The sequence below is a fragment of the Amblyraja radiata genome, chromosome 35, assembly GCF_010909765.2.
Source record: "Amblyraja radiata isolate CabotCenter1 chromosome 35, sAmbRad1.1.pri, whole genome shotgun sequence".
Classification (NCBI taxonomy): Eukaryota; Metazoa; Chordata; class Chondrichthyes; order Rajiformes; family Rajidae; genus Amblyraja; species Amblyraja radiata.
Genome location: NC_045990.1, coordinates 8,126,357 through 8,180,448, shown reverse-complemented (window position 1 = coordinate 8,180,448; position 54,092 = coordinate 8,126,357). Strand labels below are relative to the sequence as shown.

At 49.8% G+C, this 54,092-nt stretch overlaps 2 protein-coding genes across 2 annotated transcripts; both read left to right on the top strand.

The window, feature by feature from the left end:
- Positions 1–8,023: 8,023 nt before the first annotated feature.
- LOC116991858 (adhesion G protein-coupled receptor E2-like) lies at positions 8,024–24,519 on the top strand. Its single transcript, XM_033050833.1, has 12 exons — positions 8,024–8,161; positions 8,507–8,618; positions 9,214–9,312; positions 10,420–10,554; positions 12,485–12,625; positions 12,967–13,107; positions 13,441–13,581; positions 15,265–15,402; positions 16,130–16,270; positions 16,603–16,743; positions 23,807–23,944; positions 24,467–24,519. The coding sequence occupies exons 1-12, from the start codon at positions 8,024–8,026 to the stop codon at positions 24,517–24,519; spliced, it is 1,518 nt and encodes a 505-aa protein (XP_032906724.1).
- Positions 24,520–33,562: 9,043 nt separating this feature from the next.
- LOC116991857 (adhesion G protein-coupled receptor E2-like) lies at positions 33,563–53,276 on the top strand. Its single transcript, XM_033050832.1, has 12 exons — positions 33,563–33,578; positions 33,748–33,888; positions 34,442–34,582; positions 35,981–36,121; positions 40,971–41,111; positions 41,453–41,593; positions 41,927–42,067; positions 49,035–49,175; positions 50,664–50,795; positions 51,262–51,329; positions 52,354–52,440; positions 53,046–53,276. Exons 1-12 carry the CDS (start codon positions 33,563–33,565, stop codon positions 53,274–53,276), a joined length of 1,521 nt encoding a protein of 506 aa, XP_032906723.1.
- The last annotated feature ends 816 nt before the right edge of the window (positions 53,277–54,092 follow it).

Genomic DNA, 54,092 nt, shown 5'->3' with positions numbered 1-54,092 from the left:
CCTTAAACATGACCTCTGGTCCTACGCTGGGTAAAATATGCTGTAATCTCCTCTTCTTTTGGCTGCAGTCATAGCGAGTTATTGGGACACACAGCATGGAAACAGGACTAACGTGTAGGAAGGAACTGCAGATGCTGGTTTAAACTGAAGATAGACACAAAATGCTGGAGTAACAGGCAGCATCTCTGGAGAGAAGGAATGGGTGACGACCCAAAACGCCACCCATTCTCGAGAGATGCTGCCTGTCCCGCTTGGTGAGACGACACCTGGAGTATTGCGTACAGTTTTGGTCTCCAAATCTGAGGAAAGACATTCTTGCCTTAGAGGGAGTACAGAGAAGGTTCACCAGACTGATTCCTGGGATGTCAGGACTTTCATATGAAGAAAGACAGGATAGACTCGCTTGTATTCGCTAGAATTTAGAAGATTGAGGGGGGATCTTATAGAAACTTACAAAATTCTTAGGGGGTTGGACAGGCTAGATGCAGGAAGATTGTTCCCGATGTTGGGGAAGTCCAGGACAAGGGGTCACAGTTTAAGGATAAAGGGGAAATCCTTTAGGACCGAGATGAGAAAAACATTTTTCACACAGAGAGTGGTGAATCTCTGGAACTCTCTACCACAGAAGGTAGTTGAGGCCAGTTAATTGGCTATATTTAAGAGGGAGTTAGATGTGGTCCTTGTGGCTAAAGGGATCAGGGGGTATGGAGAGAAGGCAGGTACAGGATACTGAGTTGGATGATCAGTCATGATCATATTGAATGGCGGTGCAGGTCTCGAAGGGCCGAATGGCCTACTGCTGCACCTATTTTCTATGTTTCTATAATTCTATGAGCTACTCCAGCATTTGTGTCTATCTTTGATGGAAACAGGCCATTCAGCCCATCATGACCATACAAAGCCGTGCTCCAGCATCAGCACTAATGTGCTCTAGTTTTCTCACTGCCTCAGGAGATGACACCTGATCTCCTGATATGCTGTTGCTGACACGCCCTACAGTTTCTTGAGCAGGAACTAAAGGGCGTGCAGACACTAGTGTGAGAGTGGGGCCCCACTGCTCTGGATCCCCCGCTCTGCTGCTGACCATCCCAGCAGAAGCTGTGCGGAGGCCAGCAGTGATCAGCGGGAGATGCTGGCGGGGGGGGGGAGAGTGGTCAGCATTACCATGGTGCAGCCAGCCACTCATCCCCACCCCCCAGTATCCCTGGCCCTGACTCCCCGGGGACTGATTCACGGCTCAGCTCAGCCCTTGTGCACCACCTCTTGCATGTTGCTGGCTTATCTCCATTGACATCCTTCTGATCAGAGTTGTGGTGACATTCATTGTCTCTGTTGGTCACACTGGGTGGGGACTGCAAACTTTGTTTATTGAAAGAAGTTATTTTTGTTTTCACAATGCGCTCCCAATTTTCCGGTCACTATTACTGAAGACACCATTTAATGTTCACTGTTGGCTTCGAACTCTTAGAGTCGTTAAATCATAGAGCACGGAAACAGGCCCTTCGGCCCAACTTGCCCATGTCAACCAAGGTGCCCCAACTACGTTAGTTCAATCTTTCCCCTTCTCACCTAAACCGATATCCTCTGGTTTTCGATTTTTCTGTCCTGGGTAAAAGACTCTCTGCATTCCTCCCTCTTTCCTCTCCCCTTCCCAGCTCTCCCACAACCCACTGTCTCCGCCTCTTCCTTTCTTCTTCCCGCCCCTCCTCTACCCTGGGGAAAAGACTATGAGTATCTCCCCTACCGATGTTTCTCATAATTCCATGAACCTCCATAAAAGTCACCTCTCCCCTTCCCTTCCCGCAGGAACTGGAGGACAGAGATGTGTGGTGTGTCCGTCACCGTTCCCATTGGAAACCAGCACCACTGCATCGCTAATGTTTTCAATGATGATGAATGAATGAATTAATGTACTCAATGCCATGGGCAATGAAGGCAAGAAAGTAATTTGTCTCTTCATCTCCCTTCACTAGTGTTGTCACTAGGTCTCTCTGTTTAACACCATTCCCCAAGGCTCTGCCATTCAATGTGTATGTCCTGTCTTGGTTCAACTCGTTGCCTTCTGACACCTTGCAGTTGGCCTTACACAAGGAGCCTTGGATCTAGTCACAGCATCTCTTCCATGTCTATAGAGTCATGAGCAAATAGAGTCATACTGAACGGAAACAGGCCCTTTGGCCCAACTTGTCCGTGATGCCCCATCTACACTAGTCACACCCGCCTGCATTAGATGTTCACCAGTGACCCTGGAGGGCAGAGGGCCCCTCTCATGTCTGGCAGAGACTGTACATGATCTCCAGTATAGAGCTCACATTCACCCATTCACTGGGGCAGAAACCATTGTATTTACCCTGCTCCCATGTCCCCGGCTGATCCAACAAACACAGCGTTTGATGTTGCCATTCCCTCCCCAGATGCTGCCTGACCCGCCGAGTTCCTCCAGCACTTTGTTCTTTGCCCAAGATTCCAACATCTGCAGTCTTTTGATATTGGTCTACCAGATGGCTTTATAGGACTTTGGTCAGACTGCATTTGGAGTATTGCGTGCAGTTCTGGTCATCCCATTGCATGAAGTGTGTGGAGGCTTTGGAAAGGGCCCAGAGGAGGTTTGCCAGAATGATGCTTGGATTAGGAGGTATTTCTGCGGCTGGCACGGACACTTTACTAACTGGCACTGGCCACTCAAATCAGCTGCCCCGGACATTTTTATGATTGGTTTATTGTATTTTAACGTTGTGTTTAACCTGCTTTTAACTATTTATACTGTTCTATCAGGGACTGGATTGTTTTTAGTGTTATTATGTGTGAAATGTTTTAAATTTCATGTGCGATGCTCCGCTATTCCCTGGGAAACATCTTTTCATTTTGCACTGTACAACTGTTGCTTGCAAGATGACAATAAAGGTTGATTGATTGATTGACTAGAGGGAGGATGGACAGGCGCGGATTGTTTTCTATGGAACACAATAGGATCAGGGACATAGAAACATAGACAATAGGTGCAGGAGGAGGCCATTCGGCCCTTTGAGCCAGCTTGTGATCATGGCTGATCGTCCCCTATCAATAACCCGTGCCTGCCTTCTCCCTATATCCCTTGACTCCACTAGCCTCTAGAGCTCTATCTAACTCTCCCTTAAATCCGATAGAATTTGATCTGATGGAAAGATATAACATTTTGAGATACGTTGATAGGGTGGACAGAAAATCTTCCCGGGATAGAAATATCAAATACGAGAGTTTAAGAAAGAACTGCAGATGCTGGAAATATCGAAGGTAGACAAAAATGATGGAGAAACTCAATGGGTGAGGCAGCATCTATGGAGTGAAATGTCACCTATTCCTTCGCTCCATAGATGCTGCCTCACCCGCTGAGTTTCTCCAGCATTTTTGTCTACTTTCAAATAGGAATATTTGTGAGAGGGACAAAGTTTAATGGGGATGTGCGGGTCACACGATTCCAGTGTCTGAAGTTATATGTGGGTGAGGGGTGGCTGGTTTGTGTGATGGACTGGGCTGTGTCCACAATTCTCTGCAACGTCTTGCTGCCTTGGGTGGCACAGTTGCCAAAAACCAATGGACAATAGAGAATAGGTGCAGGAATAGGCCATTCGGCCCTTCGAGCCACCACCGCCATTCAATGTGATCATGGCTGATCATCCCCAATCAGTACCCCGTTCCTGCCTTCTCCCCATATCTCCTTTAAGAGCCCTATCTAGTACTCTCTTGAAAGTGTCCAGAGAAGCGGACTCCACTGAGGCAGAGAATTCCACAGATTCACAACTCTCTGGGTGAAAAAGTTTTTCCTCGTCTCCGTTCTAAACGGCTTACCCCTTATTCTTAAACTGTGGCCCCTGGTTCTGGACTCCCCCGACATCGGGAACATGTTTCCTGCCTCTAGTGTGTCCAAACCCTTAATGATCTTAGTGTTTAAGAAGGAACTGCAGATGCTGGAAAATCGAAGGTACACAAAAATGCTGGAGAAACTCAGCGGGTGCAGCAGCATCTATGGAGCGAAGGAAATAGGCAACGTTTTGTCCCGAAACGTTGCCTATTTCATTCGCTCCATAGATGCTGCTGCACCCGCTGAGTTTCTCCAGCATTTTTGTCTACCTTAATGATCTTATATGTTTCAATAAGATATCCTCTCATCCTTCTAAACTCCATAGTGACAAGTGACAATGTGGTCTGATATGATGCTTTCTCCAATGCAAGGGTCATTGGAGACATGCTGAATGTCCTTCACCTCCTGAGCAACTGGAGGTGTTGGTGTGTTGTGGAGTCATTGTGTCTCTATGGATGGAAGCCTTGTTACCGCACTGTTCCAGATCTGCCGTTCGGGCTCCTGCCCAAATGACACTGGGACACAATCGAGATGCCTAACAAATACGAGTGTGGTTGTCCTTGCCTTGAGAACAAGAGTTTCACTTCCCTTCCCCCGCTGATTAGCTCGATGTGATGAAGAGATGAGATGGTGTATAAATTCTGGCGCTTTCAGAATCAGCTGACACAGGAGCGGGTGAAGCTGCAGAGAATGGGTCTCAGCAACATGGGATGCTGTTTGCCTCTAATGGGTAAATATTCATTCCAATACTTCCCTTCCGCTCCCCACTCTTTCCCTCATCTCCCTTCCTTCACTTATCCAACCCTTCCCATCTCCCAGTCCCCTCCCTCTCTTGTCCAATCTATCCTCTCCTCCCACCCTCCCTCAGCCCTTTCCTTTCACCCCCCTCTCCTGACTCGGGGGCTGGGAGGGGAGGTGGGTGCACACAGCTGGGGGGAGTGGGCAACGGTTTCATAGCTCAGCCCTGGTCTAAACGAGTTACCGTGGGGCTTTTCGACGAGTGGATGAATGAGGATATGTGTCGGGCGTTATCAGAGCGAGCATTGTCGTTGGCAAACTGATGTTGAATGAAGACACAAGGAACTGCAGATGCTGGGATCATGAGCAAAACACAAAGTGCTGGAGGAACTCACAGAGTGGTAAAGATGGCATATGGTATACTTGTCTTCATCGGTCAGGGGATCGAGTATCAGAGTCAGCCAGTCAGGCAGCATCTGTGGAAGACATGGATAGGTAATATTTATGGTTGGAGCAGCGTTCCAGACCTTTCCAGAGTCTGAAAAAGGCTCTCAAACCGAAAGATTTCCAGTGATGCTGCCTGATCCGCTGAGTTAGATAGAGCTCTAGGGGCTAGTGGAGTCAAGGGATATGGGGAGAAGGCAGGCACGGGTTATTGATAGGGGACGATCAGCCATGATCACAATGAATGGCGGTGCTGGCTCGAAGGGCCGAATGGCCTCCTCCTGCGCCTATTTTCTATGTTTCTATGTGTACGTTTCTATGAGTTACTCCAGCACTTTGTGTCCTTTTGCAATATTAATCAGCATCTGCAGTTCTTTGTTGCTAGATAAGAGATAGTCTTGGCATAATGTTCTGCACACATATTGTGGGCTGAAGGGCCTGTTCACATGCTGTACTGTGTTTTTGGTCAATGAAGCTGAACCTCCAGAAGGATCATGAAAAAACACTCACTCCTTAACTCACATGTTGCCCCTGTCCCAAGCAATGCGTGATGGATAGAGTCGTTTTAACTGTATTTAACCCATATTAGTCCAACCCCAGGCCATGTTTAATGGGACAGTGTAGAGGCAGGTTCACTCTGTATTTAGCCTATGTTGTCCCTGTCCTTGGAGATGTTTAATGGGATATTGTAGAGGCAGGTTCACTCTTAACTTAAGCCGTGTTGTTCTAGGACAGTGCCTCTTAAACTGGTGAATGGTTCACCCAAGGGGGAATGAAATTATTTTGGGGCGAATGAGTTAATTTATGTATCTGCTCATGTGACAAAATAAATGTTGTATAAAATTCTACACAAAGGAGAATAAGACGAAAATTACCAAAAACATAATCAAATTTAGTCGAGGGTGAATGAAATTTTGTGATGAAGACTCAAGTGTGAATGACACTGAGATAGTTTAATCACTGTTCTAGGAGATGTTTAATGGGACATGGTGGAGGCAGGTTCACTCTGTATTTAAGCTGTGTTGTCCCTTTCTTGGGCTTGTGTGATGGTACATCTTCACTCTGTATTTAGCTGGTGATATTCTCTCCTGCTCTGTTTCCCTCCACTTGCCTTATAACATAGAAACATAGAAAATAGGTGCAGGAGTAGGCCATTCGGCCCTTTGAGCCTGCACCGCCATTCAATATGATCATGGCTGATCATCCAACTCAGTATCCTGTACCTGCCTTCTCTCCATACCCCCTGATCCCTTTAGCCACAAGGGCCACATCTAACTCCCTCTTAAATATAACCAATGAACTGGCCTCAACTACCTTCTGTGGCAGAGAATTCCAGAGATTCACCACTCTCTGTGTGAAAAATGTTTTTCTCATCTCGGTCCTAAAAGATTTCCCCCTTATCCTTAAAATGTGACCCCTTGTTCTGGACTTCCCCAACATCGGGAACTATCTTCCTGCATCTAGCCTGTCCAACCCCTTAAGAATTTTGTAAGTTTCTATAAGATCCCCCCTCAATCTTCTAAATTCTAGCGAGTACAAGCCGATTCTATCCAGTCTTTCTTCATATGAAAGTCCTGAAATCCCAGGATCCTCAGATTAGGAGACCAAAACTGTACACAATACTCCAGGTGTGGTCTCACCAAGACCCTGTACAACTGCAGTAGAACCTCCCTGCTCCTATACTCAAACCCTTTTTCGATGAATGCTAACATACCATTCACTTTCTTCACTGCCTGCTGCACCTGCATGCCTACTTTCAATGACTGGTGTACCATGACACCCAGGTCTCGTTGCATCTCCCCTTTTCCTAATCAGCGATTCAGTAAGTTTGAGTAAGTTTGATGAAACCTCTGCCCTGCTTTGCTCATAGTTTCGGGCCAAGCTCCAGAGAGCCTAGATCGGAGTAAAGGCTCAGGAAAGATTCTTCTCACACGGGCAATTCCTCGGGTGACTTAGCTTCGCATAAAACAATTAGTGTTGAGGCAAGTGTGTAGGAATTGAAGTTTGTACGTTCTCCCTGTGCCCCTTTGGATTTCCTCTGGTTTTCACCCACATCCCAGAGACGTGAGGATCAGTAGGTTACTTGTCCGCTGTAGATGGTCCTGAGTGTGGGCTTTGAGAGGATTTGTTACAGGGACATAGTCGGAATGGGTGGAATTGCTCCGAGAGCCAGCATCGACTCGATGGGCTGAATGGCCTCCTTCAATGTTTCGAGAAAATATGAGCCAACTGCTAAACCTAGATATCTGCCCAAAACACATAAAATCATTTTATATTGAATGTTCGTCATCGATGTCTAGATAACAAACCACTTTTTCCAGTGAGGTTGTTCTGTGAAATCGAGCTGCTTATTTCTACATTTACACAAACAATAACATCTTATCTCGAAGACAGCAAACAGCCAAATATATATTGTACCCACACTGGACACCATCTCTGCCATTTATTGTAAGCCTGTGGTGATCTGAAGCAGACAACATGGGTTGATTTAAAAGCTCCCTGAAAGTGGCAACACATGTGGACAGAGTGGTAAAGAAAGCATAAGTTATACATGCCTTCATCGGTCAATAGGTAGGTTCAAAGGTTCTATTATTGTCACATACACCAATTGGTGTAGTGAAATTCAAGTTGCCATTGCAGCACATTAATAAGAATACAACATAACATTATAAAGGAATTTAACATTAAACATAAAAAACATCCCCCCACAATGGTTCCCACTGTGAGGGAAGGCACAAAGTCCAGTCCCCATCCCCTTGTCCACCCATAGTCGGGCCTATTTAGGCCTCCGCAGTCGGGGGCCTGATATTTCTGGTCCTTCTCGCCTGGTGATGGTGCTCCGGCGTCGGGGGAACCCTCTCAGCGGCTTGGGATACCTGGAACTGCCGCTTCCTTACCGGAGACCGCGGCGATCTCGGCGAAAGATTGTCGTGTCGTTTATGATGTTAAAGACAGCGCTGCCGCCCGCGGCTGGCCGCTCCACAGACCCGCAGCTCCGTGATGTTCCAATCGGCGGACACGGCATGTGATGTTCCAGCGCGGCGACCCGGGCAAGGCATCACCCGCTCCGGCGCTGTGCCGCCCCCGAAGCCGTGGTTCTGGCCGGTCCCCTCAGGAAAAGCCGCTCCAGGCCTTATGGTAGGCCGCAAGGACGGGTCGAAGATGCTGCTCGGAGGAAAGCCGCCTCTCCGACCAGGCAGGGACTAGGAAAAGCAGTCCCCCCCCCCCCCCCCCACCACATAAAAGACTAGACCTCCAAAACAAAACACTATTTTAACATACTAAAAATTTTTTTAAGTGAAAACACGGACAGCCACACCCAACTGGACGGCAGCCAACTGAGAAAGAGTGGTATAGATGGTGTATGGTTACCTTGTCTTCATCGGTCAGGGCATCGAGTATCAGAGTCATGATGCAGATTGATCGGACTTTGGTGTGGCCTCATTTGGAGTGTTGCGTGCAATTGCTGTCACCCCATTACAGGAAGGATGTGAAGCCTTTGAGGAGGTGCAGAAGAAATCTGCCAGTATGCTGCCTGGAGTAGCCATAAGGGGAGGTTGGGCAGACGTGGACTGTTTTCGCTGGTACATCGGAGGTAGAGCGGAGTCCTGATAGAAGTGTTTTAAAATAAGGAGTGACACAGACAATAGACAAGAGACAATAGACAATAGGTGCAGGAGTAGGCCATTCGGCCCTTCGAGCCAGCACCGCCAATCAATGTGATCATGGCTGATCATCCCCAATCAGTTCTTCGTGCCGGCCTTCTCCCCATATCTCCTGACTCCGCGATCTTTAAGAGCCCTATCTAGTTTTCTCTTGAAAGCATCCAGAGAACCAGCCTCCACCGCCCTCTGAGGCAGAGAATTCCACAGACTCACAGCTGTCTGTTGATCCTTCGATCCCACGACTCGTTTTCCACATCTCAGGATGGGAGTCCATTGCCTTCAGCCCATCTACCGCCCATTGTCAATGTCAACGCTCTTCTTGGTTTCTTGGTCCTCCAAAATATTCCAAATGGAATTTAAACTGGAGGTGGTGAAGGGAGGGCTTAAGCCAGAAAGGGTTATTGGGAAGAAAGTGCTACTTTAAATTTAGTTGCTGGGCTCATGCCTGTATTGGGTTGTTGTTGTTTGATTTCAGGTGCAAAATTGGGGAACAAAAGTCTAACTGCTTTGTTTTGTTTCTTCTAGTTCTCATGAGCTGTGGTGTCTGCATGGTCGTTCGATCCCAGAAGACCCAGTGTGAACCAGGCTATCAAGTTGATCCAAATAGCAACAATCAGTGTACAGGTGAGGGCTAAACTGCCTCAGGTAATTGCTGTGTGCTGGGGAAAGCAGCCAGGTGTATGATTTTCATGAATGTATACAGTGGCGGACTGGGTCTAAAAATATTGGTTGCCAGGAGACAAAGGGGGCCCACTTCATCAGGGGCCCACTTGATATAGGGGGCCCACTTCATGAGGGGCCCACTTGCCATCGGGCAAGCTGACACCCTGGCCAGTCCGCCACTGAATGTATATGTTCATACGTGTGGGTAAATGAGCCTGTGTGTGTACACGTGCATTTCTAATGCTTCCATTTAAGTGTATATATATATATAAATATATAAATATATATATATATATATATAAATATATAATATATAAATATATAGATATATAAATATATAAATATATATATATATATATATATATATAAATGTGTGTAAGGAGGGTCTCGACCCGAAACGTCACCCATTCCTTCTTCCCAGAGATGCTGCTTGTCCCACTGAGTTACTCCAGCTTTTTGTGTCTATCTTCTGTATAAATGTGTGCATAGTTTGTTCATAAGATTGATACAAGAACATATAGCAGCGAGAGCAGACCCTTCGGCCCCCCATTACTGCTTGCCCGTTCAATGCGATATCGGCCGGTCTTTTACCACAGAGCCACTTTCCCCGCAGATCCCTAGATCACCTCATTGTCCAATAGCCTATGGATCACTGGTACACAAAAATGCTGGAGAAACTCAGCGGGTGCAGCAGCATCTATGGAGCGAAGGAAATAGGCAACGTTTCGGGCCGAAACCCTTCTTCCTTCCTTCTCCCCGCCAGCCCCTATCAGTCTGAAGAAGGGTTTTGGCCCGAAACGTTGCCTATTTCCTTCGCTCCATAGATGCTGCTGCACCCGCTGAGTTTCTCCAGCATTTTTGTGTACCTTTGATTTTACAACATCTGCAGTTCCATCTTAAACACATAAAGTCTCATTGTGCTCAGTCACAGCCCTTAGGGGCGAGAATTGCAACCATTACCACTTCCCTGGGTGAAGGGGATTCCTCTCTGTCCAGGATAGCCACCCCTCACATGTAGCGCAGAGCAAACAATGATAAGATGGTGAAGACTTTTCCCTCTTTACACAGATGTCAACGAATGTGCAAGCAATCAATGTGGAGCCGGCTTCCAGTGTACCAACACTCCAGGATCCTACACCTGTCAATGCAAGACTGAGTTTACAACTATCATTTCATGTTCATGTCCAAGAAGCAAAGTTGAAGGTAAGGACATGCAATAAGAATAAAATGAAGAGTGAATCTCAAGGTTTGGTTTAATTTAGTTTCGAGATACAGCGCGGAAACAGGCCCTTCGGCCCATCGAGTCCGCACCGACCAGCGATCCCCGCACACAAACACCATCCTACACACACACTAGGGACAATTTACACTTAGACCAAGTCAATTTACTGACATACCTTTGTGTCTTTGGACTGTGGGAAGAAACCAAAGATCTCGGAGTAAACCCACACAGGTCACAGGGAGAACGTACAAACTCCGTGCAGACAGCATCTGTAGGTGGCATCGAACCCGAGTCTCCGACGCTGCATGCGCTGTAAGGCAGCAACTCTACCGCTGCACCAGATGCAAATAATGAATGCATCGATTGGACATGGAGTGATGCACGGAGTGTGGCCATGGATCGTAATGTGTGTGGATTGGGAGATGGAGATGTGGACCAGGCGGTGCCCTTGGAAGCAACGGTCATGTGGTAACGTCCAGATAGGCAGAGTTAGAGCTGGGATTTTAGTTTAGTTTAGATTAGAGATACAGCATGGAAGCAAGCCATTCTGTCCACCGAGTCTATGCTGACCATCGATCACCTGCTCATACGAGTGAACACTATGTTATCCCACTTTCTCATTCACTCCCTACACACTAGGGGCAACGTTACAGATGGCATTTACATTACAAACCCGCATGTCTTTGGGATGTGGAAGGAAACCAGAGCACCCGGAGACAACACAGAGGGAGAACGGGCAAACTCCACATAGACAGCACCCGAGGTCAGGATTAAACCCGCACCGCTGCAGTACTACCAGGCACATGACTCGACCCCACCCTTGTGCCAAGTGCAGCTGAATCTATGCTTTGTGGCCTCGACTAAGTTGAACAGCCACAAGATAGGAGAGTCTAAAACAAGGCATATGTTGAGAAGGAACAACTTTTCCGCACAGTGAGAGTGGAACGAGCTGCCAGAGGGAGTGGTTGAGGTGGGACAAATACTACATCAGACACTTTGACAGGTACATGGACATGGAAGGATTAGAAGGGGTATGGTTCAGGCATAGCTAAGTAGGCCTAAACAACTAGCTCAGCATGGATGCCTCCGAGGATCCGAGGATCCTCCAGTGCTTCTACTCAGCGGCTGTGGAAAGCATCTTGTCCGGAAATATTACCATCTGGTTTGGGAATTGCTTTGCCCAGGACAAGAAGGCTCTGTTGAGAGTAGTGCATTCGGCCGAACGCACTATGGGAACTCCACTCGCCCCCCTGCAGGAACTATACATCAGGAAGTGCAACTCCAGAGCCAATAAAATCATGGGAGACCCCTTCCACCCCTGCAACGGACTGTTCCAGCTGCTACGGTCAGGCAAACGCCTCCGTTGCCTTGCTGTGAGAACGGAGAGGTTGAGAAGGAGTTTCTTCCCAGAGGCCATTCGGACTGTAAACTCCTATCTCACCAGGGACTAACTTTGCTGAACCTTTTTCCTTCCGCCCACAATATTTAATATGTAAAAGAATATGTGATTCGGTTTGTAGTTTGTTTGGTTGTTTGTCTTTTTGCACAAAGTCCGCCAGCATTGCCACTTTTCATTTCACTGCACATCTCGTATGTGTATGTGACGAATAAACTTGACTTGACTTGATGACTTGGTCTGTTTGGGTGCTATATTGCTCGGTGACACGATGACTCCGTGGAGGTGGTTAATAATGTGGGGTAAGTCCATGCCGGGCAGAGAGTGGATGAAGAGCAACAGGGATGTGAGAGTGAGCTTCTGTCACACTCCGTGCATCACTCTCTCATCAGGCATCATTATAGAATCACCACATTGGTACTTCTGTTCACAGAGACCAGTCCTGGCGATCACACCAGGTTAACAACAAGTAAACAATGTGATTCTGTTGTTAATGATTGTCACTGTTTACCCAGATATCGATGAGTGTAAATCCTCGCCCTGTCACCATAACGCAACTTGTACCAACACGCTGGGTTCCTACCAGTGCGACTGCAACGCAGGGTTTAGCGCATCAGCTTCATCCACCAGACTCCGTGCAAATAAGACCTGTGAAGGTGAGGACAGGAAGAGTCAACCACATTGGTGCATTGGTCACGTGGGCTTGACCTGGTGAGGACACCAGATCTCCTTCCCTGGAGATGTGAGAGAAAACGATGGTATATTTGTGACAACTAGTTTGGGTGGTGGTGTTCCCAGTGCCTGAAGCCCTCTTCCTACTTGGTGATAATGGTCACAGGTTTGGAAGGGGCTGTTGGAGCAACCAAGGCAAGTAAATAAATGGCTGTCTTCCAAGGATATTTCCTGCGGCATTCTAGAGTCACCACATCGGTGTTTCTGGTCATAGAGACCAATCCTAGTGATCTCACCAGGTTAATGATTGTCACTGTTTACACAGATATCGATGAGTGTGAATCCCCGCCCTGTCACCATAACACAACTTGTAACAACATGCTGGGTTCCTACCAGTGCGACTGCAACGCAGGGTTTCAGACATCAGCTTCGTCCATCGGACTCCGTGCAAATAAGACCTGTGAAGGTGAGGACTCTAAGAGTCAACCACATTGGCGCGTTGGTCACGTGCCCTCGACCTTGTGATGACACCAGATTTTCCTCCCTGGAGACATGAGAAAAATCCAACAGGTTTTCACGGCAACTTGTTCATCTTTGTGAGCACCACCTACCAATGATTAGATGTTTTCCAAATGTCCGCCACTGTGGTGGGATTTAAATTCCAGTTTTGGAGATGATTATTGTGCTGATTTTACCCTTGTGCCACCAACATACTATGGCCAGACACCAGAGTCCTTGTGTAACGGAGAACAACGTTTACAATTGTGAAGGGTTTTCACTGTTGTCACTATTTACACAGATATCGATGAGTGTGGATCCTCGCCCTGTCACCATAACGCAACTTGTACCAACACACTGGGTTCCTACCAGTGCAACTGCAGCACAGGGTTTCAGGCATCAGCTTCGTCCATCGGACTCCGTGCAAATAAGATCTGTGAAGGTGAGGACTTTGGGAGAGATTGGTACTCTGATCATGTCGGCTAGAGATGGTTACATTAACGGATTTCCTTCTAGGGAGGGGATTAGAGAAACCAATGGGTTTTCATGACATTTTGTTCATTTTACGAGCGCTATCACTGATGATTATTTTTCTAAATTCCCGTTGGAGTAGAGGGATTGAATTCCAGTTTTGTAGATGACTTTTGTGATTTTAACCCTGCATCACTGTGTGAAAGATACATCTTCTAGATGCGCTGGGATGCATCCTCAGTGATGTCACCTGGGGTCATCGGGTGTTTCGGGTCTCACAACATCAGACACCCTCGCCCAGGCGACCCAGCCGAGGTTGATCAAACCCCGACTTGCGTCCCAGCAGCAACCGCCGACGGATCAGCCCTCTTAATCCAAACTTTCTCCGCGGCTTCGCTTGCGGATTGAATGGCCCTCTTCTTTGCCAGCCCCGTAACGCCCAACTAGTTGAGGACTTTGCAGAGTGAGTGTCCTGCAAAGCCTCTACAGCCCACCTCTATGGGCTCATACCAGGTTCCTTGGATGGAGACAGTGTCATGCTGAGGAACATGTCCCATCGGGTCAGCAGTGCCAGCTGCCGTGGTCACTCCTGTCCCAAGCTCCAGCCTAGGCTCAGCTCACTACTAAACACTGGGAAACAATGCCACCTCTGGGAACTGGTCCAAGCAGCTGTAGCTGGTGGGCTCACTATAGTCCCAGTTCCCTGGTCCCACATGGTGCAAGGCCGTACCTGCACTTCTCGTTCCGTGCAGGGGGGGGAGCAATTTGCGGAGGTCCAGATGTGGCCAGACCCGGTCTGGGCTCGGAGCCACGTTATAGATTAATGGAGTAGTGGACACCCTGTGTCTGCAACCACCCCATGTCACCCACACCAGCCACACCGTGACATGGTTCTTTACACAACTGCCCTGATAGACAAGGCTGGGTTACTGCTCAACCTTTCCACTCTCACCGACAGACAGCTTCCAGTCCAATGGAATCGAGGGCAATCATCGCAGCTTCTGGCTTGTCCAAGGCCATTTGGTTCCTCAATTCCCTTTGATCCAGGAAGATCTGTTCCTTAACTCCATCCACCTGTCTTTCTCCCTCAACCTTTCACTTAATCCTTTGTCCCAACGAGGGTCTGCTCTGTGTTTAAGGCACACGCCGGTATGTTGCTGTATCCAGACAATAGACAATAGGTGCAGGAGTAGGCCATTCGGCCCCTCGACCTAGCACCGCCATTCACTGGCTGATCATCCACAATCAGTACCCTGTTCCTGCCTTCTCACCATATCCTCTGACTCAGCTTTCTTAAAGAGCTCTATCTAACTCTCTCTTGAAAGCATCCAGAGAATTGGCCTGAGGGAGAGAATTCCACAGATTCACAACCCTCTGTGTGAAAATGTTTTTCTTCATCTCTGTTCTAAATGGCTTACCTCTTATTCTTAAACTGTGGCCCCTGGTTCTGGACGCCCCCAGCATCAGGAACATGTTTCCTGCCTCTAGCGTGTCCAAACTCTGAATAATCTTATATGTTTCAATAAGATGCCCTATCATCCTTCCAAATTCCAGAGTGTACAAGCCCAGCCGCTCCATACTATCAACATAGTTACAGAGTGCAACAGGGAACAAACTATGTTACTATTATGAAGGGTTTTCACTGTTCCCACAGATGTTGACGAATGCAAATCCGCACCCTGTGGCAAAAACACGTTTTGTGTCAACACGCCAGGTTCCTACCAATGCAACTGCGTCGCAGGGTTTCATGCATCAGCTGCGACCACTGGCATCGGTGCAGAGGACTGTGAAGGTTGGGATGTTTTGTTTTGTTTCGAGATACAGCGCGGAAACAGGCCTTTCGGACCACCCAGTCACCACTATTCAGTCACGGCTGATCTATCTTTCCCTCTCAACCCCATTCTCTTGCCTTCTACCCAAAAACCTGACACTTGTGCTAATGAAGAACCTATCAATCTCCCCTTTAAAAAACTCAAAGACTTGGCCACTAGTGGAAACAGCCTCTCCATATTCTTTCCATCCAGGCCTTTCATTCTTCAGTAAGTTTCATTGAGATGCCCCCATCATCCACCTAAACTCAAACAAGTACAGACTTACAAACGGTGGGTTCTGCCAGAGCAGCGAGTGTGTTGGTGGTGAGGAACTGGTTGTTTCTCTGCTCAAGGAACTGAATATTAGTTGCTCACAAGGTGAGGTCCATGATTTAGACCCAGTAATGATGTAGGACCGGCAAAGTATTTCCAAATAGGGTTGTGCATGACTTGGAGTGGAACCTGTGGTTGGTGGTGTTCCCAGTGCCTGAAACCCTTGTCCTGTTTGCTGATCAAGGTAAAAATGCCTGGAAGCAGCTGTTAGAGCAACCAAGGCTAGTAATCGACTGACTTCCAAGGACATTTCCTGCAGTATTTAAGCGTCACCACATTGGTTCTGGTTACATAGATCAGTCCTGGCGATCACACCAGGTTAACAACAAGTAAACAATGTGATTCTGTTGTTAATGATTGTCACTGTTTACACAGATATCGATGAGTGTAAATCCCCGCCCTGTCACCATAACGCAACTTGTAACAACATGCTGGGTTCCTACCAGTGCGACTGCAACGCAGGGTTTCAGACATCAGCTTCGTCCATCGGACTCCGTGCAAATAAGACCTGTGAAGGTGAGGACTCTAAGAGTCAACCACATTGGTGCGTTGGTCACGTGTCCTCGACCTTGTGATGACACCAGATTTTCCTCCCTGGAGACATGAGAAATTCCATCAGGTTTTCATGACAACTTGTTTCGTCTTTGTGAGCATCACTACCGATGATTAGATGTTTTCCAAACGTCCGCCACTGTGGTGGGATTTAAATTCCAGTTTTGGAGATGATTATTGTGCTGATTTTACCCTTGTGCCACCAACATACTATGGCCAGACACCAGAGTCCTTGTGTAACGGAGAACAACGTTTACAATTGCGAAGGGTTTTCACTGTTGTCACTGTTTACACAGATATCGATGAGTGTGGATCCTCGCCCTGTCACCATAACGCAACTTGTACCAACACACTGGGTTCCTACCAGTGCAACTGCAGCACAGGGTTTCAGGCATCAGCTTCGTCCATCGGACTCCGTGCAAATAAGATCTGTGAAGGTGAGGACTTTGGGAGAGATTGGTACTCTGATCATGTCGGCTAGAGATGGTTACATTAACGAATTTCCTTCTAGGGAGGGGATTAGAGAAACCAATGGGTTTTCATGACATTTTGTTCATTTTACGAGCGCTATCACTGATGATTATTTTTCTAAATTCCCGTTGGAGAAGAGGGATAGAATTCCAGTTTTGTAGATGACTATTGTGATTTTAACCCTGCATCACTGTGTGAAAGATACATCTTCTAGATGCGCTGGGATGCATCCTCAGTGATGTCACCTGGGGTCATCGGCTGTTTCGGGTCTCACATCAGACACCCTTCGCCCAGGCGACCCAGCCGAGGTTGATCAAACCCCGACTTGCGTCTCAGCAGCAACCGCCGACGGATCAGCCCTCTTAATCCAAACTTTCTCCGCGGCTTCGCTTGCGGATTGAATGGCCCTCTTCTTTGCCAGCCCCGTAACGCCCAACTAGTTGAGGACTTTGCAGAGTGAGTGTCCTGTAAAGCCTCTATAGCCCACCTCTATGGGCTCATACCAACACACTCACAGACAACAGAGTCCTCGTGCAACAGAGAACATCGCAGTGGCAGAATGGTGCAGCGATGGACTCTGGGTGCTGTCTGTATGGAGTTTGCACGTTCTCCCCGTGACCGCGCGGGTTTTCTCCGGGTACACCAGTTCTCTCCCACGCTTCAAAGATACGCAGGTTTGAAGATCTGTAAGGGTAAGGTCTTCACATCACCATGAAGTGGAGAATAAATCTCAAATTGGGAATGGGATTGTGAATGCTCCAGGATTGTTTTGCCGATCCCTGGAATGAAGGAATAATTTCCTGGCGGCTGCACTGTGCAAATCCCAAAAGAAATAACATAGGGTAGGGGTGGGTTGTGTCAGCTGGGTTCAATCTATCCAAAATAGGCCTTTTTCTTACTTTTCATTCTAAATATATTAGAGATTGGGAGATGAGTTTATGGACCAGCCAGGTTCCTTGGATGGAGACCGTGTCATGCTGAGGAACATGTCCCATCGGGTCAGCAGTGCTAGCTGCCGTGGTCACTCCTGTCCCAAGCTCCAGCCTAGGCTCAGCTCACTACTAAACACTGGGAAACAGATCGATGGAGCGGGGAGAGTCCTTGGAAGCAGGGGACGGTACAATGCCACCTCTGGGAACTGGTCCAAGCAGCTGTAGCTGGTGGGCTCACTATAGTCCCAGTTCCCTGGTCCCACATGGTGCAAGGCCGTACCTGCACTTCTCGTTCCGTGCAGGGGGGGGAGCAATTTGCGGAGGTCCAGATGTGGCCAGACCCGGACTGGGCTCAGAGCCACGTTATAGATTAATGGAGTAGTGGACACCCTGTGTCTGCAACCACCCCATGTCACCCACACCAGCCACACCGTGACATGGTTCTTTACACAACTGCCCTGATAGAGAAGGCTGGGTTACTGCTCAACCTTTCCACTCTCACCGACAGACAGCTTCCAGTCCAATGGAATCGAGGGCAATCATCGCAGCTTCTGGCTTGTCCAAGGCCATTTGGTTCCTCAATTCCCTTTGATCCAGGAAGATCTGTTCCTTAACTCCATCCACCTGTCTTTCTCCCTCAACCTTTCACTTAATCCTTTGTCCCAACGAGGGTCTGCTCTGTGTTTAAGGCACACGCCGGTGTGTTGCTGTATCCAGACAATAGACAATAGGTGCAGGAGTAGGCCATTCGGCCCCGCGACCCAGCACCGCCATTCACTGTAATCATGGCTGATCATCCAAAATCAGTACCAAGTTCCTGCCTTCTCACCATATCCTCTGACTCAGCTTTCTTTAAGAGCTCCATCTAACTCTCTCTTGAAAGCATCCAGAGAATTGGCCTGAGGGAGAGAATTCCACAGATTCACAACCCTCTGTGTGAAAATGTTTTTCCTCATCTCTGTTCTAAATGGCTTACCTCTTATTCTTAAACTGTGGCCCCTGGTTCTGGACGCCCCCAGCATCAGGAACATGTTTCCTGCCTCTAGCGTGTCCAAACTCTGAATAATCTTATATGTTTCAATAAGATACCCTATCATCCTTCTAAAACTCCAGAGTGTACAAGCCCAGCCGCTCCATTCTATCAAAATAGTTACAGAGTGTAACAGGGAACAAACTGTCAGATTCAATTTTAATTGTCATTGTCAGTGTACAGTACAGAGACAACAAAATGCATTTAGCATCTCCCTGGAAGAGCGACATAGCAAATGATTTGAATAAATAATAATAAGTGTCCGGAGGGGGGCGGGTGATAGGCAGTCACCGAGGTACGTTGTTGATTAGAGTGACAGCCGCCGGGAAGAAGCTGTTCCTGGACCTGCTGGTTCGGCAACGGAGAGACCTGTAGCGCCTCCCGGATGGTAGGAGGGTAAACAGTCCATGGTTGGGGTTAGAGCAGTCCTTGGCGATGCTGAGCACCCTCCGCAGACAACGCTTGCTTTGGACAGACTCAATGGAGGGGAGCGAGGAGCCGGTGATGCGTTGGGCAATTTTCACCACCCTCTGCAATGCCTTCTGGTTGGAGACAGAGCAGTTGCCATACCATACTGTGATGCAGTTGGTAAGGATGCTCTCGATGGTGCAGCGGTAGAGGTTCACCAGGATCTGAGGAGACAGATGGACCTTCTTCAGTCTCCTCAGGAAGAGACGCTGGTGAGCCTTCTTGATCAGAGTTGAGGTATTGTGGGTCCAAGAGAGGTCATCGGAGATGTTGACTGCCAGGAACCTGAAGCTAGAAACACATTCCACCTCCGTCCCATTAATGTGGATGGGGGTGTGCGTGCCGCCCCTGGACTTCCTGAAGTCTACAATGAGCTCCTTGGTCTTCTTGGAGTTAAGGGCCAGGTTGTTGTCAGCGCACCATGCTGCTAAGTGCTGGACCTCCTCCCTGTAGGCCGACTCATCGTTGTTGCTGATGAGGCCAATCACCGTTGTATCATCTGCATACTTGATGATGGTGTTAGTACCATGTACAGGTGTGCAGTCATAGGTGAAGAGGGAGTAGAAGAGGGGGCTCAGCACACAACCCTGTGGAACGCCGGTGTTCAGGGTGAGGGTTGAAGAGGTGTGCTTGTCTAACCTAACAGACTGGGGTCTGTTGGTTAGAAAGTCCAGTATCCAGTTGCAGAGGGAGGGGTCGATGCCCAGGTTACCGAGTTTGGTGATCAGTTTTGATGGTATAATGGTGTTGAATGCTGAGCTGTAATCGATGAACAGCATTCTTACGTAAGTGTCTCTGTTGTCGAGGTGGGAGAGGGCGGAGTGAAGTGCCGTTGAGATGGCATCCTCCGTACTCCTGTTCTTGCGGTAGGCAAACTGATAGGGATCCAGTGTGGGGGGTAGGCAGCTTTTGAGGTGTGCCAGGACCAGCCTCTCGAAGCACTTGGTGATGATGGGGGTAAGTGCAACTGGGCGGAAGTCGTTGAGGCTTGCCGCAGTGGAGTGTTTTGGCACTGGCACGATGGAGGTGGTTTTAAGGCACGTGGGGACAACTGCTTGGGCAAGTGACAGGTTGAAGATGTCAGTCCAGACGTCTGTCAGCTGCGCAGCACAGGCCCTGAGCACGCGCCCGGGGATGCCGTCAGGGCCAGCAGCTTTACGTGCATTAGTCCTACTCAGTGCCACGTATACGTCGTAGGGGGTGAGTGTGAGGGGTTGGTGATCGGCAGGTAGCACAGCCTTGATGGCTGTCTCTAGATTGTCCCTGTCGAAGCGGCCATAGAAGTGATTAAGCTCCTCAAGGAAGGAGGCGTCGCTGGATGTGGGGGTGGTGTTGGAGGGTCTGTAGTCCGTGATGGCCTGGATGCCTTGCCACATGCGTCGGGGGTCGGAGTTGTTGTTGAAGTGCTCCTCAATCCTGAGCTTATGGCAGTGCTTGGCCTTCTTGATGCCCCTCTTCAGGTTAGCCCTGGCTGAACAGTAGGCTCGAGCATCGCCTGACCTGAAAGCGGTGTCCTGTGCTTTCAGCAGTAGCCTGACCTCGCTGTTCATCCATGGCTTCTGATTCGGGAATATGGTCACCTGTTTGAGGGAGGTGACACTATTGATGGTGGAGTTTATAAAGTCCAGAACAGAGGATGTGTAGGAATCAATGTCCGTGTGGGAGTCAAGGGTGGCCTGGGCTGCAAACGCCTTCCAGTCAGTGTTTCCAAAGCATTGCTGAAGTGTGAAGTCCGCTTCCTCTGACCAGACTTTAACTGTCCTCACAGTTGGTTTAACCCGTCTGATGAGTGGGGAGTACTTAGGGAGCAGGAACAATGAGACGTGATCAGACTGACCAAGGTGGGGGAGGGGGTTGGCTTTGTAAGCTTCAGCCATGTTGGTGTAGACTTTGTCCAGTGTCTTGTCTACTCTAGTGGGGAAGGAGACATGTTGGTGGAATTTGGGGAGTACAGTCTTCAGGTTAGAGTGATTGAAGTCACCCGCAACAGTGAAGGCTGCCTCGGGGTTGTGCGTCTGTTGATTGCTAATGGCAGTATGCAGCTCTTTCATTGCAAGCTTGGCATTAGCATCAGGAGGGATATAGGCTGCAGTCACAACAGTGGAGGTGAACTCTCTGAGCAGATAGAACGGTCTGCATCTAACCAAGAGGAACTCAAGGTTAGCTGAGCAGTGACTCTCGATGATGGTGGAGTCCGTGCACCATGCTTTATTTACATAAAGGCACAGACCCCCACCTCTGGTCTTACCGGAGTCTGATGTCCTGTCCGATCGGAGTAAATGACGCCCCGATAGCTGGATGGCGCTGTCAGGAACGTCAGTGTTGAGCCAAGTTTCCGTGAAGATCAGGATGTTGCAGTCCTTGATCCAGTTGTGGGAGGTGATCCTTAGCCGGAGTTCGTCCATTTTGTTTGCCAGTGAGCGCACGTTGGCGAGGAAAAGGCTAGGAATCGCTACCCTGTGTGGGGCTAGTTCTAACCTGGCCTTTAACCCACCTCTGCGTCCCCGGCGGTGTTTTCGTACGAGTCGCCGTCTGTTGGTGCTTCTGGTCGGCCGAGCTGGCTTGGTGCGCGCTGGTGTTCTGCCGCTCCGTTGCTCCGCGTCTCCGTGGCTCCGCAGGCGGTCTTCAGTCCCGCGGCTCTGCTGATGGTCTCCAGCCCCGTGGTTTACCTGGCGTTCTCCAGCCCAGCGGGTCGGGTGGTGTTCTCCAGCTGCGTGGGTCAGGTGAGGGCCGCGGGTCGGTTGGGCGCCGAGGTCGGGTGGGGGCCGCGGGTCGGGTGAGGGACGCGGGTCGGGTGAGGGCCGCGGGTCGGGTGAGGGCCGCGGGTCGGGTGAGGGCCGCGGGTCGGGTGGGGGCCGCGGGTCGGGTGAGGGCCGCGGGTCGGTTGGGCGCCGAGGTCGGGTGAGGGCCACGGGTCGGGTGAGGGCCACGGGTCGGGTGGGGCCGCGGTCGGGTGGGGGCCACGGGTCGGGTGGGGCCGCGGGTCGGGGTGGGGGCCGAGGTGTCGGGTGGGTGCCGCGGGTCGTGTGGGGCCGCGGGTCGTGTGGGGGCCGCGGGTCGGGTGGGGGCCGCGGGTCGGTTGGGGGCCGAGGGTCGGGTGGGGGCCGAGGGGTCGGGTGAGGGGCCGGAGGGTCGGTGGGGGCCGCGGGTCGGTGGGGCCGCGGGTCGGGTGTGGGCCGAGTCTGGTGAGGGCCGCGGTCGGTTGGGCGCCGAGGTCGGGTGAGGGCCCACGGGTCGGGTGAGGGCCACGGGTCGGGTGGGGGCCGCGGGTCGGGTGAGGGCCGCGGGTCGGTTGGGCGCCGAGGTCGGGTGAGGGCCACGGGTCGGGTGAGGGCCACGGGTCGGGTGGGGGCCGCGGGTCGGGTGGGGGCCGAGGGTCGGGTGGGGGCCGCGGGTCGGGTGGGGGCCGCGGGTCGGGTGGGGGCCGAGGGTCGGGTGGGGGCCGAGGGTCGGGTGAGGGCCGAGGGTCGGGTGGGGGCCGAGGGTCGGGTGGGGGCCGAGGGTCGGGTGAGGGCCGAGGGTCGGGTGAGGGCCGCGGGTCGGGTGGGGGCCGAGGGTCGGGTGGGGGCCGAGGGTCGGGTGAGGGCCGAGGGTCGGGTGGGGGCCGCGGGTCGGGTGGGGGCCGCGGGTCGGGTGGGGGCCGAGGGTCGGGTGGGGGCCGCGGGTCGGGTGGGGGCCGCGGGTCGGGTGGGGGCCGCGGGTCGGGTGGGGGCCGAGGGTCGGGTGGGGGCCACGGGTCGGGTGGGGGTCGAGGGTCGGGTGGGGGTCGAGGGTCGGGTGGGGGCCGAGGGTCGGGTGGGGGCCGCGGGTCGGGTGGGGGCCGCGGGTCGGGTGGGGGCCGAGGGTCGGGTGGGGGCCGCGGGTCGGGTGGGGGCCGCGGGTCGGGTGGGGGCCGAGGGTCGGGTGGGGGCCGAGGGTCGGGTGGGGGCCGCGGGTCGGGTGGGGGCCGCGGGTCGGGTGGGGGCCGCGGGTCGGGTGGGGGCCGAGGGTCGGGTGGGGGCCGCGGGTCGGGTGGGGGCCGCGGGTCGGGTGGGGGCCGAGGGTCGGGTGGGGGCCGAGGGTCGGGTGGGGGCCGAGGGTCGGGTGGGGGCCGCGGGTCGGGTGGGGGCCGCGGGTCGGGTGGGGGCCGAGGGTCGGGTGGGGGCCGCGGGTCGGGTGGGGGCCGAGGGTCGGGTGGGGGCCGCGGGTCGGGTGGGGGCCGAGGGTCGGGTGGGGGCCGCGGGTCGGGTGGGGGCCGAGGGTCGGGTGGGGGCCGCGGGTCGGGTGGGGGCCGCGGGTCGGGTGGGGGCCGCGGGTCGGGTGGGGGCCGAGGGTCGGGTGAGGGCCGCGGGTCGGTTGGCGGTCTCCAACCCCGCGACTCACCTGGCGGTCTCCAGTCGGGTGCTCTGTTGCTCTGATGAGCTCAGACGGAAGACAGAGATCGCCCAGAAAGTTGTTGCAGCCGCAGGAACCGAAGTCCAGAAGTTCCTATTTGTTCGCTAAGTCCAGAAGTTCGCTATTTTTCCCATTCTAGGGCGACACTGGGCGTCGCGGTGTGCCTGCGCCGCCGCCATTTTACAACTGTGTTACTATTATGAAGGGTTTTCACTGTTCCCACAGATGTTGACGAATGCAAATCCGCACCCTGTGGCAAAAACACGGTTTGTGACAACACGCCAGGTTCCTACCAATGCAACTGCGTCGCAGGGTTTCATGCATCAGCTGCGACCACTGGCATCGGTGCAGAGGACTGTGAAGGTTGGGACGTTTTGTTTTGTTTCGAGATACAGCGCGGAAACAGGCCTTTCGGACCACCCAGTCACCACTATTCAGTCACGGCTGATCTATCTTTCCCTCTCAACCCCATTCTCTTGCCTTCTACCAAAAAACCTGACACGTGTGCTAATGAAGAAGCTATCAATCTCCCCTTTAAAAAACTCAAAGACTTGGCCACTAGTGGAAACAGCCTCTCCATATTCTTTCATTCTTCAGTGAGTTTCATTGAGATGCCCCCATCATCCACCTAAACTCAAACAAGTACAGACCTACAAACGGTGGGTTCTGCCAGAGCAGCGAGTGTGTTGGTGGTGAGGAACTGGTTGTTTCTCTGCTCAAGGAACTGAATATTAGTTGCTCACAAGGTGAGGTCCATGATTTAGACCCAGTAATGATGTAGGACCGGCAAAGTATTTCCAAATAGGGTTGTGCATGACTTGGAGGGGAACCTGTGGGTGGTGGTGTTCCCAGTGCCTGAAGCCCTTGTCCTATTTGCTGATCAAGGTAAAAATGCCTGGAAGCAGCTGTTAGAGCAACCAAGGCAAGTAATCGACTGACTTCCAAGGACATTTCCAGCAGTATTTAAGCGTCACCACATTGGTTCTGGTTACATAGATCAGTCCTGGCGATCACACCAGGTTAACAACAAGTAAACAATGTGATTCTGTTGTTAATGATTGTCACTGTTTACACAGATATCGATGAGTGTAAATCCCCGCCCTGTCACCATAACGCAACTTGTACCAACACGCTGGGTTCCTACCAGTGCAACTGCAACGCAGGGTTTAACGCATCAGCTTCATCCACCGGACTCCGTGCAAATAAGACCTGTGAAGGTGAGGACAGGAACAGTCAACCACATTGGTGCGTTGGTCACGTGGGCTTGACCCGGTGAGGATACCAGATCTCCTTCCCTGGAGACGTGAGAGAAACTGATGGTATATTTGTGACAACTTGTTCATTTTTGTGAGCACCATTACTCATGATTAGTTGTTTCCCATATTCCTGCTGCTGTAATGGGATGTGAATACGAGTTTGTAGATGGAGACTGTGGTGACTTTATCCTGCACCACCAACATACTCTGACCAGACACAATGTCCTCAGGTAACAGGGAACAATGAGGTTTACCATTGTGAAGGGTCTCAAGTTGGCATTGGGGTTGCCTCCCCTTCATATTATCCCGCAGATTCCTGGAATTAACAAAGGATCTCATGGACGTTGTCCTCAGCCAAGGCCACAGGAAGGTCGTAGTGTTTTCAAAAAAAGCTGGGGTCACTTGGGATTTGTTGTCCACTGAGATTCAAAATTCAAACCTGGTTAGAGCCCAACCTGAGCCTGAGCCCAACCTGGAGTTGGGTCCTGCTGGAGGGGGGGTCACGTCAAATGGTTTAACTTGACTTTGGACATGGATGTGAATGTGTGGGGATTGGGAGATGGAGATGTGGACCAGGCTGTGCCCTTGGAAGCAACGGTCATGTGGTAACGTCCAGATAGGCAGAGTTAGAGCTGGGATTTTAGTTTAGGTTACATTAGAGATATCGCATGGAAGCAAGCCATTCTGTCCACCGAGTCTATGCTGACCATCGATCACCTGCTCACACGAGTGAACACTATGTTATCCCACTTTCTCATTCACTCCCTACACACTAGGGGCAACGTTACAGATGGCATTTACACTACAAACCCGCATGTCTTTGGGATGTGGAAGGAAACCAGAGCACCCGGAGACAACACAGAGGGAGAACGGGCAAACTCCACATAGACAGCACCCGAGGTCAGGATTAAACCCGCACCGCTGCAGTACTACCAGGCACATGACTCGACCCCACCCTTGTGCCAAGTGCAGCTGAATCTATGCTTTGTGGCCTCGACTAAGTTGAACAGCCGCAGGATAGGAGAGTCTAAAACAAGGCATACGTTGAGAAGGAACAACTTTTCCGCACAGAGTGAGAGTGGAACGAGCTGCCAGAGGGAGTGGTTGAGGTGGGACAAATACTACATCAGACACTTTGACAGGTACATGGACATGGAAGGATTAGAAGGGGTATGGTTCAGGCATAGCTAAGTAGGCCTAAACAACTAGCTCAGCATGGATGCCTCCGAGGATCCTCCAGTGCTTCTACTCAGATTCAGATTCAGATTCAATTTTAATTGTCATTGTCAGTGTATAGTACAGAGACAACAAAATGTTTTTAGCATCTCCCTGGAAGAGCGACATAGCAAATGATTTGAATAAATAATAATAAGTGTCCGGGGGGGGGTGATTGGCAGTCACCGAGGTACGTTGTTGAGTAGAGTGACAGCCGCCGGGAAGAAGCTGTACCTGGACTTGCTGGTTCGGCAACGGAGAGACCTGTAGCGCCTCCTGGATGGTAGGAGGGTAAACAGTCCATGGTTAGGGTGAGAGCAGTCCTTGGCGATGCTCAGCGCCCTCCGCAGACAATGCTTGCTTTGGACAGACTCAATGGAGGGGAGCGAGGAACCGGTGATGCGTTGGGCAATTTTCACCACCCTCTGCAATGCCTTCCGGTCGGAGACAGAGCAGTTGCCGTACCATACTGTGATGCAGTTGGTAAGGATGCTCTCGATGGTGCAGCGGTAGAAGTTCACCAGGATCTGAAGAGACAGATGGACTTTCTTCAGTCTCCTCAGGAAGAAGAGATGCTGGTGAGCCTTCTTGATCAGAGTTGAGGTATTGTGGGTCCAAGAAAGGTCATCGGAGATGTTGACTCCCAGGAACCTAAAGCTAGAAACACGTTCCACCTCCGTCCCGTTAATGTGGATGGGGGTGTGCGTGCCGCCCCTGGGCTTCCTGAAGTCTACAATGAGCTCCTTGGTCTTCTTGGAGTTAAGGGCCAGGTTGTTGTCAGCGCACCATGCTGCTAAGTGCTGGACCTCCCTGTACGCCGACTCATCGTTGTTGCTGATTAGGCCAATCACCGTTGTATCATCTGCATACTTGATGATGGTGTTAGTACCATGTACAGGTGTGCAGTCATAGGTGAAGAGGGAGTAGAGGAGGGGGCTCAGCACACAGCCCTGTGGAACGCCGGTGTTCAGGGTGAGGGTTGAAGAGGTGTGCTTGTCTAACCTAACAGACTGGGGTCTGTTTGTTAGAAAGTCCAGTATCCAGTTGCAGAGGGAGGGGTCGATGCCCAGGTTACCGAGTTTGGTGATCAGTTTTGATGGTATAATGGTGTTGAATGCTGAGCTGTAATCGATGAACAGCATTCTTACGTAAGTGTCTCTGTTGTCGAGGTGGTAGAGGGCGGAGTGAAGTGCCGTTGAGATGGCATCCTCCGTACTCCTGTTCTTGCGGTAGGCAAACTGATAGGGATCCAGTGTGGGGGGTAGGCAGCTTTTGAGGTGTGCCAGGACCAGCCTCTCGAAGCACTTGGTGATGATAGGGGTAAGTGCAACTGGGCGGAAGTCGTTGAGGCTTGCCGCAGTGGAGTGTTTTGGCACTGACACGATGGAGGTGGTTTTAAGGCACGTGGGGACAACTGCTTGGGCAAGTGACAGGTTGAAGATGTCAGTCCAGACGTCTGTCAGCTGCGCAGCACAGGCCCTGAGCACGCGCCCGGGGATGCCGTCAGGGCCAGCAGCTTTACGTGCATTAGTCCTACTCAGTGCCACGTATACGTCGTAGGGGGTGAGTGTGAGGGGTTGGTGATCGGCAGGTAGCACAGTCTTGATGGCTGTCTCTAGATTGTCCCTGTCGAAGCGGCCATAGAAGTGATTAAGCTCCTCAAGGAAGGAGGCGTCGCTGGATGTGGGGGTGGTGTTGGAGGGTCTGTAGTCCGTGATGGCCTGGATGCCTTGCCACATGCGTCGGGGGTCGGAGTTGTTGTTGAAGTGCTCCTCAATCCTGAGCTTATGGCAGTGCTTGGCCTTCTTGATGCCCCTCTTCAGGTTAGCCCTGGCTGAACTGTAGGCTCGAGCATCGCCTGACCTGAAAGCGGTGTCCCGTGCTTTCAGCAGTAGCCTGACCTCGCTGTTCATCCATGGCTTCTGATTCGGGAATATGGTCACCTGTTTGAGGGAGGTGACACTATTGATGGTGGAGTTTATAAAGTCCAGAACAGAGGATGTGTAGGAATCAATGTCCGTGTGGGAGTCAAGGGTGGCCTGGGCTGCAAACGCCTTCCAGTCAGTGTTTCCAAAACACTGCTGAAGTGTGAAGTCCGCTTCCTCTGACCAGACTTTAACTGTCCTCACAGTTGGTTTAACCCGTCTGATGAGTGGGGAGTACTTAGGGAGCAGGAACAATGAGACGTGATCAGACTGACCAAGGTGGGGGAGGGGGATGGCTTTGTAAGCTTCAGCCATGTTGGTGTAGACTTTGTCCAGTGTCTTGTCTACTCTAGTGGGGAAGGAGACATGTTGGTGGAATTTGGGGAGTACAGTCTTCAGGTTAGAGTGATTGAAGTCACCCGCAACAGTGAAGGCTGCCTCGGGGTTGTGCGTCTGTTGATTGCTAATGGCAGTATGCAGCTCTTTCATTGCAAGCTTGGCATTAGCATCAGGAGGGATATAGGCTGCAGTCACAACAGTGGAGGTGAACTCTCTGGGCAGATAGAACGGTCTGCATCTAACCAAGAGGAACTCAAGGTTAGCTGAGCAGTGACTCTCGATGATGGTGGAGTCCGTGCACCATGCTTTATTTACATAAATGCACAGACCCCCACCTCTGGTCTTACCGGAGTCTGATGTCCTGTCCGCTCGGAGTAAATTACGCCCCAATAGCTGGATGGCGCTGTCAGGAACGTCAGTGTTGAGCCAAGTTTCCGTGAAGATCAGGATGTTGCAGTCCTTGATCCAGTTGTGGGAGGTGATCCTTAGCCGGAGTTCGTCCATTTTGTTTGCCAGTGAGCGCACGTTGGCGAGGAAAAGGCTAGGAATCGCTACCCTGTGTGGGGCTAGCTCTAACCTGGCCTTTAACCCACCTCTGCGGCTGTGGAAAGCATCTTGCCCGGAAATATTACCATCTGGTTTTGGAATTGCTTTGCCCAGGACAAGAAGGCTCTGTTGAGAGTAGTGCGTTCAGCCGAACACACTATGGGAACTCCACCTGCAGGAACTATACATCAGAGCCAATAAATTCATGGGAGACCCCTTCCACCCCTTGCCATGCTGTGAGAATGGAGAGGTTGAGAAGGAGTTTCTTCCCAGAGGCCATTCGGACTGTAAACTCCTATCTCACCAGGGACTAACTTTACTGAACCTTTTTCCTTCCGCCCACAATATTTAATATGTAAAAGAATATGTGATTTTGTTTGTAGTTTGTTTGGTTGTTTGTCTTTTTGCACAAAGTCCGTGAGCATTGCCACTTTTTATTTCACTGCACATCTCGTATGTGTATGTGACGAATAAACTTGACTTGACTTGATGATTTGGTCTGTTTGGGTGCTATATTGCTCGGTGACACGATGACTCCATGGAGGTGGTTAATAATGTGGGGTAAGTCCATGCCGGGCAGAGAGTGGATGAAGAGCAACAGGGATGTGAGAGTGAGCTTCTGTCACACTCCGTGCATCACTCTCTCGTCAGGCATCGTTATAGAATCACCACATTGGTACTTCTGTTCACAGAGACCAGTCCTGGCGATCACACCAGGTTAACAACAAGTAAACAATGTGATTCTGTTGTTAATGATTGTCACTGTTTACACAGATATCGATGAGTGTAAATCCTCGCCCTGTCACCATAACGCAACTTGTACCAACACGCTGGGTTCCTACCAGTGCGACTGCAACGCAGGGTTTAACGCATCAGCTTCGTCCACCAGACTCCATGCAAATAAGACCTGTGAAGGTGAGGACAGGAAGTCAACCACATTGGTGCGTTGGTCACGTGGGCTTGACCTGGTGAGGACACCAGATCTCCTTCCCTGGAGATGTGAGAGAAAACAATGGTATATTTGTGACAACTAGTTTGGGTGGTGGTGTTCCCAGTGCCTGAAGCCCTCTTCCTACTTGGTGATAATGGTCACAGGTTTGGAAGGGGCTGTTGGAGCAACCAAGGCAAGTAAATAAATGGCTGTCTTCCAAGGATATTTCCTGCGGCATTATAGAGTCACCACATCGGTGTTTCTGGTCACAGAGACCAGTCCTAGTGATCTCACCAGGTTAATGATTGTCACTGTTTACACAGATATCGATGAGTGTGAATCCCCGCCCTGTCACCATAACACAACTTGTAACAACATGCTGGGTTCCTACCAGTGCGACTGCAACGCAGGGTTTCAGACATCAGCTTCGTCCATCGGACTCCGTGCAAATAAGACCTGTGAAGGTGAGGACTCTAAGAGTCAACCACATTGGCGCGTTGGTCACGTGTCCTTGACCTTGAGATGACACCAGATTTTTCTCCCTGGAGACATGAGAAAAATCCAACAGGTTTTCACGGCAACTTGTTCATCTTTGTGAGCACCACCTACTAATGATTAGATGTTTTCCAAATGTCCGCCGCTGTGGTGGGATTTAAATTCCAGTTTTGGAGATGATTATTGTGCTGATTTTACCCTTGTGCCACCAACATACTATGGCCAGACACCAGAGTCCTTGTGTAACGGAGAACAACGTTTACAATTGTGAAGGGTTTTCACTGTTGTCACTGTTTACACAGATATTGATGAGTGTGGATCCTCGCCCTGTCACCATAACGCAACTTGTACCAACACACTGGGTTCCTACCAGTGCAACTGCAGCACAGGGTTTCAGGCATCAGCTTCGTCCATCGGACTCCGTGCAAATAAGATCTGTGAAGGTGAGGATTTTGGGAGAGATTGATACTCTGATCATGTCGGCTGGAAATGATTTCCTTCCAGGGAGGGGAGTAGAGTAACCAATGGGTTTTCATGACATTTTGTTCATTTTACGAGCGCTATCACTGATGATTATTTTTCTAAATTCCCGTTGGAGAATAGGGATTGAATTCCAGTTTTGTAGATGACTATTGTGATTTTAACCCTGCATCACTGTGTGAAAGATACATCTTCATGATGCGCTGGGATGCATCCTCAGTGATGTCACCTGGGGTCATCGGGTGTTTCGGGTCTCACAACATCAGACACCCTCGCCCAGGCGACCCAGCCGAGGTTGATCAAACCCCGACTTGCGTCTCAGCAGCAACCGCCCACGGATCAGCCCTCTTAATCCAAACTTTCTCCGCGGCTTCGCTTGCGGATTGAATGGCCCTCTTCTTTGCCAGCCCCGTAACGCCCAACTAGTTGAGGACTTTGAGCAAAGCCTCTACAGCCCACCTCTACGGGCTCATACCAACACACTCACAGACAACAGAGTCCTCGTGCAGCAGAGAACATCGCAGTGGCAGAGTGGTGCAGCGATGGACTCTGGGTGCTGTCTGTATGGAGTTTGCACGTTCTCCCCATGACCGCGCGGGTTTTCTCCAGGTGCACCGGTTTTCTCCCACGCTCAAAGATACGCAGGTTTGAAGATCTGTGAGGGTAAGGTCTTCACATCACCATGAAGTGGAGAATAAATCTCAAATTGGGAATGGGATTGTGAATGCTCCAGGATTGTTTTGCCGATCCCTGGAATGAAGGAATAATTTCCTGGCGGCTGCACTGTGCAAATCCCAAAAGAAATAACATAGGGTAGGGGTGGGTTGTGTCAGCTGGGTTCAATCTATCCAAAATAGGCCTTTTTCTTACTTTTCATTCTAATTATATTAGAGATTGGGAGATGAGTTTATGGACCAGCCAGGTTCCTTGGATGGAGACAGTGTCATGCTGAGGAACATGTCCCATCGGGTCAGCAGTGCCAGCTGCTGTGGTCACTCCTGTCCCAAGCTCCAGCCTAGGCTCAGCTCACTACTAAACACTGGGAAACAGATCGATGGAGCGGGGAGAGTCCTTGGAAGCAGGGGACGGTACAATGCCACCTCTGGGAACTGGTCCAAGCAGCTGTAGCTGGTGGGCTCACTATAGTCCCAGTTCCCTGGTCCCACATGGTGCAAGGCCGTACCTGCACTTCTCGTTCCGTGCAGCGGGGAGAGCAATTTGCGGAGGTCCAGATGTGGCCAGACACGGTCAGGGCTCGGAGCCACGTTAAAGATTAATGGAGTAGTGGACACCCTGTGTCTGCAACCACCCCATGACACCCACACCAGCCACACCGTGACATGGTTCTTTACACAACTGCCCTGATAGAGAAGGCTGGGTTACTGCTCAACCTTTCCACTCTCACCGACAGACAGCTTCCAGTCCAATGGAATCGAGGGCAATCATCGCAGCTTCTGGCTTGTCCAAGGCCATTTGGTTCCTCAATTCCCTTTGATCCAGGAAGATCTGTTCCTTAACTCCATCCACCTGTCTTACTCCCTCAACCTTTCACTTAATCCTTTGTCCCAACGAGGGTCTGCTCTGTGTTTAAGGCACACGCCGGTATGTTGCTGCATCCAGACAATAGACAATAGGTGCAGGAGTAGGCCATTCGGCCCCTCGACCGAGCACCGCCATTCACTGGCTGAGCATCCACAATCAGTACCCTGTTCCTGCATATCCTCTGACTCAGCATATCCTCTGACTCAGCTTTCTTAAAGAGCTCTATCTAACTCTCTCTTGAAAGCATCCAGAGAATTGGCCTGAGGGAGAGAATTCCACAGATTCACAACCCTCTGTGTGAAAATGCTTTTCCTCATCTCTGTTCTAAATGATTTACCTCTTATTCTTAAACTGTGGCCCCTGGTTCTGGACGCCCCCAGCATCAGGAACATGTTTCCTGCCTCTAGCGTGTCCAAACTCTGAATAATCTTATATGTTTCAATAAGGTACCCTATCATCCTTCTAAAATTCCAGAGTGTACAAGCCCAGCCGCTCCATTCTATCAACATAGTTACAGTGCAACAGGGAACAAACTATGTTACTATTATGAAGGGTTTTCACTGTTCCCACAGATATTGACGAATGCAAATCCGCACCCTGTGGCAAAAACACGTTTTGTGACAACACGCCAGGTTCCTACCAATGCAACTGCGTCGCAGGGTTTCATGCATCAGCTGCGACCACTGGCATCGGTGCAGAGGACTGTGAAGGTTGGGACGTTTTGTTTTGTTTTGAGATACAGCGCGGAAACAGGCCTTTCGGACCACCCAGTCACCACTATTCAGTCACGGCTGATCTATCTTTCCCTCTCAACCCCATTCTCTTGCCTTCTACCCAAAAACCTGACACTTGTGCTAATGAAGAACCTATCAATCTCCCCTTTAAAAAACTCAAAGACTTGGCCACTAGTGGAAACAGCCTCTCCATATTCTTTCCATCCAGGCCTTTCATTCTTCAGTGAGTTTCATTGAGATGCCCCCATCATCCACCTAAACTCAAACAAATACAGACCTACAAACGGTGGGTTCTGCCAGAGCAGCGAGTGTGTTGGTGGTGAGGAACTGGTTGTTTCTCTGCTCAAGGAACTGAATATTAGTTGCTCACAAGGTGAGGTCCATGATTTAGACCCAGTAATGATATAGGACCGGCAAAGTATTTCCAAATAGGGTTGTGCATGACTTGGAGTGGAACCTGTGGTTGGTGGTGTTCCCAGTGCCTGAAGCCCTTGTCCTATTTGCTGATCAAGGTAAAAATGCCTGGAAGCAGCTGTTAGAGCAACCAAGGCAAGTAATCGACTGACTTCCAAGGACATTTCCTGCAGTATTTAAGCTTCACCACATTGGTTCTAGTTACATAGATCAGTCCTGGCGATCACACCAGGTTAACAACAAGTAAACAATGTGATTCTGTTGTTAATGATTGTCACTGTTTACACAGATATCGATGAGTGTAAATCCCCGCCCTGTCACCATAATGCAACTTGTACCAACACGCTGGGTTCCTACCAGTGCGACTGCAACGCAGGGTTTAACGCATCAGCTTCATCCACCGGACTCCGTGCAAATAAGACCTGTGAAGGTGAGGACAGGAAGAGTCAACCACATTGGTGCGTTGGTCACGTGGGCTTGACCTGGTGAGGACACCAGATCTCCTTCCCTGGAGACGTGAGAGAAACCGATGGTATATTTGTGACAACTGGTTCATTTTTGTGAGCACCATTACCCATGATTAGTTGTTTCCCATATTGCCGCTGCTGTGATGGGATGTGAATCTGAGTTTGTAGATGGAGACTGTGGTGATTTTATCCTGCACCACCAACATACTCTGACCAGACACAATGTCCTCGGGTAACAGAGAACAACGAGGTTTACCATTGTGAAGGGTCTCAAGTTGGCATTGGGGTTGCCTCCCCTTCATATTATCCCGCAGATTCCTGGAATTAACAAAGGATCTCATGGACGTTGTCCTCAGCCAAGGCCACAGGAAGGTCGTAGTGTTTTCAAAGAAGGCTGGGATCACTTGGGATTTGTTGTCCACTGAGATTCACAGAGACCAGTCCTGGCGATCACACCAGGTTAACAACAAGTGAACAATGTGATTCTGTTGTTGATGATTGTCACTGTTTACACAGATATCGATGAGTGTAAATCTTTGCCCTGTCACCAAAACGCAACTTGTAACAACACGCTGGGTTCCTACCAGTGCGACTGCAAATCAGGGTTTAATCCATCAGCTTCGTCCACCGGACTCCGTGCAAATAAGACCTGTGAAGGTGAGGACAGGAACAGTCAACCACATTGGTGCATTGGTCACGTGGGCTTGACCTGGTGAGGACACTAGATGTCCTTCCCTGGAGACGTGAGAGAAACCGATGGTATATTTGTGACAACTTGTTCATTTTTGTGAGCACCATTACTCATGATTAGTTGTTTCCCATATTCCTGCTGCTGTGATTAGGTATGTTGTAAACCCTACCTGAAGCGTCGTTGAAAATCTGTCCCAGCCCGTGTGCGCGATTTTGGCACCGTTTAGAGGGGGGCGGGTTTAAAATGCGATTTTCCCTAGGCTGTTCAAATCGAGCTTGTTCAGCCTAGTTCATTATTGACGAAAAATCGCTGGAAGATTCGTTCGCTGGAGCTATTTTTACTTTTAAGGGGTTTATTTAATTGTTATAGTAGGTTAAAAATTAACCTCTAAACCCGCGACCGCAGACAACGGGCCGGATCTCATACAGGGGACAACGGAAGGTAGGTTGTTTATTTTTATGTTAAAAAGGGCTTCTTAAGATCCCTTTATACAAACTTTTATGTTGTGAGTAGCTAATTAGGGGCCCATTAAATCCCGTAGTATTTTTCTGGGCATTTGGGGGTACAAATCTACCGCAATGTGAACGTTCTAAACCAGCGCGTTCCACAGGATCCCACTCGAAAGCTGATTAATGGCCATTAATTTACAGCAATTGAACACTAAATTCCTTCCATTTGGCCTATAAATTAATGTAAATGAGATTTAAAAATCATGTTTTATTGTGAATTCTTTGTGAATATTATTTGGACACTTAGGCTATTTAAAAATGTTAATCATTTCTTAAGAAATGGATAGATGTTTAGATCTAGTAATTGAAGTTTGAAATTAGCTACAATTGGGTAACTAACTAATTATATGCTTTAATTTCAGGTCATTCAAGTAAGATTATTTTATATTTGTTTCAGAATGCTTCAATCTATGATAACTGAAAATTTCATTCAATTCTCTTAATTTTTAAAAAAAGTTATGGGCTTTTGACTGTCAACGATCACAGATTTTTTGTTATGTCCATAGAAAATCAATAGGGAACAAGATGCTAATTTCCAAGTATGAAAATGGCCATAACTTTTTAAATACCTGAGATATGAAAGTGAATTAGGTGTCAAATTAAACTTCTTTTTATGCTTTATCTGATGGGATAAATTGCAGACTTGATTTTTTTAATCTCAAAATTTTGTAACATTGCTACTGTGATGAGATGTGAATCTGAGTTTGTAGATGGAGACTGTGGTGATTTTATCCTGCACCACCAATGTGCCGGGCAGAGAGTGGGTGAAGAGTAACAGGGATGTGAGAGTGAGCTCCTGTCACACCAGGTTATCAACGAGTAAACAACGTGATTCTGTTGTCACTGTTTACACAGATATCGATGAGTGTGAATCCTCGCCCTGTCACCATAATGCAACTTGTACCAACACGCTGGGTTCCTACCAGTGCGACTGCAACACAGGGTTTCAGGCATCAGCTTCGTCCACCGGACTCCGTGCAAATAAGACCTGTGAAGGTGAGGACAGGAAGAGTCAACCACATTGGTGCGTTGGTCACGTGGGCTTGACCCGGTGAGGACACCAGATCTCCTTCCCTGGAGACGTGAGAGAAACTGATGGTATATTTGTGACAACTTGTTCATTTTTGTGAGCACCATTACTCATGATTAGTTGTTTCCCATATTCCTGCTGCTGTGATGGGATGTGAATATGAGTTTGTAGATGGAGACTGTGGTGACTTTATCCTGCACCACCAACATACTCTGACCAGACACAATGTCCTCAGGTAACAGGGAACAATGAGGTTTACCATTGTGAAGGGTCTCAAGTTGGCATTGGGGTTGCCTCCCCTTCATATTATCCCGCAGATTCCTGGAATTAACAGGATCTCATGGACGTTGTCCTCAGCCAAGGCCACAGGAAGGTCGTAGTGTTTTCAAAGAAAGCTGGGGTCACTTGGGATTTGTTGTCCACTGAGATTCAAAATTCAAACCTGGTTAGAGCCCAACCTGAGCCTGAGCCCAACCTGGAGTTGGGTCCTGCTGGAGGGGGGTCATGTCAAATGGTTTAACTTGACTTTGGACATGGATGTGAATGTGTGGGGATTGGGAGATGGAGATGTGGACCAGGCTGTGCCCTTGGAAGCAACGGTCATGTGGTAACGTCCAGATAGGCAGAGTTAGAGCTGGGATTTTAGTTTAGTTTACATTAGAGATATCGCATGGAAGCAAGCCATTCTGTCCACCGAGTCTATGCTGACCATCGATCACCTGCTCACACGAGTGAACACTATGTTATCCCACTTTCTCATTCACTCCCTACACACTAGGGGCAACGTTACAGATGGCATTTACACTACAAACCCGCATGTCTTTGGGATGTGGAAGGAAACCAGAGCACCCGGAGACAACACAGAGGGAGAACGGGCAAACTCCACATAGACAGCACCCGAGGTCAGGATTAAACCCGCACCGCTGCAGTACTACCAGGCACATGACTCGACCCCACCCTTGTGCCAAGTGCAGCTGAATCTATGCTTTGTGGCCTCGACCAAGTTGAACAGCCGCAGGATAGGAGAGTCTAAAACAAGGCATATGTTGAGAAGGAACAACTTTTCCGCACAGTGTGAGAGTGGAACGAGCTGCCAGAGGGAGTGGTTGAGGTGGGACAAATACTACATCAGACACTTTGACAGGTACATGGACATGGAAGGATTAGAAGGGGTATGGTTCAGGCATAGCTGTAGGCCTAAACAACTAGCTCAGCATGGATGCCTCCGAGGATCCGAGGATCCTTCAGTGCTTCTACTCAGATTCAGATTCAGATTCAATTTTAATTGTCATTGTCAGTGTACAGTACAGAGACAACGAAATGTTTTTAGCATCTCCCTGGAAGAGCGACATAGCAAATGATTTGAATAAATAATAATAAGTGTCCGGGGGGGGGGGGGGGGGGGTGATTGGCAGTCACCGAGGTACGTTGTTGAGTAGAGTGACAGCCGCCGGGAAGAAGCTGTACCTGACCTGCTGGTTCGGCAACAGAGAGACCTGTAGCGCCTCCCGGATGGTAGGAGGGTAAACAGTCCATGGTTAGGGTGAGAGCAGTCCTTGGCGATGCTGAGCGCCCTCCGCAGACAATGCTTGCTTTGGACAGACTCAATGGAGGGGAGCGAGGAACCGGTGATGCGTTGGGCAATTTTCACCACCCTCTGCAATGCCTTCCGGTCGGAGACAGAGCAGTTGCCATACCATACTGTGATACAGTTGGTAAGGATGCTCTCGATGGTGCAGCGGTAGAGGTTCACCAGGATCTGAGGAGACAGATGGACTTTCTTCAGTCTCCTCAGGAAGAAGAGACGCTGGTGAGCCTTCTTGATCAGAGTTGAGGTATTGTGGGTCCAAGAGAGGTCATCGGAGATGTTGACTCCCAGGAACCTAAAGCTAGAAACACGTTGCACCTCCGTCCCGTTAATGTGGATGGGGGTGTGCGTGCCGCCCCTGGGCTTCCTGAAGTCTACAATGAGCTCCTTGGTCTTCTTGGAGTTAAGGGCCAGGTTGTTGTCAGCGCACCATGCTGCTAAGTGCTGGACCTCCTCCCTGTAGGCCGACTCATCGTTGTTGCTGATGAGGCCAATCACCGTTGTATCATGTGCATACTTGATGATGGTGTTAGTACCATGTACAGGTGTGCAGTCATAGGTGAAGAGGGAGTAGAGGAGGGGGCTCAGCACACAGCCCTGTGGAACGCTGGTGTTCAGGGTGAGGGTTGAAGAGGTGTGCTTGTCTAACCTAACAGACTGGGGTCTGTTGGTTAGAAAGTCCAGTATCCAGTTGCAGAGGGAGGGGTCGATGCCCAGGTTACCGAGTTTGGTGATCAGTTTTGATGGTATAATGGTGTTGAATGCTGAGCTGTAATCGATGAACAGCATTCTTACGTAAGTGTCTCTGTTGTCGAGGTGGGAGAGGGCGGAGTGAAGTGCCGTTGAGATGGCATCCTCCGTACTCCTGTTCCTGCGGTAGGCAAACTGATAGGGATCCAGTGTGGGGGGTAGGCAGCTTTTGAGGTGTGCCAGGACCAGCCTCTCGAAGCACTTGGTGATGATAGGGGTAAGTGCAACTGGGCGGAAGTCGTTGAGGCTTGCCGCAGTGGAGTGTTTTGGCACTGACACGATGGAGGTGGTTTTAAGGCACGTGGGGACAACTGCTTGGGCAAGTGACAGGTTGAAGATGTCAGTCCAGACGTCTGTCAGCTGCGCAGCACAGGCCCTGAGCACGCGCCCGGGGATGCCGTCAGGGCCAGCAGCTTTACGTGCATTAGTCCTACTCAGTGCCACGTATACGTCGTAGGGGGTGAGTGTGAGGGGTTGGTGATCGGCAGGTAGCACAGTCTTGATGGCTGTCTCTAGATTGTCCCTGTCGAAGCGGCCATAGAAGTGATTAAGCTCCTCAAGGATGGAGGCGTCGCTGGATGTGAGGGTGGTGTTGGAGGGTCTGTAGTCCGTGATGGCCTGGATGCCTTGCCACATGCGTCAGGGGTCGGAGTTGTTGTTGAAGTGCTCCTCAATCCTGAGCTTATGGCAGTGCTTAGCCTTCTTGATGCCCCTCTTCAGGTTAGCCCTGGCTGAACTGTAGGCTCGAGCATCGCCTGACCTGAAAGCGGTGTCCCGTGCTTTCAGCAGTAGCCTGACCTCGCTGTTCATCCATGGCTTCTGATTCGGGAATATGGTCACCTGTTTGAGGGAGGTGACACTATTGATGGTGGAGTTTATAAAGTCCAGAACAGAGGATGTGTAGGAATCAATGTCCGTGTGGGAGTCAAGGGTGGCCTGGGCTGCAAACGCCTTCCAGTCAGTGTTTCCAAAACACTGCTGAAGTGTGAAGTCCGCTTCCTCTGACCAGACTTTAACTTCTCCTCACAGTTGGTTTAACCCGTCTGATGAGTGGGGAGTACTTAGGGAGCAGGAACAATGAGACGTGATCAGACTGACCAAGGTGGGGGAGGGGGATGGCTTTGTAAGCTTCAGCCATGTTGGTGTAGACTTTGTCCAGTGTCTTGTCTACTCTAGTGGGGAAGGAGACATGTTGGTGGAATTTGGGGAGTACAGTCTTCAGGTTAGAGTGATTGAAGTCACCCGCAACAGTGAAGGCTGCCTCGGGGTTGTGCGTCTGTTGATTGCTAATGGCAGTATGCAGCTCTTTCATTGCAAGCTTGGCATTAGCATCAGGAGGGATATAGGCTGCAGTCACAACAGTGGAGGTGAACTCTCTGGGCAGATAGAACGGTCTGCATCTAACCAAGAGGAACTCAAGGTTAGCTGAGCAGTGACTCTCGATGATGGTGGAGTCCGTGCACCATGCTTTATTTACATAAATGCACAGACCCCCACCTCTGGTCTTACCGGAGTCTGATGTCCTGTCCGCTCGGAGTAAATTACGCCCCAATAGCTGGATGGCGCTGTCAGGAACGTCAGTGTTGAGCCAAGTTTCCGTGAAGATCAGGATGTTGCAGTCCTTGATCCAGTTGTGGGAGGTGATCCTTAGCCGGAGTTCGTCCATTTTGTTTGCCAGTGAGCGCACGTTGGCGAGGAAAAGGCTAGGAATCGCTACCCTGTGTGGGGCTAGCTCTAACCTGGCCTTTAACCCACCTCTGCGGCTGTGGAAAGCATCTTGCCCGGAAATATTACCATCTGGTTTTGGAATTGCTTTGCCCAGGACAAGAAGGCTCTGTTGAGAGTAGTGCGTTCAGCCGAACACACTATGGGAACTCCACCTGCAGGAACTATACATCAGAGCCAATAAATTCATGGGAGACCCCTTCCACCCCTTGCCATGCTGTGAGAACGGAGAGGTTGAGAAGGAGTTTCTTCCCAGAGGCCATTCGGACTGTAAACTCCTATCTCACCAGGGACTAACTTTACTGAACCTTTTTCCTTCCGCCCACAATATTTAATATGTAAAAGAATATGTGATTCTGTTTGTAGTTTGTTTGGTTGTTTGTCTTTTTGCACAAAGTCCGCGAGCATTGCCACTTTTCATTTCACTGCACATCTCGTATGTGTATGTGACGAATAAACTTGACTTGATGATTTGGTCTGTTTGTGTGCTATATTGCTCGGTGACACGATGACTCCATGGAGGTGGTTAATAATGTGGGGTAAGTCCATGCCGGGCAGAGAGTGGATGAAGAGCAACAGGGATGTGAGAGTGAGCTTCTGTCACACTCCGTGCATCACTCTCTCGTCAGGCATCGTTATAGAATCACCACATTGGTACTTCTGTTCACAGAGACCAGTCCTGGCGATCACACCAGGTTAACAACAAGTAAACAATGTGATTCTGTTGTTAATGATTGTCACTGTTTACACAGATATCGATGAGTGTAAATCCTCGCCCTGTCACCATAACGCAACTTGTACCAACACGCTGGGTTCCTACCAGTGCGACTGCAACGCAGGGTTTAACGCATCAGCTTCGTCCACCGGACTCCGTGCAAATAAGACCTGTGAAGGTGAGGACAGGAAGAGTCAACCACATTGGTGCGTTGGTCACGTGGGCTTGACCTGGTGAGGACACCAGATCTCCTTCCCTGGAGACGTGAGAGAAAACGATGGTATATTTGTGACAACTAGTTTGGGTGGTGGTGTTCCCAGTGCCTGAAGCCCTTTTCCTACTTGGTGATGATGGTCACAGGTTTGGAAGGGGCTGTTGGAGCAACCAAGGCAAGTAAATAAATGGCTGTCTTCCAAGGATATTTCCTGCGGCATTATAGAGTCACTACATCGGTGTTCCTGGTCATAGAGACCAATCCTAGTGATCTCACCAGGTTAATGATTGTCACTGTTTACACAGATATCGATGAGTGTGAATCCCCGCCCTGTCACCATAACACAACTTGTAACAACATGCTGGGTTCCTACCAGTGCGACTGCAGCGCAGGGTTTCAGACATCAGCTTCGTCCATCGGACTCCGTGCAAATAAGACCTGTGAAGGTGAGGACTCTAAGAGTCAACCACATTGGCGCGTTGGTCACGTGTCCTTGACCTTGAGATGACACCAGATTTTTCTCCCTGGAGACATGAGAAAAATCCAACAGGTTTTCATGACAACTTGTTCATCTTTGTGAGCACCACCTACCAATTATTAGATGTTTTCCAAATGTCCGCCACTGTGGTGGGATTTAAATTCCAGTTTTGGAGATGATTATTGTGTTGATTTTACCCTTGTGCCACCAACATACTATGGCCAGACACCAGAGTCCTTGTGTAACGGAGAACAACGTTTACAATTGTGAAGGGTTTTCATTGTTGTCACTGTTTACACAGATATCGATGAGTGTGTATCCTCGCCCTGTCACCATAACGCAACTTGTACCAACACACTGGGTTCCTACCAGTGCGACTGCAACACAGGGTTTCAGGCATCAGCTTCGTCCATCGGACTCCGTGCAAATAAGATCTGTGAAGGTGAGGATTTTGGGAGAGATTGATACTCTGATCATGTCGGCTGGAAATGATTTCCTTCCAGGGAGGGGAGTAGAGAAACCAATGGGTTTTCATGATATTTAGTTCATTTTACGAGCGCTATCACTGATGATTATTTTTCTAAATTCCCATTGGAGAAGAGGGATTGAATTCCAGTTTTGTAGATGACTATTGTGATTTTAACCCTGCATCACTGTGTGAAAGTTACATCTTCTAGATGCGCTGGGATGCATCCTCAGTGATGTCACCTGGGGTCATCGGCTGTTTCGGGTCTCACAACATCAGACACCTTCGCCCAGGCGACCCAGCCGAGGTTGATCAAACCCCGACTTGCGTCTCAGCAGCAACCGCCCACGGATCAGCCCTCTTAATCCAAACTTTCTCCGCGGCTTCGCTTGCGGATTGAATGGCCCTCTTCTTTGCCAGCCCCGTAACGCCCAACTAGTTGAGGACTTTGCAGAGTGAGTGTCCTGCAAAGCCTCTACAGCCCACCTCTATGGGCTCATACCAACACACTCAGACACCAGAGTACTCGTGCAACAGAGAACATCGCAGTGGCAGAATGGTGCAGCGATGGACTCTGGGTGCTGTCTGTATGGAGTTTGCACGTTCTCCCCGTGACCGCGCGGGTTTTCTCCAGGTGCACCGTTTTCTCCCACGCTCAAAGATACGCAGGATTGAAGATCTGTGAGGGTAAGGTCTTCACATCACCATGAAGTGGAGAATAAATCTCAAATTGGGAATGGGATTGTGAATGCTCCAGGATTGTTTTGCCGATCCCTGGAATGAAGGAATAATTTCCTGGCGGCTGCACTGTGCAAATCCCAAAAGAAATAACATAGGGTGGCGGTGGGTTGTGTCAGCTGGGTTCAATCTATCCAAAATAGGCCTTTTTCTTACTTTTCATTCTAAATATATTAGAGATTGGGAGATGAGTTTATGGACCAGCCAGGTTCCTTGGATGGAGACCGTGTCATGCTGAGGAACATGTCCCATCGGGTCAGCAGTGCCAGCTGCCGTGGTTACCCCTGTCCAAAGCTCCAGCCTAGGCTCAGCTCACTACTAAACACTGGGAAACAGATCGATGGAGCGGGGAGAGTCCTTGGAAGCAGGGGACGGTACAATGCCACCTCTGGGAACTGGTCCAAGCAGCTGTAGCTGGTGGGCTCACTATAGTCCCAGTTCCCTGGTCCCACATGGTGCAAGGCCGTACCTGCACTTCTTGTTCCGTGCAGGGGGGGAGCAATTTGCGGAGGTCCAGATGTGGCCAGACCCGGTCAGGGCTCGGAGCCACGTTAAAGATTAATGGAGTAGTGGACACCCTGTGTCTGCAACCACCCCATGTCACCCACACCAGCCACACCGTGACATGGTTCTTTACACAACTGCCCTGATAAAGAAGGCTGGGTTACTGCTCAACCTTTCCACTCTCACCGACAGACAGCTTCCAGTCCAATGGAATCGAGGGCAATCATCGCAGCTTCTGGCTTGTCCAAGGCCATTTGGTTCCTCAATTCCCTTTGATCCAGGAAGATCTGTTCCTTAACTCCATCCACCTGTCTTTCTCCCTCAACCTTTCACTTAATCCTTTGTCCCAACGAGGGTCTGCTCTGTGTTTAAGGCACACACTGGTGTGTTGCTGCATCCAGAAAATAAATAGACAATAGGTGCAGGAGTAGGCCATTCGGCCCCTCGACCCAGCACCGCCATTCACTGGCTGAGCATCCACAATCAGTACCCTGTTCCTGCCTTCTCACCATATCCTCTGACTCAGCTTTCTTAAAGAGCTCTATCTAACTCTCTCTTGAAAGCATCCAGAGAATTGGCCTGAGGGAGAGAATTCCACAGATTCACAACCCTCTGTGTGAAAATGCTTTTCCTCATCTCTGTTCTAAATGGCTTACCTCTTATTCTTAAACTGTGGCCCCTGGTTCTGGACGCCCCCAGCATCAGGAACATGTTTCCTGCCTCTAGCGTGTCCAAACTCTGAATAATCTTATATGTTTCAATAAGATACCCTATCATCCTTCTAAAATTCCAGAGTGTACAAGCCCAGCCGCTCCATTCTATCAACATAGTTACAGTGCAACAGGGAACAAACTATGTTACTATTATGAAGGGTTTTCACTGTTCCCACAGATATTGACGAATGCAAATCCGCACCCTGTGGCAAAAACACATTTTGTGACAACACGCCAGGTTCCTACCAATGCAACTGCGTCGCAGGGTTTCATGCATCAGCTGCGACCACTGGCATCGGTGCAGAGGACTGTGAAGGTTGGGACGTTTTGTTTTGTTTTGAGATACAGCGCGGAAACAGGCCTTTCGGACCACCCAGTCACCACTATTCAGTCACGGCTGATCTATCTTTCCCTCTCAACCCCATTCTCTTGCCTTCTACCCCAAAACCTGACACTTGTGCTAATGAAGAACCTATCAATCTCCCCTTTAAAAAACTCAAAGACTTGGCCACTAGTGGAAACAGCCTCTCCATATTCTTTCCATCCAGGCCTTTCATTCTTCAGTGAGTTTCATTGAGATGCCCCCATCATCCACCTAAACTCAAACAAGTACAGACCTACAAACGGTGGGTTCTGCCAGAGCAGCGAGTGTGTTGGTGGTGAGGAACTGGTTGTTTCTCTGCTCAAGGAACTGAATATTAGTTGCTCACAAGGTGAGGTCCATGATTTAGACCCAGTAATGATGTAGGACCGGCAAAGTATTTCCAAATAGGGTTGTGCATGACTTGGAGTGGAACCTGTGGTTGGTGGTGTTCCCAGTGCCTGAAGCCCTTGTCCTATTTGCTGATCAAGGTAAAAATGCCTGGAAGCAGCTGTTAGAGCAACCAAGGCAAGTAATCGACTGACTTCCAAGGACATTTCCTGCAGTATTTAAGCTTCACCACGTTGGTTCTAGTTACATAGATCAGTCCTGGCGATCACACCAGGTTAACAACAAGTAAACAATGTGATTCTGTTGTTAATGATTGTCACTGTTTACACAGATATCGATGAGTGTAAATCCCCGCCCTGTCACCATAACGCAACTTGTACCAACACGCTGGGTTCCTACCAGTGCGACTGCAACGCAGGGTTTAACGCATCAGCTTCATCCACCGGACTCCGTGCAAATAAGATCTGTGAAGGTGAGGACAGGAAGAGTCAACCACATTGGTGCGTTGGTCACGTGGGCTTGACCTGGTGAGGACACCAATTCTCCTTCCCTGGAGACGTGAGAGAAACCGATGGTATATTTGTGACAATTGGTTCATTTTTGTGAGCACCATTACCCATGATTAGTTGTTTCCCATATTGCCGCTGCTGTGATGGGATGTGAATCTGAGTTTGTAGATGGAGACTGTGGTGATTTTATCCTGCACCACCAACATACTCTGACCAGACACAATGTCCTCGGGTAACAGAGAACAACGAGGTTTACCATTGTGAAGGGTCTCAAGTTGGCATTGGGGTTGCCTCCCCTTCATATTATCCTGCAGATTCCTGGAATTAAGAAAGGATCTCATGGACGTTGTCCTCAGCCAAGGCCACAGGAAGGTCGTAGTGTTTTCAAAGAAGGCTGGGATCACTTGGGATTTGTTGTCCACTGAGATTCACTGAGACCAGTCCTGGCGATCACACCAGGTTAACAACAAGTAAACAATGTGATTCTGTTGTTGATGATTGTCACTGTTTACACAGATATCGATGAGTGTAAATCTTTGCCCTGTCACCAAAACGCAACTTGTAACAACACGCTGGGTTCCTACCAGTGCGACTGCAAATCAGGGTTTAAAGCATCAGCTTCGTCCACCGGACTCCGTGAAAATAAGACCTGTGAAGGTGAGGACAGGAACAGTCAACCACATTGGTGCATTGGTCACATGGTCTTGACCTGGTGAGGACACCAGATCTCCTTCCCTGGAGACGTGAGAGAAACCGATGGTATATTTGTGACAACTTGTTCATTTTTGTGAGCACCATTACTCATGATTAGTTGTTTCCCATATTCCCGCTGCTGTGATTAGGTATGTTGTAAACCCTACCTGAAGCATCGTTGAAAATCTGTCCCAGCCCGTGTGCGCGATTTGGCGCCGTTTTGAGGGGGGCGGGTTTAAAATGCGATTTTCCCTAGGCTGTTCAAATCGAGCTTGTTCAGCCTAGTTCATTATTGACAAAAAATCGCTGGAAGATTCTTTCGCTGGAGTTATTTTTACTTTTAAGGGGTTTATTTAATTGTTATACAGGGTAGTAGGTTAAAAATTAACCTCTAAACCCGCGACCGCAGATAACGGGCCGGATCTCATACAGGGGACAACGGAAGGTAGGTTGTTTATTTTTATGTTAAAAAGGGCTTCTTAAGATCCCTTTATACAAACATTTATGTTGCGAGTAGCTAATTTGGGGCCCATTAAATCCCGCAGTATTTTTCTGGGCATTTGGGGGTACAAATCTACCGCAATGTGAACGTTCTAAACCAGCGCGTTCCACAGGATCCCACTCGAAAGCTGATTAATGGCCATTAATTTACAGCAATTGAACACTAAATTGAAGAAGTTCTCCTCGTCTCTCCGGAGACAGTTTCACAACCTCCTCTCTAACTGCACACCCTCTGTGATCCCCCCTACCCTCCAACTGTACGACCATACCCTTACCCAGACTCGATACCACAGCCACATTTGCTTCCTCGGGGCCTGCCTGCGCCATCATCTCATACCCCATGGCTTCCAGCTCCAGTTCCCTACCTCCCAGTTCGGACCCCAACCGGACCATCGGTACCGACTGGCTATCCACCGGCATACCCAGCAATTCTCCAACCGGGCACTGAGATCCACCCTGGTCGCGATGCGCCGGCACCAACAGGACCTCACATCGACACTCCCTGGACTTCAGGCCTCACTAACCCAGACCTGCAACGGACCCCAGCTGTATTTCATCCGCCGGAAGATCCACCTCTTTAATAAAAAATTCCTGGCCTACCTTAATTCCACTAAGGACCTTAAATTATCCCGACTCCAGGCCGCCCCCGACGCCTACACTCCGCGACTCGACCGCCCGCAGACTCCGGGCCCCAACTCTGGCCCGCATCGCCTGCCCGAGTCCCGCGACACCCGCCATCTTGGCCACTAGGAGCGACTTCCATACTCACCCGGACGCCGCCTTCACCGACCTCCACATCGATGCCGCCGCCGACCCTCACCTGCCGACCGATGACGCCCAGCCTCGCAGCTTCTACGGTCACTCGGACTTTCTCCCCCTCGCCGATTCCTCCGACATCGCCGCCGGACCCGACAACGCCGCCGAACCGGGGCTCCCCCAACATGGCCGCCGCAACGCACCCGATTCATCTCGCCGCCGACCCGCCGACCTTCCGCCCACTGGGACCACCGACGCATCGCCCGCGGACCCCGACTCAACCACCACTGGACTCCGACCATCGGGTCCGGTGACCCGCGCCACTCCACCCCCCTCCAGCAACCCACAGCCGTCGCCTTACCTGGAGCTTGGACTCTGCACTGGGCCTGCAGCCTCCACGCTGCTTACTCCCACTCTCCTGGACTTAACTCCACTGGGTCCTAGCGCCCGTCTGCCCATCCTTGCTAACCTCAGTGGCTGCTCCACTGACCCTCCCCCATTCCCCCCCCCAACCATGTCACCCCCGCTCTTCCCCACCCACATTACAGCCCTCTCTTCCCCCCCCCCCACACATCACCCCGTCCCCAGTCTACCCACCTGCCTTCCTCTGGCCCCAACTCCCACCCCTGCCGGGTGTTCACCATCCCCCCCAACCTCCCCCTCTCCCCCACCCAACGGTCTGTCCTCAGCAGAGGTCTTACCTTTGTCCCCCTCCGTCCCCATCTCAAAGAGTTCCGCGCCCACCATGACTTGGAGCGCTTCTACCGTCGTCTCCGCCTCACAGCGCACTTCCATGGGAAGGAGTCCTCACCCCCCAATGATGACCCCTTTTCCCGTCTCCAACGCACCCCCTCCTCGTGGAACCCATCCTCATAAAGTCCCGGCTCTGGAACTCTTTATTCAGAACTGCCGCCGCGACGTCAACCGCCTCAACATCTCCACTCCCCTGTCTCACTCTAATCTTTCCCCCTCTGAACGCACTGAGTCTGAAGAAGGGTTTCGGCCCGAAACGTCGCCTATTTCCTTCGCTCCATAGATGCTGCTGCACCTGCTGAGTTTCCCCAGCAATTTTGTGTACCTTCGATATTCCAGCATCTGCAGTTCCCTTTTGAACACTAAATTCCTTCCATTTGGCCTATAAATTAATGTCAATGAGATTTAAAAATCATGTTTTATTGTGAATTCTTTGTGAATATTATTTGGACACTTAGGCTATTTAAAAATGTTAATCATTTCTTAAGAAATGGATAGATGTTTAGATCTAGTAATTGAAGTTTGAAATTAGCTACAATTGGGTAACTAACTAATTATATGCTTTAATTTTAGGTCATCCAAGTAAGATTATTTTATATTTGTTTCAGAATGCTTCAATCTATGATAACTGAAAATTTCATTCAGTTCTCTTAATTTTTAAAAAAGTTATGGGCTTTTGACTGTCCACGATCACAGCTTTTTTGTTGTGTCCATAGAAAATCAATAGGGAACAAGATGCTAATTTCCAAGTATGAAAATGGCCATAACTTTTTAAATACTTGAGATATGAAAGTGAATTAGGTGTCAAATTAAACTTCTTTTTATGTTTTATCTGATGGGATAAATTGCAGACTTGATTTTTTAAATCTCAAAATTTTGTAACATTTTATTGTGATGAGATGTGAATCTGAGTTTGTAGATGGAGACTGTGGTGATTTTATCCTGCACCACCAATGTGCCGGGCAGAGAGTGGGTGAAGAGTAACAGGGATGTGAGAGTGAGCTCCTGTCACACCAGGTTATCAACGAGTAATCAACGTGATTCTGTTGTCACTGTTTACACAGATATCGATGAGTGTGAATCCTCGCCCTGTCACCATAATGCAACTTGTACCAACACGCTGGGTTCCTACCAGTGCGACTGCAAATCAGGGTTTAATGCATCAGCTTCGTCCACCGGACTCCGTGCAAATAAGACCTGTGAAGGTGAGGACAGGAAGAGTCAACCACATTGGTGCGTTGGTCACGTGGGCTTGACCCGGTGAGGACACCAGATCTCCTTCCCTGGAGACGTGAGAGAAACTGATGGTATATTTGTGACATCTTGTTCATTTTTGTGAGCACCATTACTCATGGTTAGTTGTTTCCCATATTCCTGCTGCTGTGATGGGATGTGAATATGAGTTTGTAGATGGAGACTGTGGTGACTTTATCCTGCACCACCAACATACTCTGACCAGACACAATGTCCTCAGGTAACAGGGAACAACGAGGTTTACCATTGTGAAGGGTCTCAAGTTGGCATTGGGGTTGCCTCCCCTTCATATTATCCCGCAGATTCCTGGAATTAACAAAGGATCTCATGGACGTTGTCCTCAGCCAAGGCCACAGGAAGGTCGTAGTGTTTTCAAAGAAAGCTGGGGTCACTTGGGATTTGTTGTCCACTGAGATTCAAAATTCAAACCTGGTTAGAGCCGAACCTGAGCCTGAGCCCAACCTGGAGTTGGGTCCTGCTGGAGGGGGGTCCTGCTGGAGGGGGGTCATGCTGGAGGGGGGTCCTGCTGGAAGGGGGTTCCTGCTGGAAGGGGGTTCCTGCTGGAGGGGGGTCCTGCTGGAGGGGGGTCCTGCTGGAGGGGGGTCCTGCTGGAAGGGGGTTCCTGCTGGAGGGGGGTCCAGCTGGAGGGGGGTCCTGCTGGAGGGGGGTCATGTCAAATGGTTTAACGACTTTGGACATGGATGTGAATGTGTGGGGATTGGGAGATGGAGATGTGGACCAGGTTGTGCCCTTGGAAGCAACGGTCATGTGGTAACGTCCAGATAGGCCGAGTTAGAGCTGGATGTCACACAAGGTCTGGGACTTTAGTTTGGTTTAGTTTAGAGATACAGCATGAGTTCTATATTCTCCCACTTTCTTCTCCATTCCCTACACACTAGAGGCAATTTACAGAGGTTAATTAACCGACAAATTGCACCTGCTTGGCATGTTGGGGAAAACCGGAGAATCAGGAGCATTTCCAATGACTCCTGTGTCTATGAGGCATGCAGTCATAGAGTCATACAGCACGTAAACAGGCCCTTCTGCCCAACTCATCCATGCTGACCAGTCTGCCTCAATTACCTCCTCTGTCACTTCGTTCCATATATCTGGCCCCCTCTGAGTGAAACAGTTGCCCCTCAGCCTCCGATTAAATTTGCACCTCTCTTGAACCTGTGTCCTCTGGTTTTTGATTCCACTGCTCTGGAAAAAAACTGTGCATTCACCCTATCTATTCCCCTCATGATTTCATACACCTCTATAAGATCAGCCCTCAGTGTAGGGTAAGACCATGCTGGGCGGAGAGTGGATGAAGAGTAACAGGGATGTGAGAGTGAGCTCCTGTCACACTCCGTGCATCACTCCCTCGTCCCTCGCAGTCTTTCGCTCCTCACCATCCGTGCTGTCGATGTTTGTATCTCTGTCCCTCTCTGCAACAGACATGGACGAATGCGAGCATGGGCACCAGTGCAGCGCCAACATGACCTGTCGCAACACCTTTGGGAGTTACCTCTGTGTCTGTGGAGCAGGATATCACCCAGAGCCGGGACAGACGCACCAGGCCTGTCAAGGTAAGCGCAGACTTAGGATGAGAGCTGATGTTCAGGGAATCAAAACTGGAGATGACGGAAACACTCACCAAGTCAGGCAGAAGCTGTGGAAGGGACGTCGGGGACTTATTAGTGATGGTTAACATGGCTCTTTGGGTGGGAAATTGTGGATTACAAATTTGATTGGGTGCTTTGAAAAGGTGACAAAGAAGGCACTTGCCATGTTTGCCTTCATTGGTCGGGGCATTCAGTACAACAGCTGAGATGTTGTGTTACAATTGTGTAAATGTTGGTGAGACCACACTTGGAATATTGAGAACACTTCAGGTTGCCCAGTCTGATGCTGCACATGGTGGGGGCACCATAGTGGAGCTCTGGGTGAGGGGCTGAGGTGAGGTCTACTCTGCCCGATGGGTGAACATCAGTAGGGTGACAGGTGGAGTCTACAGGTGGCACTGACATGTCTTTCATGTGATTCTTACACCAGTCGATCCACTCAATTGTTCCACCTCGGGAAAGCAGAATTCCACGGTTCAGCGGTGCAGTTCCGAGCAGGTATGTGAACGGCCTCTGACTTCCACAGAGACACAGCGATTAGATCCACACTGCTGGAGCGACTCAGCGGGTCAGGCAGCACCTGTGGAGGGAATAGACAGATCACATTGAGTGTCGGGACCATCCTTCAAGATTGTAATGTCCACTACAGTCAGACTAAAGAAGTGTCACGACCTCGAAACATCGCCTATCCATGTTCTCCAGAGATGCTGCCTGACCCGCTGAGTTCCTCCAACACTTTGTGTTTTACACCATGTACCCTACCCTGTAAAGTACATGTCACTCTATAGGACTTTTGTTCAGCTACATTTGGACCATTGCATACAGTTCTGGTCGCCACATTACAGGAAGGATGTGGAGGATCTGGAGAGGGTGCAGAATGGTGTCTGGATTAGGTGGTGTTAGACACAGGAGAGATTGGACAGACTTGGATTGTTTTCACTGGAATGCCAGAGGTTGAGGGGGGACCTGATGGAAGTATATAAATTGATGAGAGACATGGATGGGAAAGTCAGCTTTAGGGTGAGAGGGGGAAAGTTTCAAGGAGTTGATCGGGGGGCAAGTCTTTTACACACAGGGTAGTGGGTGCCTGGAACACACTGATGGGGGTGGAGCAGATATGACCATGGTGTTTAAGATACGGATATGCAGGGAATGGAGGGATATGGGTTATGTACGGGCAGATAAGAGTTGGTCTTATCATCGTGTTCGGCACAGACATTATGGGCCGAAGGGCCTGTTACTCTGCTGTACTCTTCAGTGTTCTGTGTTTATAAAGGCAACCCCACTTTATAAGCAACTCCTTCCTGTCATTGCCACCATTTAAGCCATGAGGTCCATTCAGAGTTGCCATGGTACATGACACTCACACCATCCCTGTACACAAGCAGTTTTACAGCCTTTATAGTCAGACATTAACATGTCGATTTGGAAGACTCTTTTGTCCGATTGCTTGTAATGTTTGACTAATTCCCCAGCATGGCCAGTCCAATATATCTAACTGTTGTCTTGTTCCATTGTCCAGTCAACCTCTGCAAAAGACATGCTGATCAACCTTGATTGCTTCCAAAATAAAATGTGTCAGAATTTCAACATGGATAGTGATGTCAAGGTAAGGTATTACCAACCGTACGATTTTATCTTCGGGTAAATGTGGTGAGCGTCTGAGATAGAGAGAGTCACGAGGATATTTACAAAGATTCTGTGGCGGCACAGTGGCGCAGCGGGTAGAGCTGCTGCCCCACAGCGCCAGACACCGGGATTCGATTCTGACTTTGGCTGCTGTCTGTGTGGAGTTTGCACGTTCTCTCTGTGACTGTGTGGGTTTGCTTTGGGACCTCTGATTTCCTCCCACGTCTGAAAGTCGTGCGGGTTTGTAGGTTAATTGGCTTCTATAAGTTGCCCGCTAGTGTATCGAGAGTGGATGAGAAACAGGGATGACATGGAACTAGTGGGAAACGGGTGATCGACGGTCAGCGCGGACTCGGTGGGCCGAAGGGCCTGTTTCCGTGCTATTTCAGGATTCCAGCATTCAATATGATGGAGACATCGAGAAAGGAAACAAGCACTTTGGCCCAACTCGCCCATGTTGACCAAGACGCCCCATCTAAGCTCGTCCCATTTCCCCATGTTTTGCCCATATTCTCTCAACATTTCTGAACCATGTAATCGCAATGATTTGCTTTTCATTATATTGAGTGTTCTCTTCACCCATAGGTCATGGAAACCTTTACAAACACGGTTCTCAATCGCTCACTGCTGGAAACCATGAACACAACTGAAAGGCTGAAGGTAGTAACAGCCATATTGGATTTTGTGGACAATATGGCCATGGCGATAGCTCTTACTCTGCCCAGTTCACAAGAGACGAACATCACAACAGATGCATTTGGTAAAGTACTCTCCGTGGGAAACATTCACCATAGGAACAAAGGTTCTCGTTGCTAGTTACCGAGTGTGTGGAACTGGATTTAAATGAAGGGGAGGCAATGTTGAGTAGACTTTAAAATAATCAGCTTTGAGCCTGAAGTGCCTGTTCATCACTTGGTGTAGAATAGATGAAGATGGATTGATTAAGATGTTGGCTCTTGATATCAATGTCACCGCAATATTTCCTGAGGCAGAAAATCACCAGAACTGCAGATTGAAGGGAATTTGGGGGGAAAAGTCCCATAAAATGCTGGAAACACTCGGCAGCTCAGGCAGCATCTGAGGCAAGAGAAACGTCCGATGTTTCAGGTTAAAGACGTGAACTCTTTCTCTTTCCACAAGTTCTGCCTGAGATGCTGAATCCACCGCCTGCTGTGTTTTGATGTCAGAGTTGCTGAGACTGCCTGGGAAGGGCTTGGTTTAACACGACAAACCTGGAATAGTGAGGTGTCCTGTCTCCAGTGTTGTACCTGTTGCCACAGCTCCGTAGGAGGGTCGCTCAGGGGTCGGACTGGTTAGAGATAAGGGAAACAAGATATATTTACAATGAAGTAGAGAGATAAACATAGAAACATGGAAAATAGGTGCAGGAGTTGGCCATTCGGCCCTTCGAGCCTGCACCGCCATTCAATATGATCATGGCTGATCATCCAACTCAGTATCCTGTACCTCCCATCTCTCCATACCCCCTGATCCCTTTAGCCACAAGGGCCACATTTAACTCCCTCTTAAATACATCCATTGAACTGGCCTCAACTACCTTCAGTGGCAGAGAATTCCACAGATCCACCACTCTTTGTGTAAAAAATGATTTTCTCATCTCGGTTCTAAAAG

What these genes read in the sequence shown, in the direction of transcription:
- LOC116991858 (XM_033050833.1), top strand. Translation starts at nt 8,024, where the DNA reads ATGTTCCAATCGGCGGACACGGCATGTGATGTTCCAGCGCGGCGACCC. An exon ending in AAGCCGCTCCAGGCCTTATG is followed by an intron (nt 8,162 to 8,506) that starts GTAGGCCGCAAG and finishes ACCCCATTACAG; the next exon opens with GAAGGATGTGAAGCCTTTGA. An exon ending in TGCAAATAAGATCTGTGAAG is followed by an intron (nt 13,582 to 15,264) that starts GTGAGGACTTTG and finishes CTGTTCCCACAG; the next exon opens with ATGTTGACGAATGCAAATCC.
- LOC116991857 (XM_033050832.1), top strand. An exon ending in TGCAAATAAGATCTGTGAAG is followed by an intron (nt 42,068 to 49,034) that starts GTGAGGATTTTG and finishes CTGTTTACACAG; the next exon opens with ATATCGATGAGTGTGAATCC. An exon ending in TGCAAATAAGACCTGTGAAG is followed by an intron (nt 49,176 to 50,663) that starts GTGAGGACAGGA and finishes TCTCTGCAACAG; the next exon opens with ACATGGACGAATGCGAGCAT.